Genomic DNA, 72,089 nt, shown 5'->3' with positions numbered 1-72,089 from the left:
GCTGTGGTGATACATTCAAGATTCTAGACATTTTCGACTTGTTACGATCGTAAAAATGTAGGTAAGTGTACGTTTAAAAAACATTTGCTTATGTATCCATAGCATGAACTACCAGGGTATTTGTTCAGCAACTGAGGGCTGAGCAGAGACACCATTTGAGTCCACACTCGATTATGACATTAACAAAGTCTTTTTTTTTTTTTTTTTTGCCTGTCCCGTTTGGCTCTTTTGCCATCAGAATTGTTGTCTAAAGGCAAAGAAAGATGCCCAACGGATTTAGTTTACCAAATTGACCATCCCAGCCTTGCCGTAATGGTCCATTTGATTCACCTTTTATTGTTTATTTTATTTTCACTTACTGAATACGGGACAGACTTGACTGGGGGAAAGAAGGGGAGAAAGAAAGAGGGAAAGAGAAACGGCTGAGAAGAGGGACGGGGGAGAAGGGCAAAAAACATAAACCAACAGAATGGGCAGAAAAAAAAGAAAAGAAAAAAAATGCATATATCAATCACCTGGATCACCTGCTGAGAAAGAAAAAAAGAAAACAAGCAGAAGAGAACAAGAGTAATAGAATAAACAACATCACAATGATATATGGGAATATGACAGTAAATACTAAATATTAAACATTATTGTGCAGCACATAAGATCAACAGAACACAGTGTGCTTTGAGGTAGGAGCCAAAAAGGGTGTAGTTTGTGGGTGTGATCACCCGTGTGTACACCTGTGAGCATGGACGCGCTTGTTTTTTTAAAAGGTTCCTTCATGTAATGATCTGCTAGAGGGTGTGGGGGGGCCACAGCCCCGTCCTCCAGGGCTTGAAGCAGGTATGGAGGAGATCAAAACTCCAGACATCCAGAGGCCCCCAGAACACAAGAGACCAAGGAAGACCAACAGAGGGGCAGCCGCGCCACTGTCCCAGAAAGAGCTGAGGAGAGTCCCAGATGAGGGCTCACTCAGCAGCCGCGGAGCAGAAGCCAGGGGGAGTTGCAGTGACGCGCCCGTGAGCTCCGCTGGCAGCCAGCCGTGCCTGAGTGACTGAGCCCCAGGCCGAGAGGCCGGGGGCACCCCACCTCCGAAGTGGCCCGAGCGAGCCCCAGGCCCCAGGCCCCGATAAGCGGCCGCCAAGGAGTGAGCCGGTGTGTACCTGGACGCCCATCCCCGGACACAAAGAACCACCAACGCACCGATGTCTGAGGGAGTCCGCCACTGGCAGGGGAAGTGGTGGTGGGGGGAGATAGGCCTCCAAACCTTGGAGGGCCTGAGATGTCCCCAGAGAAGTGGCGTCTGACACCCAACCTGACATATAGACACAGACATACAGGCACACAAAGACACAAACATCCATTCCCACCCTCATGCTCTCATATGCACTTACTCCACACTCAACCAACGTGGAGACAGACATAAAGAGACGCTGTACACACGATCACACTCCCCAAGCGTACTCTATGAACCGGGTCTAGGTACCCTTGCCCCTGGAGGGGGGAACTGCACCCAGGCCCAGGTGGTGTTACCCTTTTCCCTGCGGTGGGGGGAGGCAGACCGCCCCGACTCCGCAGCAGCAGGGAGGCTCCACACTCCAGACCGCAGTCGGACGGCCAACTCCTCCTCCTAGCCCCCCCGCTCCAGCAGGTCGCAGAGAATGGGGGTGAGAGAAGACTCCAAACCTCCCTCCACCCGCTCATTGTAGTGTTGATGCATGTGTGTTCTAAGGTGCATTTAAAACCCAGGAGGGCATGGAGCTACCTGCCAGAGAGCAGCAGGTAAGCGCATGGTCCCTCCTGCTAGCCCTCAATGTCTACGTGTATTTAAAATTGAGAGGTGGGCAACGACGCCAGGGGTGAGGTGTACACCCTGATGGTAATTTGGATTCCATGTATCGTGCCCACCCCCAAGATCCTATATGTATGTGTAATGAGAGTGTGAGTAATGTGAATGTCTAAGTTGTGGGATAAAATTGAGGCAGAGGCAGCCAGAATGGGACAGAGGGGGGGGGGGGGGGGTAGCCTCCTCTGCACCCTGGTGACATACCCCTACTCCAAGGTCCTGCATGTGTGGGTGGTTGTGGTGGAGCGGGAAGGGGGAGGCAGCTGGAGATGGGGAGGAAAGGGAGGGGCAAGTGACCCCTCCCTGGGGCCAGCTCCCCCGCTGACCCCAGTAGGCACCCCCATACTCCGCGACCCGCCAGGGAAAGGGGGCCCAGGCCCATCCAGACCGGGGCCACATTAGAAAAGTCTTAATGTTAGTATTTAGTATTTATTTATTTATTGTCATTGTCAAGAACAATGAAATTGCGTTTGGGGCTTCCATACAACCCCAAAAAAAGAAGAAAATAATAAATAAATACCCCTTAAAACCCAAGTGTACATATTTAACCCAGTGTGACTCCAATGCAATAAGACAATCCTTAGCAATAATGTTCGTAGAAATTCAGACAAAGACCTGAGAAACATGACAAAATACAACAGTGCAACCCATTCAATATTATTGTACTGTGAGATATGATATCAGATATGATAGTTATCTATTTAAGAAAGAGGGGGGGGGGCAGGAGGGGGAAGAGAATAAAGATATGATGCACCAATGCAGACCAGTTCATTGCTATTAAGAAGTTGGATATGGTTATTGTCCGTGAGAGGGGGGCAGAGAGTTCAGGAGCCTCACAGCCTGTGAGTATGCTTAGCAGAAGTTTAATGGTGGAAAACAACTTGTATTTTTGCTGTCATTTTCATGTAGAACAAAGTCATTTGATACAAAGACATCCAGTTATTTTCTATTTCATTGAAAATGTGGAAATCACGAGATGGCCATTATATCAGCCCTTAAAAAGATCTTTGCAAGATTGGATTAGTGGATAACCACACGAAGTATCTGCAGTGGACACATCAGCATTTGACTATTATAAAATTCCACCATTTTGGGAAATACCCTCACTGATTTTTTTCCCCAAAGTCTAGAAACAGACTTTGAATGGTTCCCAACATACAGTGGGGGAAATAATTATTTGATCCCCGGTTGAATTTGCAAGTTTGCTCACTTACAAAAAAAAAAAAAAGAACAATCACTATTAATTACATGATACTTAACATCACTGTTGCTGGGTGACATAAGTATTTGAGCCCCTGCAACCCAGCCAGAAGTCTTCCTCCCATAACATTTAGAATCAATCAATAAATTACAGACTCTCCTGATCTTATCTTGTTTTGTGTATAAGGCACACCTGTCAACAAAATTAATTTCTTCCATTTCACTTCTCTATCACCATGGGCAAGATCAAAAAGCTGTCAAAGGAAGCTTTATTTGATTATTTGGAAATGGAAGAAATGAAAAATGGCCATCATCATCCTCAGGCTGAGGTCCAAGCAAAGAAAGGATGAGCATAACGAAGGTGGTGGATCAGCCCTGAACTACACTGGAGGAACTTGTTAATGACTTAAAGGCAGTTGGGTCTCCCAGCTCACGAAGGCACGTGTACAGCACTATCTTAAGCTTGCCATCTTGCCAGAAAGCTTGGGAGAAAGTGCAGTGGTTATGAAAAGGTGCTGTGTGATGAAACCAAAATCAAGTTCTTTGGCATCAACTTGTATGCCAAAGTATGACCCAAAGAATGCCATCCCTACAGTCAAGCATGGAGATGGAAACATTATGATTTGGGGCTATTTTACTGCTGAGGGTAGATGACGACTTGACAACTTTGAGGGCCAGTGGACAGAGCTATGTTCTGTAAAACCTTGGATGACAACCTTCTTCCCCTTACAACAGAAGACTGAATATGAATCTTCCAGTACAACAATGACCTAAAACACAGTGCCAAAAAACAAAGCATAGGCTACAGGTGATGCACATTAAGGCCATGGCCATGTGGCCCAGTCAGTCTCCAGACCTGATTCCTAATAGTAATAATAATAATAATAAGTGTTATTTATAGGAACCTTTAAGACCCTCACGGTCACCTTACAATAGCACAAGAACAATAGCAACAACGCAATACAATATAAAAAAAAAAGGCAAAATAAAATTTAGACATAAGAGAAAAAAAGCAAAAAGTATAAAAGCTGAGCAACACAACTAACTTAGGACTAAGACAGAATCAGGTGAATGCAATTTTGAATAGATGTGTTTTGAGATGTGATTTAAAAGTGGTGAGAGAGTTTGTGGTTCGGCGATCTGGTGGAAGTGCATTCCAAAATCTTGGGGCAGAACAACGAAAGGCTCCAAGTCCCATGGCAGTCAGGCGACCAGGTGGAACAGACAGAAGGGAAGCTGAAGAAGAGCGAAGTGTACGAGGGGGTGAGTATGTATGGAGAAGATCAGATAAATATGGTTGAGCGATGTTATGAAGGGCTTTGTAAGTATGAAGCAGGATCTTGAAATTGACACAGATGTGAACTGGAAGCCAATGGAGCTGTTTAAGAACAGGTGTTATATGTTCAGTAGATCTAATTCTGGAAATAATAAAAGTCTGGTAAGATCCTATTAAAAAAATCTGTGTTGGGGCTGCACATGTTAACAAACATCAACCTTCGGGCCAAAATCCCTCATGAGATATGTGTAAACATTTAGCACCACATCTTACCGCTGTGCTTGTCAATAAGCGTTTCTCTACCAAGTAGTCATGTTTTTCTTCACGATCAAATACTTACTTCACTCAGCAACATAGAAATCAACTTATACATTCTATGTAATGCTTTGTTTCTGAATTTGTGATTGATGTTTTGTCGCTCTCCATTTAAATGAAACCCCCATAACAATTACAGACTGTTTATTTTTTTTGTAAGTGAGCAATCTCACAAATTCAGCAGAGGATCAAAGAATTATTTTCTACCATTGCATATACATTTGTTTAACTTGGGGTTAGCCCTCAAACTGGCTAACCTAAGCAGACCATCTGTTCCCTCAGTCCTGTTAGCGCTGGATATCAAAATGAATTACATCAGCTTGTGGAAATGAAATAATTTTACACCATTCTCTAACTTTAAACAAGCATACGCTGAAGAGACCCCTTACCTCCCACTGGCAACCACTGACAATTATAATCACCTAACGATCCTGCTAAAGTCTGTGTACACATCCAGTGTGAGATATGAGCCATGGGTAATGAAGGATTTTACCGTGTCAAGATTTTTCTGCTTTTATGGAGCTGCTTTGAGCTCACACAATGGTGCATTTTGAAGAAGGCGTCAGTAACTGTTATCTGTGTCGACCTTAAGGAACACACTGAGCCTGTGATATATATCAGCCCTTAAAAAGATCTTTGCAAGATTGGATTAGTGGATAACCACACGAAGTATCTGCAGTGGACACATCAACATTTGACTATTATAAAATTCCACCATTTTGGGAAATACCCTCAGTGATTTTTTCCCCCAAAGTCTAGAAACAGACTTTGAATGATTCTCAACATACAGTGGGGGAAATAATTATTTGATCCCCAGTTGAATTTGCAAGTTTGCTCACTTACAAAAAAAAAAAATGAACAATCACTATTAATTACATGATACTTAACATCACTGTTGCTGGGTGACATAAGTATTTGAGCCCCTGCAACCCAGCCAGAAGTCTTCCTCCCATAACATTTAGAATCAATCAATAAATTACAGACTCTCCTGATCTTATCTTGTTTTGTGTATAAGGCACACCTGTCAACAAAATTAATTTCTTCCATTTCACTTCTCTATCACCATGGGCAAGATCAAAAAGCTGTCAAAGGAAGCTTTATTTGATTATTTGGAAATGGAAGAAATGAAAAATGGCCATCATCATCCTCAGGCTGAGGTCCAAGCAAAGAAAGGATGAGCATAACGAAGGTGGTGGATCAGCCCTGAACTACACTGGAGGAACTTGTTAATGACTTAAAGGCAGTTGGGTCTCCCAGCTCACGAAGGCACGTGTACAGCACTATCTTAAGCTTGCCATCTTGCCAGAAAGCTTGGGAGAAAGTGCAGTGGTTATGAAAAGGTGCTGTGTGATGAAACCAAAATCAAGTTCTTTGGCATCAACTTGTATGCCAAAGTATGACCCAAAGAATGCCATCCCTACAGTCAAGCACGGAGATGGAAACATTATGATTTGGGGCTATTTTACTGCTGAGGGTAGATGACGACTTGACAACTTTGAGGGCCAGTGGACAGAGCTATGTTCTGTAAAACCTTGGATGACAACCTTCTTCCCCTTACAACAGAAGACTGAATATGAATCTTCCAGTACAACAATGACCTAAAACACAGTGCCAAAAAACAAAGCATAGGCTACAGGTGATGCACATTAAGGCCATGGCCATGTGGCCCAGTCAGTCTCCAGACCTGATTCCTAATAGTAATAATAATAATAATAAGTGTTATTTATAGGAACCTTTAAGACCCTCACGGTCACCTTACAATAGCACAAGAACAATAGCAACAACGCAATACAATATAAAAAAAAAAAGGCAAAATAAAATTTAGACATAAGAGAAAAAAAGCAAAAAGTATAAAAGCTGAGCAACACAACTAACTTAGGACTAAGACAGAATCAGGTGAATGCAATTTTGAATAGATGTGTTTTGAGATGTGATTTAAAAGTGGTGAGAGAGTTTGTGGTTCGGCGATCTGGTGGAAGTGCATTCCAAAATCTTGGGGCAGAACAACGAAAGGCTCCAAGTCCCATGGCAGTCAGGCGACCAGGTGGAACAGACAGAAGGGAAGCTGAAGAAGAGCGAAGTGTACGAGGGGGTGAGTATGTATGGAGAAGATCAGATAAATATGGTTGAGCGATGTTATGAAGGGCTTTGTAAGTATGAAGCAGGATCTTGAAATTGACACAGATGTGAACTGGAAGCCAATGGAGCTGTTTAAGAACAGGTGTTATATGTTCAGTAGATCTAATTCTGGAAATAATACAAGTCTGGTAAGATCCTATTAAAAAAATCTGTGTTGGGGCTGCACATGTTAACAAACATCAACCTTCGGGCCAAAATCCCTCATGAGATATGTGTAAACATTTAGCACCACATCTTACCGCTGTGCTTGTCAATAAGCGTTTCTCTACCAAGTAGTCATGTTTTTCTTCACGATCAAATACTTACTTCACTCAGCAACATAGAAATCAACTTATACATTCTATGTAATGCTTTGTTTCTGAATTTGTGATTGATGTTTTGTCGCTCTCCATTTAAATGAAACCCCCATAACAATTACAGACTGTTTATTTTTTTTGTAAGTGAGCAATCTCACAAATTCAGCAGAGGATCAAAGAATTATTTTCTACCATTGCATATACATTTGTTTAACTTGGGGTTAGCCCTCAAACTGGCTAACCTAAGCAGACCATCTGTTCCCTCAGTCCTGTTAGCGCTGGATATCAAAATGAATTACATCAGCTTGTGGAAATGAAATAATTTTACACCATTCTCTAACTTTAAACAAGCATACGCTGAAGAGACCCCTTACCTCCCACTGGCAACCACTGACAATTATAATCACCTAACGATCCTGCTAAAGTCTGTGTACACATCCAGTGTGAGATATGAGCCACGGGTAATGAAGGATTTTACCGTGTCAAGATTTTTCTGCTTTTATGGAGCTGCTTTGAGCTCACACAATGGTGCATTTTGAAGAAGGCGTCAGTAACTGTTATCTGTGTCGACCTTAAGGAACACACTGAGCCTGTGATATATATCAGCCCTTAAAAAGATCTTTGCAAGATTGGATTAGTGGATAACCACACGAAGTATCTGCAGTGGACACATCAACATTTGACTATTATAAAATTCCACCATTTTGGGAAATACCCTCACTGATTTTTTTCCCCCAAAGTCTAGAAACAGACTTTGAATGGTTCCCAACATACAGTGGGGGAAATAATTATTTGATCCCCAGTTGAATTTGCAAGTTTGCTCACTTACAAAAAAAAAAATGAACAATCACTATTAATTACATGATACTTAACATCACTGTTGCTGGGTGACATAAGTATTTGAGCCCCTGCAACCCAGCCAGAAGTCTTCCTCCCATAACATTTAGAATCAATCAATAAATTACAGACTCTCCTGATCTTATCTTGTTTTGTGTATAAGGCACACCTGTCAACAAAATTAATTTCTTCCATTTCACTTCTCTATCACCATGGGCAAGATCAAAAAGCTGTCAAAGGAAGCTTTATTTGATTATTTGGAAATGGAAGAAATGAAAAATGGCCATCATCATCCTCAGGCTGAGGTCCAAGCAAAGAAAGGATGATCATAACGAAGGTGGTGGATCAGCCCTGAACTACACTGGAGGAACTTGTTAATGACCTAAAGGCAGTTGGGTCTCCCAGCTCACGAAGGCACGTGTACAGCATTATCTTAAGCTTGCCATCTTGCCAGAAAGCTTGGGAGAAAGTGCAGTGGTTATGAAAAGGTGCTGTGTGATGAAACCAAAATCAAGTTCTTTGGCATCAACTTGTATGCCAAAGTATGACCCAAAGAATGCCATCCCTACAGTCAAGCATGGAGATGGAAACATTATGATTTGGAGCCGTTTTACTGCTGAGGGTAGATGACGACTTGACAACGTTGAGGGCCAGTGGACAGAGCTATGTTCTGTAAAACCTTGGATGACAACCTTCTTCCCCTTACAACAGAAGACTGAATATGAATCTTCCAGTACAACAATGACCTAAAACACAGTGCCAAAAAACATAACACAAAAAAAAAAATATATATATATATATACATACACTCAACAAAAATATAAACGCAACACCTTTGTTACTGCTCCCATTCCCCATGGGATGGACGTAGAGACCTAAAATTCATTCCAGATACACAATATAACCATCCCTCCCAAACAGTGGTCACAAATCAGTCCAAATGTGTGGTAGTGGGCACATCTGCTATATTGAGATAATCCATCTACCTCACAGGTGTGCCACATCAGGATGCTGATCTGACATCATGAGTAGTGCACAGGTGTATCTCAGACTGCCCACAACAAAAGGCCACCTTGGAATGTGCAGTCTTTTGCGCTATTGGGGGTCTGGGGACCCAGAACCGGTCAGTATCTGGTGTGACCACCATTTGCCTCATGCAGTGCAACACATCGTCGCATGGAGTCTATCAGATTGTCAATTGTGGCCTGTGGAATGTTGGTCCACTCCACTTCAATGGCTGTGCGAGGTTGTTGGATATTCGTGGGAACTGGTACACGCTGTCGTATACGCCGGTCAAGCACATCCCGAACATGCTCAATGGGTGACATGTCCGGTGAGTATGCTGGCCATGCAAGAACTGGGACATTCTCAGCTCCCATCTGCCCTGAACAATGTGAACCATGATTCATCCGTGAAGCGCACACCTCTCCAACGTGCCAGACGCCATCGAATGTGAGCATTTGCCCACACAAGTCTGTTACGGCGACGAGCTGGAGTCAGGTCAAGACCCCGATGAGGATGACGGGCATGCAGTTGAGCGTCCCTGAGATGGTTTCTGACAGTTTGTGCAGAAATTGTTTGGTTGTGCAAACCAATTGTTCCAGCAGCTGTCTGGGTGGCTGGTCTCAGACGATCTTGGAGGTGAACCTGCTGGATGTGGAGGTACTGGGCTGGTGTGGTTACACGAGGTCTACGGTTGTGAGGCCGGTTGGATGTGCTGCCATATTCTCTGAAACGCCTGTAGAGACGGCTTATGGTTGAGAAATGAACATTCAATGCACGGGCGACAGATCTGGTTGACATTCCTGCTGTCAGCATGCCAATTGCACGCTCCCTCATTGCTTGTGGCATCTATGGCATTTTGCTGTGAGACAAAACTGCACATTCCAGGGTGGCCTTTTGTTGTGGGCAGTCTGAGGTACACCTGTGCACTACTCATGATGTCAGATCAGCATCCTGATGTGGCACACCTGCAGTGTTGGGGAGTAACGGAATACATGTACCGCCGTTACGTATTTAGAATACAAAATATGAGTAACTGTATTCCGTTACAGTTACCGTTTAAAAAGGTGGTATTCAGAATACAGTTACTTTGTTGAAATAAATGGATTACACTGCGGTACTTTCCTGTTTCATTTTGTCGCGGGTCAGGACTGTTTGGGTTTTGTTTGACAGCTACGTTCTTTCGTTCCAGGCGGCAGCGTTACGGTTGCCATGGTTACAGGGCGACGCTCTCTCTCTCTCTTTCTGCGACTGTGTGTTTCCTGGGTGAGAGAGCGCCTTTTCGTTGTTGTTGTTGTGCTAAGCTAACAGGCAGAATGCTACAAGCATAGCTCTAAAGAATGTAGCATCATGGGCAGTATAGTCCGTGTTGCAGGGAGAATGGACTGCCATACACGTTATGTGTCTGTGAGCGCGAGGAGGGAGAAAAAGGCGAGTGGAAAGGTACGAGTTGTCGTCGAGGAAAAACGGGAGCTGGAAGCATGTAAATATAATAATAACCACTGCAGCCAAGAAGAGTGCCTGACGAGCCCAGTTGTAAGTAAGCTATTAAGACTCGACTGTACACCGTGTTCGTGTTTTCCTCCGAAAACAATAAGTTCCGTTGGAGCAGTCTTTCAACGCCTCTCTCTGTCTCTCGCAAGAAAAATTGACCCACACAACAAAGTAAAGCTATTTTTCGGCTATGAGCCGACAGGGACCCCACCGTATTAGTCAGAGGTCCCTTTACTACAGTTCGGAGTCGCGGACCTTCAGTAATAGTAATAAATCACACAGCAATAGTACATTCACGTTGTTGTAAAAAGCACGATAATATATTAAGTAATCCAAAGTATTCAGAATACGTTACTCTCATTGAGTAACGTAACGGAATACGTTACAGAATACATTTTGGGGCATGTATTCTGTATTCTGTAACGGAATACATTTTAAAAGTAACCTTCCCAACACTGCACACCTGTGAGGTGGGATGGATTATCTCAATATAGCAGATGTGCCCACTACCACACATTTGGACTGATTTGTGACCACTGTGTGGGAGGGATGGTTATATTGTGTATCTGGAATGAATTTTAGGTCTCTACGTCCATCCCATGGGGAATGGGAGCAGTAACAAAGGTGTTGCGTTTATATTTTTGTTGAGTGTGTCCAAAGACATGCAGCTTGTGGGGATAGGTTAATTGATTAATCCAAATTGTCACTAGGTGTGAATGTGCGAGTGAATGTGAGTGTGAATGGTTGTCTGTCCCTGTGTGTTGGCCCTGCGACAGACTGGCGACCTGTCCAGGGTGTACCCCGCCTTTCGCCCTATGACAGCTGGGATAGGCTCCAGCGCCCCCCGCGACCCTGAAAAGGATAAGCGGAAGCGAATGGATGGATGGATGGATATATATATATATGGAGATATATATATATGGATATATATATATATATATATATATGGATATATATATATATGGATATATATATATATGGATATATATATATATGGATATATATATATATATATGGATATATATATATATATATATATATATATATATGGATATATATATATATATATATATATATATATATGGATATATATATATATATATATATATATATATATATATATATATGGAGATATATATATGGTGTGTGTGTTTAGGGCCCGGATGGCTTGGGGATAGAAGCTCCTCTTGAGTCTCTCTGTCCTTGCCCGGAAGATGCGGAACCTTCTACCAGATTGCAGAAGTTGGAACAGTTTGTTGCCAGGATGGGACGGGTCCTTCAGTATCTGCGCTGTTCTAGTCCGGCATCTCCTGGTGTAGGTGTCCTGAAGCGGGGGGAGAGCAATCCTGCAGCAGCATTCTGCTGTACGGATCACTCTTGCCTTTTGGAGAGACCCTGAACTTCCTCAGTTGTCGTAGGTGATACAGGCGCTGCCTAGCCTTTTTGGTCTGGACCTGAATGTGGGCAGCCCATGTCAGGTCTGAGGAGATGTGGACACCAAGATACTTGAAGGACTGCACCCTCTCCACTGGAGCTCCATTGATGATAATGGGCTTGTAGTCTCTGTACTGACCCCTTCTGAAGTCCACCACCAGCTCCTTGGTCTTGCCAACGTTCAGCTGGAGGTGGTTGTCCTGGCACCATGATACCAGATTCTTCACTTCATCCATGTAGGCCGCCTCATCGTTGTTGGAGATGGCACCCAACACCACTGTGTCATCAGCAAACTTCACAATGGTGTTGAAGCCATGGGTGGCTACACAGTCTGAAGTGTAGAGGGAGTAGAGCAGTGGCGAGAGGACACATCCCTGAGGTGCTCCTGTGTTGATGGTGATGCTGTTAGAGACGCATCTACCCACCCTCACCACCTGAGTTCTGCCAGTGAAGAAGTCCAACACCCATGCACACAGACGGCTGTTAAGTCCCAGATCCCTGAGCTTTGTGAACAGTTTGCAGGGCACTATTGTGTTAAACGCTGAACTGTAATCAACAAACAGCATTCGCACATAGTTACCCTGTTTCTTGTCCATGTGGCTGAGAGTGGTGTGTAGGACGTGGGCGATGACATCCTCTGTGGATCTGTTGGATCTGTAGGCGAACTGCAGCGGATCTGTGGTGTCTGGGATGGAGGACGAGATGATGTTCTTCAGCAGCCTCTCAAACACCTTCATTACTACCGAGGTCAGTGCAACTGGCCGGTAATTGTTCAGGGATGAGGGTTTGCTGTTCTTGGGCACAGGGATGATGGTGGATCTTTTGAAGCATGTGGGGACCACAGACTTCGCCAGGGACTCGTTGAAGATGTAAGTGAACACACCTGCTAGCTGGTCAGCACAGCAGCGCAGCAGACGGCCGGTGATGCCGTCTGGCCCCGCCGCTTTCCTTGTGTTCACTCTCCTCAATGCCGCTCGGACGTCATGCTCCGCGATGCTGGTCACCGGTCTCTCGCTGATGACGTCACTCTCCTCGGTAGTCAGGCGGTAGATAGAATTAGCCGCCTGGCTAACCTCGAAACGGGCGTAGAACTGATTCAACTCGTTGGTGAATGCAGAGTCGGCGTTGATCGGCGCAGTGTCCCTGGCTTTGTAGTCCGTAATGGTGCGTAGTCCGTGCCACATACTCCGTGTGTCACGCTGGTGGAAGCGAGACTCCACACGTTCCCGGTACCGGCGTTTGGCATCTCTCACTGCGCGCCGCACGCCGCATGAGGCCGCTTTGTAGGCGCTCATATCGCCAGTGGCGAGACCCGCGTTGTAGGAGGCGGTCCTGGCGTTTACTGCAGTGCGGATCGATCTGTCCATCCACGGTTTCTGGTTTGGGAATGTGGTGACTCTCGCAGTGGGGATAATCTCCTCCGCTAGCATATTGACGAAGCATACTGCTACTCCCGTAAACTCGTTGATGTCGACTGCGCATGCTCTGAACATGTCCCAGTCGACGTCGTTGAGTGCGTCCTGTAGCGTAGCTTCTGATTGGGCAGTCCACCGTTTTACCTCCCTCGTGGTCACGTCTTCCCTCCGTATGTTTTGTTTATACTGGGGAATGAGAAAGATGGCGTTGTGGTCAGACTTCCCAAAAACCAGGTGTGAGACAGCTTTGTAGCCCTGCTTGTATGGCGTGTAGCAGTGATCCAAAATTCGATCCCCTCTCGTTGGACACGAGACATGCCGGTAAAAGTTTGGCATGACTTGTCTGAGGTTCGCTTTATTAAAGTCTCCTGCTACAATGAGGGCTGCGCCCAGGTCCTTGTTTTGAAGCGAGCTCAGTACATCATGTAATTCAGACAAAGCCATACCTGTGTCCGCTTGGGGTGGGATGTAGACCACCGTGGCGATGACCGAGGTGAACTCACGGGGCAGATAGAAAGGGCGGCACTTAATGCTCAGGAACTCCAGATGTGGTGAGCAGCCGCTGGAAAGAGTAGAAATGCTCCTGGCATCACACCACTTTCTGTTTACCATGAAACACACTCCTCCACCTTTGGTTTTGTTCGACTCTGCCGTTCTGTCCGCGCGGAGCACAAAGAATGAATCCGACGGAGTTACGGCCTGGTCCGGCACGGTGGGGGTCAGCCATGTCTCCATGAAGCACAGAATGTTGCAGTCCCTCATGTCACGTTGGAAGGTGACCCTTGCTCTTAGGTCATCGAGTTTGTTCTCCATGGATTGTACATTGGCCGTCCTTTGTTGTTCTCCGCGCCGCGTAGAATCTCTGGTGGCCAGGAAGGGTCGGGTTTAAAAGTGTCCAAGATTAGATGTGCAACCTTGGCACTAGGGCTGCCACGATTTGTCGACTAGTCACGATTACGTCGACTATCAAAATCGTCGACGACTGATTTAATAGTCGACGCGTCGTTTGAAGCTTTGTAAGATCACAAAAGACGCAGGAATAAGTGGCAGGATTTAAGAGTGTAATAACGGACTGAAACAGAAGATGGCAGCATTGCATGTACAAGGATGTCAGCTACCGTTAAACCCCGAAGAAGAAGAAGAAGAAGCAGCAGCTGTGTCCCAGAATTCATAGCGCGGCCCAGCGCAGTTTCCAACAATGGCGGCAGCTAGTTAGTTTTAATGTTACTCTTATTATTCTTTCTGGGTCACAAAATAAACGTTTAACATATTTTCAGGCGAGAATGTAGCTGTGTAAACCTCAAATATCTGCTCAGTTTATCAGGACACCACATATTTTCAAAAGCGCTCCGACGTTTTCGGAGACATCTGTTACCCACTGGCTCGTTAGCGAGCCGGGGGCTAGGCTCACTAGCGCCGTGAGAACACCGGACTCCCCGCAAATCGTTTTCAAACCCACCGCCGTCTTTCGCTACTCAGGTTAAATATATATGAGTCACTTAGATAACTTAAAATGTTATTGTTTGGCTTTTTTTTTGTATTTTAATTGTTCCTGAGTAAATCAGTTTGTCTGAGATTAAAGTTATAGTTTTTACACAGCTGAATAAACATCAAGCAGACAACTGATTATCAGAAGTGTGAGATGCTCCAGAATATACTCCAGTGTCCTGTTATATTTTAGATAGCAAGGAGTTTATTAAACTTCACCGAAACAATCTGCAAATTTCATTAAAATTTAATAAACTATCATCTTGTCTTTATTTTTAGTTAGCACAGACCTTAAACACTTAAAGCTGTAAGCTAATGATAGTTATAAGAGCAGATGCTGCTGGTGCAATAAGCTGTAGTTTTACGTCCAATGGATGATGATCTGATTAGTCGACTAATCGCAAAAATAATCGGTGACTAGTCGACTATCAAAATAATCGTTTGTGGCAGCCCTACTTGGCACCAATGTTTACAAGTGATCCGCTGTCGTAAACTATAAGACTAGAGGATTTTGGGATGTAAACCAGAGTAAAAAATAAGTAAAAAACAAGAAAAGTGGATAGTCGGAGCGGAGCGGTCAGGAAGGCGTCTGGACGTGGCCGCACCGTAACCATGATGAGAAACACAGACAGAGTCTGGCTGGCTCAGATGCTGGCAGTTCTCGCTGCAGTCTACGGGTAGCGTCTCCTTTCAGGCCAGGATAGACGAATGTCACCGAGCAGTGACTAAGTTTGTGGTCAAAGGCTTGCACCCATTTGCCACAGCAGATGCCCCTGATTTTCAGTAAGTGAATGTGTTTAATTGTAGGCAGGGACATTATTGGATATCCTTGTGTAATTGCTACAGAATAATTATGTTATACTTTGTTATTGCTACAGAAGAATATTTATTTTATTAATTTACAATTTTTTTTTTCCTGGGGACCCCGTGACACCCCATTGAAGAGCCGTAGGCTGTGGATCTCTTAAGATCTCACTGTTGGGTTTGTAAGGCCATGTTACTCCTAAATGTCTGTCTTGTTCAAAGAGAAGCTATAAAACAAAGTTCTAAGCTAATCGCCCTTAGTGTTCTCCTTTTATTAAAATAATCGATAAAGAATCGAATCGTTAAACAGAATCGAAAATGGAATCGGAATCGTGAAAATCTTAGCAATTCCCATACCTACTTACTGACCATTTGAAGCTGTGAAGAGTTCACAGCAAGTTATTTGGGAGTTCATCTGATAGACCACCTGACCTCCACTGACAACACCACAGCCATTATGACCATCCACAGCTTCTCTCCCTACGCAGGCTGAAGTACTACATGTATTTTAGTCATTTACTTGTTTCCTTTCTCTGAAACAACACAGCAGAAGAAAATCAAAGTGGACAGGATTTTGAGAACTGCTGAGAAAATCATTAGTGCCTTTCAGCCATGTCTTCAAGACATTTATACTGAATGTTGTAGCCACTGAGCATTCACCCCTCTCATGGGTTGTTCAGACTCACGGAGTCAGGACAGAGACACAGAAATATCAGATCAAGGACCATTTGACTGCTAAATTAAAATTACATTGTTTTACTTTTACAAAGGTACATATGTATTTAACAGGTGTAGCAGATCAGAAAATACTTCTATTAGAAAAATCCTATGGGTCTGTCTAATAACCCAAAAGGCAATTTTTTTTCTATGAGGTTTACTTTGTACGAACAAAATCAGAATTTTTTTGGCCTTTAGTAAGAACCACATATGATGGTGATTAGGGCTGCACGATTAATCGTTAGAAAATCGCGATCTCGATTCATACTTATGTGCAATCTCATTTCCAAATGACAACGATTAAAAAACAAAAAAACAAAACAAAACACGACGACAATTGTACCGCATTTTGATCCGGGACGTAATCTGCATGAAAACAAGCGCTCACTCTTCCTGCTCAACAAATGACAAGGGCGGAGCCTTATAGCACGTGATACAGAAGCTGTGCCGTGTGATGCTAAAATTAGCAGGGAAAAAACAATGGAGAGCACGACAGGGATGACAAGAAAGTGACAGGAGAAAATCCGTCCCGGTCCACCACCCAAACATCAATAACGGGAACCTTATACAGCGCTTCCCTATACCCATCGAACTCCCACAGGCACAAAGAAATTAAGGAGGCCATCACTTATCACCTGACCAAAGATATGGCTCCCATCAACACTGTGCAAAACGAGGGATTTAGGAAAATGATCAACACCCTAGACAAACGCTACACAGTGCCGTCCCGCAACTATTTTTCTATTGTTGCACTACCTGCTCTATACACGCAGTGTCGAGCAACGGTGGAGACGGAATTTCAAGCAGTACAACATTTTGCAGCAACAACAAAACGTGAGACATTTGTTGTTTTTATGTTCAGTCTCAACTGTTACGAAGTTGATGTGCAGTTAATACGTGCAATAAATATTTATACTGGAAAAGAAAATCATGAGAGAATCGTGATCTCAATTCTAAGCCAAAAAATCGTGATTCTCATTTTATGCAAAATCATGCAGCCCTAATGGTGATAATTTCATTATGACGAATGCCAAAAGACTGCATTCAAATCAATTTTCCACACGACTGTGGCTGCATGTACTCATAATTAACCTTTTACGCTAAATTATCATCAAAACTAGAAAGTTCCACTGGAACATTGAGATGTTTTTTAGGCCTTGTGAGTTTTATCAGAATGCTGAAAAGTCAAAGGATATCCCTTTCGACTGCAACACTTTAAGAAGTACCAAAAGTAAAACAAAAAATTAATCTGTATTACATTGGGTCAATAATAAGGCTCTTGTTCATACTACAATAATGTAAAAAAAAAAAAAAAGAAAAAAAAAAGAAAAAGAAATTAACACACATTTACACTTGTTGAGAAGGTTCTCACTATGCAGCAGACCTTGAGGCAGACAATCATCTTCTGATCAGTAATCAGTCTACTCCTGCAGTACAGCTAATTGCTGGTGCTGCTGCTAAATGATAATCTTGCTGTTAACTGCTATTGATTGGCCATTAACCACAGTTGCAACTGGAGCAGAAAAAGCTGAAAAATCCAATACCATTTGATTTACGCTGATTGAGACATGACCTTGCTGCTTTAAGGCGAGAAATTGAACACATTTTAACTTATCTGTCATCAGTCAGCCCGATCTCATGAAAATTATGCTCCCATACAGCTAAAGCTCATTCTCAATACATTCATTTGTGAGTCATATATACTTTAGTAATATATCTTTGCCATTTATAGCTTTGCTTTCCTACTGCTGTTCCATTTTAGGCAACCAATCACACATACGATGGTAGAAAAATGACAAACTTTAATTTGGTTAATGTTTCAAAAAGGTCTAACCCAAAGCAAGAAAGATCTTTTACTAAAAAAGTAATTATGTAATTATGCTTTAACCTAACCAAAGAGTAGAAATGAAGAAAAAAAAAAAAGTAGTGTCTGTATTGTGCTTTTACAAGGTTTTCCATGTTCTTTAGATCTGTTATATAGCTTTCGTTGTTTGAATGTTACTAGGTTTTAAAAATCATAATTTCTTAAACTCAAACATACATATTCTCATCTATAGAAAATGTTACTGTGTAACTGCCTGAAGTGCATCTTTTGTAGCTAAATCTTTTCCTTTGTTATTTATATTTGTCACACTAAACCACTGGCATAGTGCTTGGCTAAGGGGCAGCTTCTTCTCCCACTGACTCTAAAATGATTCCATTATAATGATTCCAAACCGCTGGATTGCCATTTCCTGAAATGACAGGAGTGCATGATTACTCTTCGGTTCAAGCTTGCCATCAACAGAAGGTGTGCCTTACTTATAATGGAATCATTTTAGAGTCAGTGGGAGAAGAAGCTGCCCCTTAGCCAAGCACTATGCCAGTGGTTTAGTGTGACAAATATAAATAACAAATGACAGAATATCATTCAAATGTGGCTCAATTTTGAAAGCAGTCAACAGCTTTGACATGGTTATGCTACTCATTTATATGCTGGCTAACTTTTGTGAGTTCAACTGATCAATCAAAGCAGACTGGACTTTTGGGAAAGATGAGATTAAATAGTCAGGAGCTGAAAGTAAGCATTTCAGACAGAAGTTAGAATACGGTGCTACAACAAAGTACACAATGGGGGAAAAAATAAGTGCTTCAAAACTGTTTAAAGCAACGTTCATCCTACCATACGTAACTCTTATGGTTGAATAAAAAAGGGAATTATTGTACTAACATTTTCTTTTTACACATATGTTCTAAAATGCCATTTTTTGACAATCGGGGAATTGTAAAGCAAATGTTACTGATCTTTCTCTTTTTCTAAACAGAGCTAAAATTAATCTTCTCTTGTAATGTGAGTTAAGATAATCTTTTACATAGAAAATATAAGACAAATAAAAGATGTAACTTACAAACACTAAATGCCCTTGTACTACAAAGAAGAATAGTGTGTATCACTGTTGTACTAGGTGTTGTAGACTTAGAGGTGGACTTGGGATGTTGGGGTACCAAAGGCCAGTTCTCCACAGACAATGTTTGGCTTTTGACTCAGAATTGTGAGGGCAAAAGTTAATCATCTTTTCTGTGTGACTTGTATTCTTACTACTCACAACTATGCGTCTATGTCAAAAGACAAAGATACTGCAAAGCAGGATGACTTTGTCTAAAAATATCCACCTCCAGAGGAACCTATAATGCTTTCAACAGAAGATAACAGTAAAACATTTACAAACAGCAGGCGGAAGAGTTAAGCAACATCTGAGTCTGTATAGCCAGAATGGAAAAGTGTGAGCTCCAAAATGACATGTGTGTATATAGAGTACATAGCGTTTCACATTAACAGAGCACTGTGACTTATTCCATGAATAAACTCACTAAATAAAAAATAAATACAACCTGATCTATTTTCAATGACTACACCATTTTATCCTTCTATCTCTGAGACCCTCCCCTCCCCCACAAGTGTTACCATGGAGATGACCAAATGCATATCATATGCATGCATGAGTTTGTGTGACTGATGCGCTCAGGGCTGGGCAGCAGGCAGAGGGGAGGAGTGGGGGGAGTGGGGCACGACACAGAAATGTGTTCTACTTAAAATGCTAATTTTACATATTTAACACTGGCAGTCCCAGGCTTCTACCTTTCTACCTTTAAAACCCGCCACCAGCCAAATGGCTGGTAGGCTTTTAGCTAAGCTTTAGCTTCAGGCAAGTGGAAGCTAAATTGGCTAGTCATTCATATGTAAATTGGGTTGTTACCTGGGAATTCTGGAGGGAGGGGAGTGGGGGTGTGTGGATGAGGGGGTGGGGGAGCTGCTAAAAGCGGTGAGCTTCCTTTTGTTTCATCTTGATGCATTCTCAATCATCCAGGGAAACAAATCTCCAAAAGTCACCAACTTGGAGTGTTTCAGTTTGCCATCTTAGGGAGAAATCAACACACATGGGTGTATGTCCTTTGTTGCTGAGATTTATTGATAAAAACAGTACAAAAAATCAACCATTTGTACACATTTTTACAAATAATTATAAAAAGTGAGTGAGTACATTTCAACATTTTCAGCAATCACTCACAATCCTGGCACTGCCATGGTATCTGTAGTCTGCATTTACCACATGTGTATCTGTTGCAGTGAACACATCGCACAGTGGCATGATTGTTCTTGCAATTGTGTTTGACCTGACACATGGCTCTTTTTCCAGGGCTCGGTGTGGAGGGTTGTGTCAAAGGCAACTGTTCTTTTCTTGCCTTCTTCGCAGCTACATGAGAGTGAGCTAACTCCCTTGCAAGCTCCACCAGGAAGTCCACCCGTCTTTCCTTCGTCCCGGAGCATGCTTGATACAGCACATGTGCATTCAGTGCTGCCATGTCAATCATGTTATAAAACACGGCAACTGGCCAGCGCCGTGTTCCTCTGCGGACAGTGTACTCCCGAACCATCTGGTCCATCTGGACCATCTGGGTTTTGTGCCTCGCCCCGCGCTGAAACACAAAAACGTGCTCCCCAGGATGGAAGCTGGCTCCAGCAGGTTTGTGAGGACCTCAGAGCTCAGCTTCAGGGCCTGCAGGGGGATGTCTGATCACAGCTACAGCTGCAGTTATTATATGATATAGCTGTTTACAACTAACATTTAAACTCTCCATTCCTTCAACCTCTGCTGCCACGCTGACGGCGTATGCGGCCAAACGGAAGAAGACAGTCTATATTCTTAGCAGCATGCACGGCGTGGTTCAGACTGATAACACTACCAAAAGGAAGCCAAACACTGTCACCCTTTACAACAAAACAAAATGTGGCGTGGATGTGATGGACCAGATGGTTCGGGAGTACACTGTCCGCAGAGGAACACGGCGCTGGCCAGTTGCCGTGTTTTATAACATGATTGACATGGCAGCACTGAATGCACATGTGCTGTATCAAGCATGCTCCGGGACGAAGGAAAGACGGGTGGACTTCCTGGTGGAGCTTGCAAGGGAGTTAGCTCACTCTCATGTAGCTGCGAAGAAGGCAAGAAAAGAACAGTTGCCTTTGACACAACCCTCCACACCGAGCCCTGGAAAAAGAGCCATGTGTCAGGTCAAACACAATTGCAAGAACAATCATGCCACTGTGCGATGTGTTCACTGCAACAGATACACATGTGGTAAATGCAGACTACAGATACCATGGCAGTGCCAGGATTGTGAGTGATTGCTGAAAATGTTGAAATGTACTCACTCACTTTTTATAATTATTTGTAAAAATGTGTACAAATGGTTGATTTTTTGTACTGTTTTTATCAATAAATCTCAGCAACAAAGGACATACACCCATGTGTGTTGATTTCTCCCTAAGATGGCAAACTGAAACACTCCAAGTTGGTGACTTTTGGAGATTTGTTTCCCTGGATGATTGAGAATGCATCAAGATGAAACAAAAGGAAGCTCACCGCTTTTAGCAGCTCCCCCACCCCCTCATCCACACACCCCCACTCCCCTCCCTCCAGAATTCCCAGGTAACAACCCAATTTACATATGAATGACTAGCCAATTTAGCTTCCACTTGCCTGAAGCTAAAGCTTAGCTAAAAGCCTACCAGCCATTTGGCTGCTCTCCGGGTTTTAAAGGTAGAAAAGCCAAATGGCTGGGCTCTGGGCCTTCCTAGTGTTAATGCCACAGAGCAATTTCTATTGGGAGATGAGTGGAGAAGCAGTGAAGCATAAGGAGAAGAGGGAGAGCACTTATAGCATACACTCAACTGTCCAACAGGAAGGGGTGGGTGGGTGAAAGCACAAATTCCCTTCTCTCCACTTAACTCATTTATTCATCTGTTTGTACACTCTCCCATCTTTATCTCACGCCTGCCCTCGTCTCTCTTTCTGCCTCTCAGCATCCCAGGCCTCCTTATATAATTGTTCTGAATGTGTTGAGACAGGGATTCACTGACAGAGGTCCAGACTGCGCCACTCCAGACATTCGACATCAACCAGACAGAATCTTTGACCTGTTACCAAAAACACCAGCACACAAGACACCGTAGGGAAAACGCAATGGGCTCCATTGTGTGCAGTATTACTTGGCTTTACAATTTCAACAAATTAATGTTTGTGAAAGGTAAATTGTGAGGAGGTTTTAGCAAAAATCAGGAAAAGAAAGATTAAACTTGTCACAAACTCTAAGACTAAATGTATAGCAGTTATAGAGAACCTGTATGACAGAAGATAGTCAGATCACATCCAGAAAAATCTCTATTAGTTCAATGTCCAAGAGTTCTCTCCAGGTCGCCTTCTGATTGTGCTCCCTGACCCCAGCTAGCATGCAGCCATCACTGGTTTCATGGTTGATTACAGCTATTCCTGGATTACTCCTGTGTTGTTTTTGGGGCTAAAGGTAAAACCAGATTAACTCGACTTTGGATCTGTGAACTCAGCTGGAAGGCCAGAGGGCTGGTTCTCATGGAGAGAGCATGGACACACACATACATAGAGCAAGAGTGCACACACTTCAATAAACAGACAGACGCACACAGGCACAGGATTTATGTTTCCATTGCTTCAGAGGACAATCAGTCAACAGAAATCGATTAAAGAATCGTCCCTTTTTAATCAAAGCCTAATCTTGATAAACAAATATCTGCATGTGAATTTTAAGGATGTGGGCAGATAGTATCCTCTTGTGCACCACACAAACTAACTGGTTTTCATAAAATGCAGTTTCAAAATTTCCAGTCTGAAAATTCTTTTTGTGTGTGTGTATTTGAAAATGTTGATAGTCACAGAATAGAATGGCTTTAACAAGTCAACTGCTGACTGGATATTCCACTATGTGGATAAAATTGTACCCACAGGCCTGAAGTCTGAAGACTAATCAACTGGTTCCAATCAAGTCTTCATCCACAAAACTTTTGTGCATTTGTTTATTAGTCCAAAAAAACAAAGACTAAAAATTATACTCCCACACTACATGTACAAGTAGACAACAGACATTCATACACACAGACACAAAGTAAGTTAAGGAAAAATAATGGACACATGAAACCACCAAAATGATGGGAGGAGGAACAGAAAAGGAACAGCTCATGAGCCGAAGCAAACCACATCAGTGGTCAAAGATTCAGCGAAGAAGGCAAAATAATACAGAGAAATCAACCCATGAGTTTCACAAGGCAATTTTCAATGGGGTATTTTCAGTGACCAAGTCAGTCACCTGATCTCAGCCCAACAGAGAATGGATTTCACTTATAAAATATAAAACTAAATGAAGAAAGACCCACAAACAAGCGGCAACAAGAATTGGGTACATTAAAGCCCCGGGGAGAATATTTTGCAAGAGCACATGGGGACAAGACATGAGACAACAGGCATTCATTAATTGCAAAGGATTTCTAAGTATTAAAAACAATCTTTACATCTAAAATTATGTTAGTTTGTCCAGTTACAATGTGATAGGCTGGCTACCTGTCCAGGCTGTACCCCGCCTCTCGCCCTATGGTAGGATAGGATCCGCTCCAGCCCCTCGCTAGCCGGGTAAGGATAAGCAAGCCTATACTGAGCCTCTGAAAGTGGGTGTCTATGTATAAAAACGTGTAATTAACCCAGAAAGTCTTCATTTCAAACATGTCTTGATTAAAATGTATTATGTTAGAACCAAAATGACAAGCAGTTGCTCTTTTAAAACTTGGGAAAACATTCAACTTGCTACCAATTAAACTAATTTTGGAGGTTTTTGGTGCACAGTGTTTGGCAGATGGTCATACTTGTTAGAAGGTTTGACATTATTATAATTAAATCTAAATAAATCATTATCTTTACCATATACTGGACTTTTTTGAGGCTAACTTTACTCATGTTTTGGAACTAGCTTATCCAAAACCTACTGCTATGCAGGGTTGATACTACTGTAGCATTAGCTGTATTATTAGCATCTATTATGTACTAATCATACGTTGCCTCTGTTATTTCTTTTACTTTTCTGATTGAGACCACATCTCAATTTTATTATATTTTGTCAGATTTTTTTAATTAAACAAAATTATTTTTATGATACAGACAACCCTGGAAAAAATTAACACATTTAACTTTTATAGATCTCTGCAGGTAATTTTGATATCAAGTTGTGACTTCCAGTTTTTCCCCTTTTTACTTACCAATCATCAGCAAAGCTTAATGATTACACTATGTTTCATAAGGAGTCTTTGGTCCTCAGATCTGAACCCTTCTGCATCACACTGACAGGTTACCTCTGCTGCGATGCTCAGTGGAGCCAGCGAGTCCTGGGTCTTTTCTGGTTGACAATGTCCATGGCTGGCTGCAGCTATTGACATTTCCTAATACTGACAGCAAAGCAGTCTGCAACTAGAGTCCTAGATTCATCATCTGTATGTGTGTGTTGTACGTGCATGTGTGTGCATTTAACTCAGTCAACTGTCTTTTAATTTTCAATCTCCATCTTTCTGTGTGAAGATGTAGAGTTATTTTAACCCCAAGCCCCCACCACTTATATTGGAGCTAGGTTTGTAAAAGGGGTGGTCTAGGGTCTCAACTAGATCAAGTGCAACTTAAACATACATTTATTGATTTTTTTTTTTTTGGTGTCATCATCATGCAACATTACGAAAAACAAGTTCAAGTTAAATTTTTAGATTAAACTTAAAATGTTGTTTGAAAAAAAAAAAAAAGGTCAAAATTAGAGATTAGAGTTATCGTTTCAAGCCAAACAACTGCTACAGGTCCTATACCCTCTACAAATTACTTTGTGTAGATGAGTTAGTAAAAAGCAATCTGCTGTCCTATTGTGTATATGCATCCTAATAACTAAAACGGACTCTGAAGTATGATTTCACCATGTCATAAAAATAAGGCATTTTGTAGAGAATGTAGCACCCGTGGCAGTTGTCTCCACATTTTGACTGTTTTCTCAAAAGAGTATTTCGACTTTTACTTGAAATATTTTTTCCAACTTTAATTATTTATTCTCAAAATGATCAATAATATATTGTTTTTCTTAATGTGGCCCTAATACTCCTTTATAGCAGGGCGAATGTAACCTACTCCCAAATAAAGTCTTAGTCTGGCATTATAGACATCCTCATCATTTCTGAGTGTACAAGATGGCCTTTTGGTCACAGAGGACTCATGTGAGTGTGCCATCTTGGCAGTCACAGATGTCATTAACCACTATTTTAGTCTAAGGACAGACAAATAACATAAGATAAAACTGACAGGTTAACCTTTTCAATTATCTCGTACCCATGAGGAAAAACAATGTAGACTGCTAATACAATGTGGCATGGAGGCAATTGAAATATCATTGCTCTCATATCCCGGGGCCTACGCACGCATACAGTGTAGCTCCATGAGATACAACACAAAAATGCTCAAACAAAACAGCTGGAATTCTATTCTGTGCATCTTTCCAAAGTTCAGCTCGCCAGTGTCAGTGGGCTCTCTGTGTCGTATGCCTCAATAAAACAATCGCCCACATAACACGAAGAACACACACAGACACGCACAAATCTGAGTGAGTGGCCTGCTAGACACACAATTTCCCCAATCCTCCCACAGGCACCAGTCCAGCCCATGAGGTCATCGCCTGCCGAGACCCTGGATTATAACTCCAAAGGGACCCTTGGAAGCATGTGGTTATACGTTCTGACAGCCCAGCAGCCTGATTAAGCCCCCTGTTTGCTAATGCTAAGCTAATATTAGCTTTGTTGTCCGCCTAAAGGTGCATTTTTCAATAGCTATGGGCAAAGCAGTGGTAGGCTAAGCTAAATCTATGCTAATTTCACTGGGCACACCTACGTATTTTGTCATCCAAATGACTTAATGCAATGTGAGGGATTCATCACTGTGTAATGAGCTCAATGCACCAAGCTAACACTGGATCACTTTTGTCTAACACAAGATTAAAGGAAGGTCATATGCAGAGGATTTGGCTGCAACTAGTTTGAAGTCTCAAGGGAACAAATCAAGAAAAACTTAAGTGGAAGGTTACAATAATAATAATAATAATGGATTGGATTTATATAGCGCTTTTCAAGGCACCCAAAGCGCTTTACAATACCACTATTCATTCAAGCATAATACTGTTAGCTGCATTCAGTATAATAACTCCTTAACCAACTGAATGAGCTGAACTGTATAGCACCTGTTCTATAGCATAAATATGTAACCTTAAATCCAGTAAGTAAGATAATAACAGCAACTCTCAGAAAATTACTGTTTTTACTGTAGTCCGGTTCTAATTGAAGCCCATATGTGACAACTGACCTACATGAGAAGACAATCATAGTTTTCAGTTTTAGTCCGAGTTGTTTATTTGCACAATTGTTTTTCAGTCAAAATCTAGAGGCACACTACACTAAACTCTTTTGTTATCAGATTCCTAAACATTCCATGGTAGAACTTGTTTGGTTTTTCCATAAAAAGAACTTTACTGACTTCATCTAATATGTGAATCAATTGTGTGATGGCATGTCTTCCAAGTACAGCTGAATACAAACAGATTGAGAGTTTCTAGATATTTAATAGTATTATAATATCAAGACAGACATTCACATATTTGGGATATTAAATGTTATAATACCTTGCTCATTTTAACTTCTGAAAAGCGATAATCAGTTAAAAGTAAATAGTGACTATCAATATATTCTATTAAAACTTCTGTAAAAGAAAGAAAAAAGTATTTTCATCTTAACAACAAAAAACCCCCGATCAATTAAGATTTTTTCTGTCTGCTTTAAAAGAATCCTGCCCTCAAGTAACATAACTCATCAGCGCTTCAAGTACTGGTTTTAACATCAATTAAAATCCCAGCACCACTTGCTGAGCTGCACTGTGCACTGTCACATCGTGTTGTGTGATCCCGCCGGGTGATGATCTGTGACAAAAAGCTCCATCATGTTTGGCTGCACCACACAGATACAGAAAAAAAATACTCTCTTCTTAATGCCTGCACAAGCAAACACAGCTACCAGATAATAAGAGCTGGCTGCAAAAACAAACAGATAGTGTCATTGAATACAATGAGAAAGAGACACGCTTGTGTGTGAGAAATCGCCCATTATCATCTCCACCCATACGAGTTCTCCGCTTCATTCTCCCTGTCCTAACACATTGCCCAGTAAACAGGCTGAGGCCAACGGCTCAACTCAATGCCACCACGTGTTATCCCACAGTGCCTACTTTTTCCTCCATGAGTGTAATCAGCTCAGACAAACCAAATATCTGTGGAGTTTAAACCACTTTGACTCATTGGTTGACTTCTAACTATGCAACAAATTACAGTTGCTTTCTAACAGCCTTGTGATACTGAATTAAATTATAACAATAATAAATGAAGCTGGAAAAAGGCAAATAAAATAAAAAAAGATTTGTTTGTCTTTGTTGTAACAACATTTCTTGGCAGTACAGTTTGGCAGTAAACTGCTGGAAAGCCTTAAATGGTGACCTATTTGTATGGGAAATGCATTCGTGGGTTAAGCAGCAGAGTTGAGTATTTGGGTTACCAAATCTTCTCTGCCTATCCCAAACACCTTATTATGTGACCAACACAGCACTGGTTGAAGAATGGAATGCCATCCCACAGCAGTGATTGACCAAGCTGGTGATCGGCAGTGTATGTTTCTTCAACATACTACTAAGGCCCATGTTTGTTGAGTGAATAAAATGTTAAATTGCCACTATGTCTTGTATTTTTAGACTTCAATAATCCAATCCAATAAACTACAACAATCAAAAGTAAATTTTGGTCTAAATAACCCAAAATGTGATGTCCACATATGTGGACGCCAGGTCCTAGGAGGTTAAAGCTGATTTGATAAACTGTACACTGGATAAGCCCAGCTGCACATTTTATTTTTATTTGTGCAACTCCTTTTCTTTTCGATACGTTTTAAATAGCGTCGTAGCGTAGTATAAGTAGTAGGTTTATTCTAAGTGTAATAAAGCTAATTTAAACATAGGAAATAGCTTGGCATCATCACCGCCACCAGGGCTATTTGTGTGCTCAGTGATGCTGACTATGTGCGTTCAGTGGTGCGTTCACATACTCTTGCATGACAGCTAAAGTAGCTCCGTCTAACGGCACTGATGTTTCCTGCCATTTGCCTTTAGGGCTTTTCCTCTTTCTCTGCCTCTTTCTAGCTGACTTTTAAAGTGTTTTTCTGTTTCGTTCTCCCCGAGGAAATATGATCAACAAAGCCTAGCTTTAGAGAGAGCAAGGCCAATGATCTTAGTGTCTGTTTAGTGCGTTATCATGGCCCTGCCAAAGGCTTTGGCCAGTTTACATGTCATTCAGTAAAAGTCAGGTTGGGTTGAGAATAAGTGAGGCAGAGGTTTAAACCATTATACCTCGAGTTCCTTTTGTGAAATAAGGCAAGAAAAAGCTGCATAGATGTGAAAAAGAAAGTCGAAAAAAATCGAAATTCTGAATTAATCAGGACATTCACAAGTGGAAAACCAATCAAGACAGCTACCAATCTTCCCAGGAGTGGACGTCCCAGCAAATACACCTCAAGGTCAGACTGTGCAGTGCTCAGAGAAATCTCCCAAAAGCTACGTCTCAGACTTTATAGGCCTCAGTTTGTGTGTTAAATATTCAAATCCATGACAACACAATTAGAAAATCTGCAAGAAGGTATGGTTTGTTGAAAGCTTTGCCAGGAGAAAGCCTATTCTCTCTAAAAAGAGCATTGCAGAATAGCATAAATTTATGAAGTTGGATATGTACACACCACAACACTTCTGGTACTTCTTTTCTTTGGATGGAGAAGATCAAAGTGGAGATGTTTAGCTATAAATGCCGAGCAGAAACAAGGTGTTGTGATGGTTCAGTCAAAGTTTAGACTTTAATCTGACTGAGTAAATGCCTGCAAACCTCAACAAACTAAAGTAACGTTATAAACGAAAGTGGAACAGGATTCTTCTACAACGATATTAGAGACAAATAAAGCTAGAAAAGTTCTATTTCAAGTCATTGCAGCTAAAGGTGGTTCTTGAATGATGGGGGCACTTAGTTGTTCAAACAGTGTTTTTGCGCTGGCATAGATTTTATTAAATAAATAACAATTCAGTGTAATATGTGTTTAAACTGATGTATTTAAATAATATCAGAGATGTATTGTTTAAATACATATGTGGTTGCATTTAAATAATTTTAGAAACTTGGCAAAGACCAGATTAGGGTCTTTACCAGGTTCTAACGATTTTGTTACACTGTTGATTGTATTAAATCAAATGTTTTTTCAGTAAACACGCTTGGGTTTACTATTTTACAGCAATGTATAATAATAGCAAAAAATACCGCATGGTCTACATCTCAACATTGCATAAGGAATAAATGGGACAACCACTTGAGCAGAGGAAGAAAAGGAACACCAGAGGCCTCGGGTTAACAACCACTTAATTCAACTGCATTTTACTTCACTACTTCCCACAAAACCAAAAACTAAAGGTTACAGAAAAGATGAAAGAGGAAAAAAAACTGTTTTACCTGAATGGTGCAAAGGCCAGTTCTCAGCACTCCCTGAAAGGAGAGATACAAAAGATGTCTCTGCACACTGAACAGTCTCAAATGTTTAGTTCAAGTACTGACATTAATTTTGAATGACATTTCAACTTTAGCATTTGACTTCATCGCCCCGATTCAACATCAGACAGTGAATCAGACATATTTTAAAATATCTCGAGTGAATCTTTTGACTGATCATCCATGAGGACATTTTAGACACTGTAAGAACTCCACAATAAATAATCCCATTAGCCGGATGAATGGTCAGACAATTTTACCTCCATAAACTCTCAAATACACAAAAAAAATCACCTTGATTTTGAATGCATTGAAGTGAAAAATAATTGCATTGACCTTTTTTTCTCCTCATTAGCTTTGCTCACTTCTACCCTGAATCATGATGAGTAATTCTAAAAATGCAGCTTTCCATAGGGTTGCATCTTCCGCTTTTATATTTGTCTCTGTGTTTGTGTAGCTTTAGGGCATTTTCCTGACAGAGAAACAGTTAGAGTAGGAATAGTTTGGGGAAATTCTGTCTTCACATCTGTCTTATCTTCTGCCCAGCATCCTTTGGTAATGGTAAGTGTAATGGTATGTGTTGTTCCTCAACACTTCAGAGCAGGGCATTGTATTTAGTTCATGGCCCAGTTTAGTAAACCTTCTAATTTGTTAAAGTTCTGCAAATGAACATTCTTTTACATCAGCAATGGATCAGATGACCTCTTGTAGTGTGAAAGTTATCACTCAGGAGTTAAACGGCAGAGAATTCAGAGAATTACCACCCTGCCATAAAGTTTCACTTTTTACTGTAAGCCACTTTCAGCTCTGATTAACAAACTTGCACTGCCTGTCCAGCATCAAAAAGCAGATTAATGTAATGTAACTCCCAACCCCCACACTATTTCATTTTGGGCTGGAAAATGAAGTCAAAGGAGACTTGGCCACAGCTAGAGACCCGGCTCTTATCACCAAGGTAATAATAGCTATAAGCTGAATTTCTGGAATTACTTCTAACTAAAAGTTTGAGTATCTTTAATTTTACAGCATGAAAAACCTAGTCGTCACAACAAATATTTATCTATTTCATAGTATAAAGTCAGATGTGAGCACACAGCTTTTTCTCACATCATAAATTCGTAATTGTGCATGCTATCGGTCTGTGAGAAGTTGCCGACAGAAGTTGCCCTAGGAAATCGACATAATCACAAACAAATGGTGCATAGCTGTGTCACGTTTCACACATATTGTTGCTGCTTACGGCTACACCGCCCCAACCTCTGACCCCTGAGAAACAAGACACTGGTTGTTATGGTATAATTCTACAACAAAAGTATTATAGGAAAATGAAAAGCAGATACTGTCTCTTAACAAATCTTGAGCAATGAAAGCCAAGTTTCCGAGGAACACGCGAGATTTTTACAAGGAAAACCAGCGTCTCAATTTACTAAATGAATGTACAATACTGGAATTGTCACAATCATACACTGTAATTTTTATCTTGTCATATTAATGGTTTGAAATCACAGGAAGGTTTAAGATATAATCTCAACTTCCAAATACAGGACAGATTTAATGAGAGTGGTTTGAGAAAGCAGATGATGGGGGAAGCCCAGAAACTTTTTGTTTTTTTTAATTCCATCCTTTTAGCTTTTCCCTTTTATAGCTGTGTTCATAACAGTGAACAAAATCATAACATATAAAGAGAAGAATGAGGGGTAAACAAACTGACTAGTACTGAAACTGCCACTTGTTCAGCGAGCGTAAGCTGGCAAATTAGTTTTGGGGTCAGACCCCGAGTCTGTTCTATTGTCTGCCACAACACCAACTCGTCATGCTTCTGTGGAAAAAATCAAATAAAATAATAGCAGTCCAACAGGAAAGATCAGTTGATGTTTTAGTAAATCCGTGTGACGGGCATTGTTGAGGTCACAGATGGGTAGCCATGAGAGTGTTTTGTAAAGGAAGTGACTCAGAGAAATCTCTAAACGAGTGCTGCTCAAACAAGGTCTTGGTTGTCACACAAAACAGGTTTTGACTTGAGGGAGAAAACAGACATGTTAATAGGATGTTTCAGTTAATACCACTACAGCAGTTTCCTTTCACTGCAAGACATGGATAAGTCCTGCCGTGTAATTTTTATGGCATCAGGTGATACAGTAATCTTGAATAGAATGGAAAATGACAGTCACAGCAACAGCAAATGCTGTGAGCATATTTATGCATTACACTTGGATTCAACAAAGAATGAATCACTTACTAACACTTCCTATTACATCATCGCTGTTTTTGTAAACTGAGGAGCTGCCAGTTCAAGTCTGAACTGTTTTTTCAAAGTTTGTAATAATTTATGCAGCTTTTAATTCGAGCTTCTCTTTCCAGTGTCCTCTCTCAGTCACACTGAAGCATGCATACACCTCTTTCAGTTACTCATGCACCCTGTAACCTACCACACACACACACACACACACACACACACACACACACACACACACACACACACACACACACACACACACACACACACACACACACACACACACACACACACACACAACTGTTCCTCTTCCCTTGCAGTGTGCAGTGGCAGGCCCGAGTCTGTAATTGCTGCCTCTGTGGCGTGGACAGACAGGCGAACTGGGGATTGGAGATGACACGCACCCATTATTAGTGGACCAAGTGCTGTTTTTGCAATTACTGAGGATTTGGCTGAACACGCTGAATCAGACTCTGGGATTCTCTATTCAGAAGCCATTTCAACTCCAACTGGCTGCACAGCTTCTGTTGGCCCCGGCCTAAACAGCACTGGGCTGGGCCTCTGTGCGGGCCTGAAAATCTGTTCTGGGGAAACACATTTTGAAGAATATGAACTTGAATTTGTTTTACATTGTGTTTATTTGGTTATCCTATTGGATCTACCCTTTGACTGGAAAGCACTTATGGGTGAACTCCTGTAGTTGTTTTGTTTATTTGCTTTAGTGTGACTTGATCTGAGTTTTCTTACATTTTTATCTATGAGATAGCACCAAAAGGGCAGGCAGGCAGAACCACACAGAATTATGAAAAATACTTCAGAATAGGAGCACTGAACCTCTATTCTACCCATCTACCAACCTCTTATTTGCACTAAAGTGTTGTTTTATATGTTGGGCAATAACTGATGTAACAGAAGAAAAACTACACAATAATAAATAAATCTTCTTCTTTATTTATTTATTATTTTTTTGCTTTGCCTTTTATTTGTCAATTAAAAATACTTTTGGCTTTTGGAAAATGACTTGGAAAATGTAGTAAATAGATGCCCAGCACCTCTGAAGGTCACTTTAATCAGTCACTCCCTACAAGAATTGGGAAGTAACTAAGTACAAAAATACTTTGTTACTGTACTTGAGTAGAATTTCCAGGTCTCTATAACATGTGACATCTATGTTTCATACATTTCATTATTTTTCATATTGTGAAATGTGCTGCAAAACAATCTGAGGTAGACTAACTGTGTTAAAGGTTGCATGAAGAATACTCTGCAGGTGAGTGCAGGACAAACAGGTTAGTTTGCTGCACTGTGATGGATTTCGATCAGCTGTTCACAGCCTGTACATTAAGAAAACCTGAAGCTTTCAATAGAAATTATTGTGCATTATGATTATTTTACCCACACTGAGACATTACAACTAATTTTAGGGTTCCCCACCTGCTGACTCTCACTTTGACCTCTTCCCTACACATTTTCCTGTTTAGAGGCAAAGTCACACTCTACAATGTAGGCAACAGAAAAGAGAGCTGTTATTTTATTTTCCTTATTTTTCTCTGCTCATGTTCTACTGATATAAGCCAAATACCTTTATTAAAATAAAAATGTAGGCTAAAATGAAGTTTGTATTTCTATCTACAAATGATATTTTAGTATTACATTAATATAGCACTAGGTTCAGTTGCCTTTGCATATAAATAAGTGGTAGGAATGTTCTTCAAGGAGCTTCTTTTGCTTTCTTACTTTGAATACATTTCAGAGCCGGTACTTTTTGACTTTTACTTAAGTAAAGAAGTCAAATCCGGACTTTAACACTAATATCTGTGCTTCTACTCAAGTACAGAATGTCTGTACTTTTGCCACCTCTGCTCCCTACGATACAGTATAATTCATCATTACTGATTTGGTAGAGACATCAAGCTACAAAACACCTGTCCCTTGATCCACTCATGAGCAGAAAGCACAAAATACAAGCGTAAACAATCACGATGATGGATGGTGAACCAGAACGATGTGTTCTGATGCATCTGCGACAAGTTCGTAACAGGTAATGTGTCCCGCATTGCAGCAAATAACCGTTTCCTGTCAATCTGAAAGGATAGTAAAACCGGGACATGTATTTTTGTTCTCAAAACCTTTAAGCAAATGTGGTACTTGACTGCTGACAGACAGATGTTATAACACTGCAGACTTAGTAGCACAAGTGAAAGTGTTAAACTAGAAACCCTGGAGATACTTGATATAAAACTAACTATACTAGAAGATTTTCTTCAAGGCACAAATCTGCACAAGCCACAATGCAGCACAAAAGTAAGCCTATCAGCAAAACTAGCCAAAACAATTTGGTAGAGGGGTCCTAGACATACATATTAGTTCTGCCCAGCAGATCAGTAAGTGAGGGGGAACGACTAGAAGCCAGCCAGCCATTCAGGCATAAGGACAGCTTGAACTTGGCTAAGTCTATATGGCCTGGTTCTAGGGCTGACGTTGTGGCGGTTGTGCCAGCAGCCAGTGGCTGCTGCGTACCTGCAATCTCCCTGATGATAATGCAACATGGCAGCCCCGAGGGCAAAGCCCATACAACTTTCTCAGCCCTCTCAGAGTAATTGGTGACCCCTGAACTTGCCCTTCATATAAAAGGAGGGTAAAGGAGAGACAAGAAGAGGAGGGGGGGACAGGACAAGCGATAGTCAACGGAGACACTAGAAAAGGGGAGACAAGGTCATATGAAAGAAAGGAAGACAGAAGGCAAAAGAAAAGAAAACCCAAGAAGACATGAGCTGGGAGGAAAAGGTTAATCTCTTTTACTGTGGATAGTTTGAAAGTTCATCAGACACACAAAAGTCTGCAGCCCAGTTGTGTGTGTCCTATATTGGGGGCATAAGAGGAGACCAAACATTTCCAGTGTATTCTATAACTACATACGGTCTAATAAATAGTTACAGAAATCATGTTTTCTCATTTGTTTATTAGAGCTTTAACAGTGCTAAAGCAAGACTGCCACCAATTTTATTGGCATTTATTCGTATTTTTGGCGTATTTCACCAAGCCAGCAAAATAAAACTCTTCTTTCTGTTGTTTATATATCGCTATGTTATCATTGTTCTGTATGAGCTAAACCTTTTTGGCTATTTAGTCTCATTAAGCAATACAGAACAACAGGCATGTGTTTTCAGACTAACCAAACTGGAAACAATTGCTGGCTACCTGACTTTACAAAGCTACTTCAAGCACGGACTGCTTGATTCTTCACTGAATGTTCAAACTTTACTGTTTACTTAACTGTTGATATTTTACTTTGGGAGAATTGTAGAGATGCTACAACAAAGCTTTGTTGACAATTTTTCTTATTTAACCATGGGTGACCATGGTTAAATAAGAAAATTTTCCCAGTGATGCCTACTGGGAAAATTATTAAGAAGAACTTAAACATCTCTTCCCCCCCCCCCCCCCTCCCCATTTTCTTAAGATAAGATACGATAACCTTTATTAGTCCCACACGTGGGAAATTTGTTTTGTCACAGCAGGAAGTGGACAGTGCAAAAGTTATGAGGCAAAAATTAGAATTCTTAACTGCTTATCTAGTGAATGCTGGTATACCTCAAAACTTATTTTTTTAAAGTGCTTGTTTTTTCATATTTACATGTTCACAAAAATCAAAAATAAAGAAAAAACATAGATAACAAAATTGATAAAAGATTAAAAGTATTTGAACAGTCTTTGTTTTAGACTTTGGTTTGAAAATATTATATTTATCTTTTTAAAACTTAAATCATGTAATCGCTTGTGATAGAAATGTTTTGGGTTTTTTGTTTTTTTTAAAAACCATCAACATAGAACAGAGACTGTGAGAAAAGACAAAAGATCCTTAACAGTCTCAGTGTCAAATGTGACAGCACTACCATCTGCCTATAGCCTAAATTGGGGGGTTTTTTGGTAAATTTGGTAATGTTCCCTTGTTTCTACAACTGTTTGTTTAACACATTACTAAAAATCGCCTGAAAATTTTTGTCTGTTACCAATTGTATCACACCAAGCTTACCACTAACCAGTTCTTTCAACCAAGTAAGTAAAGAAATGCGCTACAGGGCCTTTTTGTGTCCAGTGACTTGCAGACTGAGTCTTGTGTGTGTAGCATGGTTACTTGTGTTTCAGCTTGGCTCACTACAGACATTAATCTTCATAAAGTTCAAACTTCATCTGTATCAAAAACAATAATTAGAATCAAATTCATTTGAAATATCACTTAATTCTATGGGGTTTTTTCAACATTTGTAAAAAGATCATCCAGGAGGCATTACTTTTCATTAAAAATTATTTTTAATTGCATATGAGCAGTGCAATAATATATTTTTAACAAAGTTACGTGTAGGTACAAAAGCCTACATTTAAATAAAAAGAGCTTCAATCCAAATTAGTACTGCTGGTAAACTTATATACACATTGCATTTTGGGGTTACAAACTATGATTTAGAATAGCACAGCAACCTGTCACTTTAAAACATTATAGTGCATTTACTTGTTGCGGCTCACAGTTATGCATTTCAACACACAGCACAGTCTTAAGGAAGTGAGATATTTTTGGTCCCTCAATATGTCTATAAAGTTTACCCAAGGATCCCTATACTCCTCATCTCACCTCTTTATCTTTGGGCTATACATATGTTCCATGGTATTCGTCACTCCAGCCCCGTCTGCGTGCATTTGTCTATGCAGTATGAATCCATTTGTCTCCACTGACGGAAAATAATTGCAAAGCAAACAAATCATCTCTGCCACATTGAGCAGGCCTCTACTCCTGGGGCATAGCAGCTAGATACAGTGGGGCAAAAAAGTATTTAGTCAGCCACCGATTGTGCAAGTTCCCCCACCTAAAATGATGACAGAGGTCAGTAATTTGCACCAGAGGTACACTTCAACTGTGAGAGACAGAATGTGAAAAAAAAATCCATGAATCCACATGGTAGGATTTGTAAAGAATTTATACGTAAATTAGGGTGGAAAATAAGTATTTGGTCACCTCAAACAAGGAAAATCTCTGGCTCTCACAGACCTGTAACGTCTTCTGTAAGAAGCTTTTCTGTCCCCCACTCGTTACCTGTATGAATGGCACCTGTTTGAACTCATCATCTGTATAAAAGACACCTGTCCACAGCCTCAAACAGTCAGACTCCAAACTCCGCCATGGCCAAGACCAAAGAGCTTTCGAAGGACACCAGGAAAAGTATTGTAGACCTGCACCAGACTGGGAAGAGTGAATCTACAATAGGCAAGCAGCTTGGTGTGAAAAAACCAACTGTGGGAGCAATCATCAGAAAATGGAAGACATACAAGACCACTGATAATCTCCCTCGATCTGGGGCTCCACGCAAGATCTCATCCCGTGGGGTCAAAATGATCATGAGAACGGTGAGCAAAGATCCCAGAACCACACGGGGGGACCTGGTGAATGACCTGCAGGGAGCTGGGACCAAAGTAACAAAGGTCACCATCAGTAACACACTACAACGGCAGGAAATCAAATCCCGCAGTGCCAGACGTGTTCCGCTGCTGAAGCCAGTGCATGTCCAGGCCTGTCTGAAGTTTGCCAGAGAGCACATGGATGATACAGCAGAGGATTGGGAGAATGTCATGTGGTCAGATGAAACCAAAGTAGAACTTTTTGGTATAAACTCAACTCGTCGTGTTTGGAGGAAGAAGAATACTGAGTTGCATCCCAAGAACACCATACCTACTGTGAAGCATGGGGGTGGAAACATCATGCTATGGGGCTGTTTTTCTGCCAAGGGGACAGGACGACTGATCTGTGTTAAGGACAGAATGAATGGGGCCATGTATCGTGAGATTTTGAGCCAAAACCTCCTTCCATCAGTGAGAACTTTGAAGATGAAACGAGGCTGGGTCTTCCAACATGACAATGATCCAAAACACACCGCCCGGGCAACAAAGGAGTGGCTCCGTAAGAAGCATTTGAAAGTCCTGGAGTGGCCTAGCCAGTCTCCAGACCTCAACCCCATAGAAAATCTGTGGCGGGAGTTGAAAGTCCGTGTTGCTCGGCGACAGCCCCAAAACATCACTGCTCTCGAGAAGATCTGCATGGAGGAATGGGCCAAAATACCAGCTACTGTGTGTGCAAACCTGGTAAAGACCTATAGTAAACGTTTGACCTCTGTTATTGCCAACAAAGGTTATGTTACAAAGTATTGAGTTGTATTTTTGTTATTGACCAAATACTTATTTTCCACCCTGATTTACGAATAAATTCTTTACAAATCCTACCATGTGGATTCATGGATTTTTTTTTTTTTCACATTCTGTCTCTCACAGTTGAAGTGTACCTCTGGTGCAAATTACTGACCTCTGTCATCATTTTAGGTGGGGGAACTTGCACAATCGGTGGCTGACTAAATACTTTTTTGCCCCACTGTAGCTATAGGAATGAAAGACTGACTGACGCAGAGGGAAAGGAAGGCGAGGACGAGAGCAGGATAGAGGAAGCTCAGAGCAAAGTGGTTTGGCATTTGCATTATATATGCAGAGTGTTAAAAAGTGTTATGTTGAAGAAACTGATGCAGTCAGATTGAAAGTGACTACATGGTGCACTGGGAAAGCCAGAGAAAGAGAGAGGGCCAGAGACCTTAGTGGAAGACTGCCAGCTGGAAACTCACTCCAGGAACATAAGGAGGAGGCATCTGGGAACACACCGCCTTGGAAAAAGAGAAAAAAATTATAGCATGATGCAAATATGGCCTTTTCAAAAAGAGAAACTTACATCTAGTATAACCGTGTTCTTGCTTTAATATCAGCAGCACAGTTCAGTGAGGACTCAGAAGAAGAGTGTTTCTAAAATCTACACAGCCCAACTCAGGTTGCTTCACTGTATTAGTATCACTAGTACTTACTATTTCTACTTTATAGGCTATAGGCCCGAACAGAAGAGCAATGGAGGGGAAGTGCACGCTTAAACAACTCTTCCCACAAAACCCACAATACTTCAACCAAACTACCCAGAGGTGAAAAGCATTTAACCTGGAAAGGGGAGAATTAAATCTGTTTTGAATTAAATATGCCTACAAATTGTTAGGAATTGCGCAACTTACCTCTGTGTGAACATAGCCTATATCACCTTAAAGTTTGCACCTGAAGGAAAGTCATGTGTCAAACTGAAAAATAGCATTGTTGCGCTGGGCTTTTCTCGCAGATACAAGTCAATAACTTGCCAACTGTCAGTTCACATTCTCCTTTCAGAAACGCAAAGAGTAATAATGTACGGAGCAGCTGGCAGCATTAACTGTGGTACTACATATATGACTACGGAGTTTGTTAGCAAAACAACTGTCGTTCAATGCTAAAAATCACAACAGAGCACCTGGATAAGGCGCAAGGATACAGGACGCACTTGCACACCAGCGCTACATGTTCTTCCGCTGGATAGCTTAAAAACATAAGAATAAAAACAACTTCACTGTGACAGCTTATCCTCTCTTCTGGGTATTCCTGAGATTCGCATGGAGCTTTAACTCAACGCAGAAAAATCAGAAAAATCAAAGTGTGGAAATTTAATTGAACTGTGAAATGTTTTTCTAACATTTAACAAATTACTAAACACTAGGATAAATAAATGTATAAACTCTTTAATGAAGAATACAAATGGACTTTACGCTAATTAGAGAATTCATTGTTGAAGTCGACGAAAATGCCATTATATGTTCTCTTGCGCCCTCTAGTGACATAATGCGAAAACCACTCCCCGAAGTTGATTCATTGAAACAAATGAGTGCCAGAAATATTCACTGTTTATTTGTTATGCTTGTGGGGGAAAAGCAAGGCTTTCTACAGTTTTGAGATGGCACAGTGTTGCTGCTAATCCAAGCTCTATGTCACATGCTGTTACTGATCCAGTGGGCTTACATTTTTTGTGTATTGTATGAAATATGGATAAATGTTACAAGAAATTTACTTGTACATGCCCATAAAAAAATAAACATAACAAATCCCAACTCATTTTTTAATGTACACAAATGTGTGCAGATGCAGTGTTGTAAAACTGTAAGCAAAATATCAAGTCCCATTTCTTCTATTGTGTTCTCTATTGTGATGAGGTTTTAGGGGATGATTGTGGCATCCATATTTCATTCATTATTCAGTAAATGCTGCTTCAAAGCAATGCTGCCCCCAAATCTCACTCACAGCCCAAAATTAAATGTGTTGCCCCTTGGAAAAAATGCTAATTCACATCCTTACAGGAAGTACTGCAATGTGTTCAGTTACTGCTGGTTAGTGTCACAGCTCCTGCTACATAAACGCCTCTGAGAACACCAGTGGGACTGGATGTAAAATGGTCCTTCACCAGTCTCCTTATGTGGTGGAGGTGGTAATCAGGATCTTTATTGTCCCAAATGTGTCTACACATTTCTCAGCAGCCAGGTTGGAGGTGAGATACCAGACTGGGAGAAGTAGTTCCACCACCATGGTTTTTCCTCCCTCTCTCTCCCACTATCACCCACATCTGGATCCCTGTATTGCTCAAACTGGTTGTAGGGGTCAAATCGATCCCATGTGTCTGATGTGGGGAAGAGGTGGTCATCAATATCGGGCTCCACGGGAACCTGGATGCAGGACATGAGTGAAAATGTTAGAGCAGAGGTGAGGAAGGAGGTAATATTTAAAAGAAGGTGGTACAGAGGGTACAGCGGGACTTTGAAGACAAACCTTCTGCAGGACAAAGTCAACACGTCCAGCCTTGCTCATGGTGTGAGGCAAATAAACTCTCTTGCTGACCTTGGAGTATCCTTTGGCTGTGGCTGTCACGATGTGAGTTCCAGGGTTAAGCAACCTCCAATAGTCTCCATCTTCAGCTGGAAGAAAGGCAATAAGTAGACGCAGAACGGTGGGAGGGAAAGTGAAGAAAGTTAAAAGAAGAAAATCAGTAAAATGTGTATTGTCTAAGGTTAATTTACACATTTACAAAAGTAAGACTCCAACACATCAAATACTGACATAGTTATGTATACCTGTGGTGACATCTTTTCTAACACCCCTGATGGAAATTGTTGCATCTTTTATTCCATTACCATTACCATCCTTAACTATTCCCTTTATTCCTCTGTGGACCTGTTTAGAGAAAAGGAATACAATGGCAAGATTTGTCAAGCGTAGTTTTTTCCTGAACAGAGTAATTATCCATGCGTTCAACATTATAATTTAGCAATTCACTTACCATCGATGATTTATAGTATAGTATAGTATAGTATAGTATAGTATAGTATAGTATAGTATAGTATAGTATATATATATATATATATATATATATATATATATATATATATATATATATGACATATAGATTATGAACATGCTACTATATCTTGTTTAACTTTGAAATATTATTATTTGAACAGATATTTCTTTTTATTCACAGTTAAGAAAAAAAAAGTGGCACTTACAGATTCAAGAAAACTGAGGAGAGCTTCTTTATTCCTCTTCCATTCTGGGTAAAGCTCAGCCTCTGAGGGGAATTTGTCGCATCCAAGCTCCACGGTTATCTCAAGACAGTTAGTGTGTAAATAATTAAAGTCTGACATACCTGCAAAAAGTAGGAGAGGTGCACACATTGTGGGAAACTTGGGGGAAAAAAATTTACGCAAAGAACTTTGATTTATGTCTTTTGCTGTGAGAATTAAGGAGTGGAGTTAAAAGTATCTCACCACCAGCAAAACTGTACCACAGTGCCCCATTGATAATCCCCCGAGTTCGATAAAAGGAGGCACCACACCTCTCTGTGTCATTGTTTGACATAGTGGCATGAGCATCGGCATATGTGCGAGCCAGCTGCTTGAAGACCTGAGCATTGGCAGATTATTGGCCAAGGTAGACATTGATTGTTATTAGAAATCTGCTATCTATAAAATTCCACTCCCCTACCTGTTCATCTGGAGTGGGGGAGAACATCCGCTCCTCAAGAGGATGTCTAGAGTAGTCAAATGGATAGGAGATCACCAGATCCCCTCCGTGGAGGCTGGCAGACTGAACGAAAGGCAGAGACCTGACCCACTTCATCACTGCGTAAGTCTCTGGTGCCACCTACAGTAAAAAGAAAAGATTGAATCATTTTTGGAAGCCAATATGAAATAACTGCTGGAGATTATTTCTGGTAATTGTTAGTAAATTAGTACTACCTTCTTAAGTCTTGATGCATGCTCAATCATCCATGTACAGAAATCCTAAAAAGTTGCTTCTGGTCATCTGGATGTAGCATTTTCAGTGTGAGAAACTAAAACTGCTAGTTTCAGTCATTATGCAAATGTTCTGGTAATAAGTTTGGGGAAACCTGCAGTCCGCTGGGACTGAAGAAGTCATTTGGATGACTGACAAAACGTTTCTGCCACTGAAAAATCTCTACGTCCAGAGGAACAGAGTCAACTTTCTGGTACTGCCTTCTTACCTTCCCAAACCAGTATGCGTCGGGAATCGGGATGTGGTCAGTACGGTAGTGCCTGCTGCGTCGATTCCGGTACAAGACAGACGTAAGGTCCGGAAAGTTCCGGTTCAGGTCAATATTCTGGGCATTGGTTCGACCATTGGTCCAACCATTCAACAAGTGACCCTGAAACATTTAGATTCACACTAAAAGCATTAAAATGTGTAAGGCTGCTGAGACTGATGACAACATTAACTGTAACGATGTCATGTCCAGACATTAGTAGGTGCCGTGACTATATTAAGAGCAAGATATTATGATTATTAGTCAGGAATCCAAGAAGGAACATGTTAGACTATGAATGTTAATTCTATTGTTAACATGAAGACAAAATCATATATCCGTCAAGAGAAAGAGTAGCGAATAGAAGCAGAAACCATTAAGTCTTGAACATAAGATGAGATGAGATAAGCATTATTGTCATTGTAAGCACAACCATGCAATAAAATTGGAATGAGCACAACAATTTCTTTATCTCATCCAAATAATCAACAAAGTTATTTTTTTGGATTATTTAAATTGTTACATGCTGTAAACATTTATGTATATGTGTCCATATACAGAACAAATATTTCAACATTCTGTTTTAACTCTCTCTCTCTCTTTTTTAAATAAATACAAATGGAAAGTTACCACACTACATGCAGTACATAACATTTAAAATATGGTCATATTGATATAAAATGTGTGATACACTCTAAACTGTCATTTGTATTTAAATCATGCTCTCTGGATAAATCACTCAGAGCAGTAAATGTGTTTGTGGGTGCTGCTGTATTTAAATTACTGCACAGTACATGCAATGACAATGGCAGTTCTAACAGTGGACTTCATAATCTTTTTATCAATCCTGTATCAAACAGATGATACACACATTAAAGCATGGAGACAGTCAGTGTATTCTTTTTATGCAGAGGCACAACATCAAGGCTGCATGCCTATGCAACATTTCAAATAAATGTTCCACCACCAGTGTTGTTATTCCGAGTATTCATTAAGAGATGCCAGCACAGAAGTCTCGCCATGTTTGAGAATCCAGCATAATGCATGCCAGAATAAACAGAGCTCAGAGACTTCTACAACTGCTCAACGGGCTAGATAAGTGAAGCAAGGTACATGCAGATTTCCCACTGCCAGCTATGATATGTATGCACACTTAATTTCAGAAATGTTGAAACCCTGGCAAATTCAAATCAAAGTTTATGCATTTGTCTGGGAGTAGGTGGACTTGCCCTGGGCAACAAGACTATGTAGACAGACAAGCAGACAGGCTGACAGAGAAAGAGGTAGGAGGTGGAAGCCTGGAGTCATTTCGTAGAGCTTCTGTGCTTACACGGTTATGTATTAAATAGTTAAAAGTTTCCTCTTAGGTTTCAAATTTCACAGTCCACAATCCACATTGAAAAGCTCTGTGCATTAGCTGTTCTTAGCAGATTGACCCACTCTTCCACCTTCACACCTGAAGCTGAGCAGACTAAATAGACCAAGATCAATTAATAAATTGAGATCGGATAATGACAGTTTGTCTTTTTTCTGTTAACAATATTTACTTCATGGTTGATGAGCTCCGGGTCATTGTTATCCTCTACCTCTGAGGCGGCTAGCTCATAGCCATCGGGGTTCATGGAGGCTAGAATATGGATGCGAGTGGTGTTGATGATGGTCTGAATTCTTTGGTTTCCCAGGATATATTCCGAACACAGGTACTGGGCCAAATAGATGAGCAGCTGGCGGCCCAGCACTTCGTTGCCATGCATGTTGCCCACCAACTTGATCTCTGGCTCTACTACAGTTCATGGACAGAAGTGCAAATCATTAAATCTGCATTCTCTTATTTATTTTTTTAAACTTTTGCCATTTTGAGCAGAACAAGCAATAAACACAAATCAAATTATGTATTTAGGTAGTTGTTCTGATGAATTTAATAAATGTGTGTGTATGTTTAAACAACCTAGGAGGGGAGGGGGTCAAAATAACCTTTCAGGTATGTTTGTGTCAATTATCTACTTTTAAAGAAAGCACCTGGCTTGTTAGCTGACACTATATTGAGAATATATATATTTAGTGTAGAAAATCTAAAGCTAGAAACAATTTTAAGAGGGCTAATATAAAGCCAAACGAATAAAGATGAGTAAGGGATCTTGCATTTAAGACATCAAGCTAAATAATGGTAAAACCCTGCAGAGCTGATAGGAGGTGCTATTCGCTGATAAGATCACAAATAGCAATGCTGTATGTAAAATATCTGACCATTTGTTTTCCCCAAGTCTTAGAGAGGTAAAACCTTTTTTTTTTAAAATAACATCATACATTTGCATGAACCTTCCTTACTCACATAGCTCATGTTGTCCTGGGTTGTTGGTGAACTCAATCACCAGTAGATCCCTGCCCTCAGTGCTCCGTCCAATGCTGTAGACGTGGGAGATATGAGAGCACTTGGCTGCTGTTCTCTTCAGGATGCTGTACATCTGTGCATTGGAGGTGTAGGTGAACTGAATGATAGTACTGGGCTCCTGAGGAGAGAGACTGGACAGTGCTTGCTCCTGTCTGGCTGGAGGAGGGACACCAAGATTTAGGGGAAGCCAAGAAGAGTGCTTCAAAAGAGCGTCAGACTTACTCAGGCAGTATACAGTGCATTAACATGACCTTTACCTTTCAGCCCTGCCAGAGGATCAAAGCAGCCTTCTTGGTCACTGGCAAAGAAGCGGTCACAATCCAGGAAATAAGGCCAGGCCATCTCAATGGCCTCAAAGGCATGTGTGCAGTCCTTCCTCAGTGCCTCACATGTGCTCCGGCAGGGTTTGACCATCTTGTCATCTCTGCAGGGTGAGGCCAGTACTGAGCAACCTACAAGACGAATCTCAGGGGAGCACTCCCCATTCAAAAGGCCATGGATGACACTTAGGAGGAGGTACTCTGCCCCTGACTCTGCCTCCAAACGAGTCCGATGACCAAGGATGTTAGGGAATATGGTTCTGGATATAATGTATACATGATTTTTAACAGCATGATTTACATCAACATGTAAAACAATAAAAAAACAAACAAAAAACAAAAAAAAACAGCACCTTATGAGACCGTTGTGTAGTTACAGTTTTTGTTGGCACAGATTTCTTGGCCAAGCCCTGTTACTTACCTAGAGTATTCCATATCATTACAATAGCCCAGGTTCAGCTCTGTGCATTTAGCTGTTGGAGCAGAATAGATGTAAAGAAAGATAAGGAGTCAAAAAGAGGACACACATGGTTTGACTAAATCATTATTTTTAAGTATTCTTTACATGTTTTTTTCCCCGCCAGTGCTCAAATATAAAGACTATACTGTAAATCACATATTTACAAGTAGTTTGAAGATAATGCCTTATCTCTTTGGATACAGTTCATATGGATTACATGGTTTGAGTTTTTCACCAGCCTTCAGAGCTCTGATGTTGTATGATTATGTGCCATTAGCCCTGACTTGTTATGACTTGTTCACTGTCTCTTGGATGAGAGTCAATGGGACTCACTTTTTTGGGGGGGGGGGGGAAGCACCATTTGCTTTTATAAGATTTTGTGGGAAAACTGCTAATTTGTCTGATATAGTACCTCATCACAGAATAGACAAGCACAAATCCTCCCATACAGGCTGAGCCTTGGTACTGCATTTTTTTTCCTTTATGTCAGAGATTACAGATCTGTCTCATCTATCTGGAGCAGATGCATGCTGCATCTTCTAGGTACAGCTCTTCTGTTTTACCTGACTCAAAGGTCAGGCCATGCTCCACGGCTAGGTTTACCCAATCGTTATTCAATCCATGCAGTTAAAAATTTGTCCAGTAAAAAAAAAATTCACATACGTTTTTCTTCATATGCACTGTTGCTGCATCTTCCTGTGAAAAAAAATAAATAATACAAACTCAAAAATATATAAACATCGCTCATTGAACGCTAGATGGAGACATCGTAACAATAATCCAAAGAAGAAACTCCATTTAAAATCACCGTTTATTCAGAAACAAACAGCAGCTGGCCATGAGTCTGTCACACACATTTATTCTTAAATCTCCCTTACACGTCTCTGCAGAGTCAAATTTGGCTATTATGTAATAAAACTGAGAAATATGCAGACTAAAAAAGCGCCTATTAGCTGTCTCGAAGCAGAGAATTAAAATGAATAGGTAGGCCTTAAAATTATTTGAATTAGTATCCGGGTAACTTAACATCGGAAGTCGAAAGCAGTCTATCAGCTAAACCGTGTGGACGTTAAGTTACATGGTTTAACTCCCACGGACTCTAAGCATGCATCACAGGTTTGGGTTTGCACGGTACGCGTATTTGTTTGGACCAGATGACCTTACCTAAATACTCGTCTCCTGGATGGCAATTCTGCTGCGGGACGCACAACGAAGTTTTCGCCCAGAAAAGAAACATTACCAAAAGTCCTAGCTGCATGTTGGAGTGCTTTGCGCTGCCAGAAAATTCGGTGTGTGATGTGGCAGTGTGTGTTTGAAGCTGCCACTTTTCGTTTTCTATGCTGGATGATAATTACCACCCACAGGACGGAAACCTCCTTCCTTTGTTTTATCGGTGCATCCCTGACCTGTAAAAACTGAGGCGAACCAGGAGCGCGGCTGTGCCGATCATATTTCACTGCACAGAGTGCTGTGCGCGTATGTGTGTGTATGTGGGGTGTGGGCACGAGGAAGAAACGTGGCTTGTGGGGGTGGGAGTAAGAAAAGTTTGTGTCTCTGCCTATTATTTGACATAATAGCGCTGCAGAGGCTGTTCACACACCAGTGTATGGATAGATTTGCACCATTAGGGTAATCTGAAAATCTTCACCGACCTTCGTATTCCCGGCTTTGGTAAGAATAATAAGCCATTACCAAGCTGTAACAGGGATTTAAAGTGCTTAGCAGCAGTTTCCATGGGCTTAAGAGGTAGCAGCAAAAGATTCAAAAATAAGTATGATAGCTTCACAAGATTCTAGATCACAGGTTTCTAATTTTTTCGTTTAACCGTTCAATATTGGATACTTCTTGATTTTTATGCATGAACAGAGACACGTGGAAATATAAGTTTAAAATATGTTCAGTTCATATCAGTTAATAAAAGATCACGATCATAATATTTGACTCACTAGTCTAGACTGATGCAGTATTGCAGTATACACTCACTTTAAGTACTCAAATAGAAGACTCGATTTTCATCTGTGGCAGTGGAGTTTATTTTTGAAAGTGCTCTGATATAACAATTTCACACATCTTCTTTGTATCTATTTTTGCACTCTATTTCAGTCATTAACACAAACAAAATGTAAGCATAAAACAATAATAAATGAGCAAATGGACAAATCCAGTGTTATCACACTTTATAGATACATTTCCACAGTACTAAACATGTTGCAGTTTTCATGTGGTTGTGCATCTGCAGGCAAACTAATGAGCCCTATGGAAACAGCAATCTGTAGAGGCTGAAAAGGCTTCGGCACACATCGGACGTGAGAGGTGCCGTTCAGTATGAATTGTTATGTGTCCTTCACAGCTCTCCCAGTGGAAAATAATGTTCCTTTAACAGTCACATGACACAGTTCTTTGTTAAAAAGTCCTTGAGCAAGGCATTGACTTCTTTCAATCTGCTGACCTTTTTGACTTTAAAGACTGACCTTTTACAAAAAAGATCAAAGCATTAAATCATTTAAAAATGACCACATCAAGCTCAAGTAATCCTGGCAAGACAGCTGTCATCTGTGGTGTCAAATGTGCTGCTTGCACTGGTCACAGACAGTAAGTAGTGATCTTTTCCTACAACTCGGCTGATAATACTAACCAGGACCTTCCTGTACTGCTGCCGCAGAAGACAGTAGACGAATGGGTCACTGGAAGCCTTGGCATAGAACAAGCATTTGGTGGCAATGCCCCAGTAACGAGGGATGCGCACAGAGGGCAACAACTCCACCAACCTGTGGGAGTAAGACAGAAAAAGTAAATTCCACTTCCCCGGATGTGTATTTATAGCATGGAAAGTTATGGAAACAACAAAAGGCATCTGTTGCCTTCATGGGGGTTCTTCCCCTGTTATATTGGTTCAGAGGCAAGTTGTTTTATATTTTTACTGTTCAAATAAAGGGTCTAATGCAATCCACTGCAACATTCATACAATGAATGAAACCTTATTAGGGCTAATTATGATGCTGTGTTACAGAAGTAATGACTCAACTTTAAGGAAGATGTATACATTCTAGATATATTCGCGACTTAATATTATAAAATATAGAAGACATTCACATTTTAAAACAAAGTTCAGTCAAATGTCACAACGGACTTGGTGCCATGCTGCCATTCCACTTAACTACACTGGAAGGCTTACCTGGTGATAACATATGGTGAAAAGCAGAGGATGAAGGAGCCAATGAAGACGCAGATCTTTTTAGTGGCGCGCTGCTTTCTCTTCTTCCGTTGCGCTAGGCACCTCTCCTTCACACTGATAAAAAAAAACCACATTAATTTCTGACATTAATAATTAATAAACTCATTAACATGTTACCTAATATTACGCAACCGTTTTTTTCAGTATGGCGTAACTGGTAGAGATTTATTTTATCCAATTAAGCTGTTTTGAAATCAGAGGCATGTCAAACTTTTTTTTTTCAAAGAAAACACTCTACCTGGGGTGGATATCAACCAACAGAAGCAAAGTCTGCACTGTAATTACATCTATCCTCTTGCAGTGTGACTTAGCCACTCTCAAAACTTTCAGGTAAGCGAAGCACAAGACGAGGAGGCAGAGCGCAAAGCTGCTACCGTGGAACAGCGCTGTGAAGGTGGCGTAGATTCCCAGCTGAGACACCTGGTCCAAGTCCAGGTGAACTGTGCATGACGCGTAAGTGTAGCTGTAGCCTCCCCAGTTCATCATCAGCTGAGTGAGAGAAAAGATGAGAGAGTGAAGCCAGGAGTAGGCCACGATCAGAAAAGCGTCCCTGTAGCGCATCTTGCTGGAGTATCTCAGAGGAAATACTACCGCTATCCACCTGTCCATGCTCAGCGCCGCCATGCTCAGCATGGCATTACTGGTGATAAAAGTCTCGGCAAAGCTGACGACGTGGCAGAACAAGTCCCCCAAGGGGTTTGCGCCACTGACCACCCCCAGAAAAGTGGCAGGCATGTTGATAATACTGAGGAGGATGTTAGATAAAGAGAGATTTATCATAAAGATTCCTGGTACATGGGCTCTTAAATCGCTGCTCTGAACGAAACATAGCAGTACCGACAAGTTGGTCAGCAGAGAAACAACAGCTATTATCACAATGGACACTTCCAGAAGGAACTCCGGTATGCTCATATCTCGTGGTTCGTGTTAGCAGCAGCTGTGGGGAGGATGTTATGGAGAGTCCGCCATGCTCTCTCCTTTTGCCCCCCACCAGCTATGACGGATAGTCATTGCCACGTGCCAGACGCGCACTTGTGAGCCAAGCAGAGAGAAAGCGCTGTCCGGTGCTGAAATGCCTCAACAAACCTTCACGTCAGTGTTGAGATAAATAACTTAAAAGTTGTTTAAGATTTCTAGGAACTCAAATACTACTGATCGCGCCGATTTCTCCACTAATGACAGTAGTTTAGTCCAAATTGAAGAGCTGAGCAAAGGATAACACGAGATTGCCGGGTGGTCTCAGCGCTTACTCGCGATCATGCGCACTATCCGGCGCCTCCTCTCTCACTGGCAATGCCGTGCGCCCTGCACGTGCGGTCGGTGACTGGCTCATGTGACGCTTGAACAATATCCATGCGGGCAAGAGTTAATGTGAGAGATGAGGATGTTGTGTTTGCATCCAGCTCTAAGTTTTTATCCCAAAAGAAAAGCTCAGCTGTGCTGTCTGTAACTATGGAAGGAGAGCAGAGCTTTTCGTGTGTGTGTGTGCGCGTGTGTGTGTGAAAAGCTTGACTCATCCTAACCACAGCTGCTTCATGCCTTACTCTAACCTTTTATTCTAGATATGAAACACATACTCACCTTATAATCGAATGACCTGCCTCAGCAAACAACCCTTTGTCACCATGATGTAACTGTGAAAGCAGATTTGGGTCCCCATAACATGAGTAATATCGGGACCACACACACACACACACACACACACACACACACACACACACACACACACACACACACACACACACACACACACACACACACACACACATCTCCATAGCAACAGAAGATCTCTGGTGTCTTCATCACTCTTTGAACTTCATCTTACTTAGCACTGATTTGTTTTTGATTTGTCCTCAAATACCTTCAAGAAGTCATTTGCCACCGCATGTTCATTTAAGTACACTTCTTGAAAGCATCATATGCTGTGTTACGGATCATATGGATTACAAAGGCAGGTTGAAAGGACAGAAGAGCTGGCAAATTAAGAGAAGACGGATGGAACCTGAAAAGCTGAAGGGAAACTGGATTGAGGGGGAGGAGGAACACGTGTGGGAGAAATGAAGAAAAAAAGATGCTGGTTGTTGTTTTATATACACAGTGCAGTTTCAGATTGCCTTTACGGGCAGTGTATTTCCATTTGAACTCTTTGATAGATTTTAATCATCAGTAAAAACAGAAAAATATTACCCCTTTAACGAGTTGGTGGAAATAAGCTTGAGTTTACATTACTGTGCCTGATTACATATTCCTACTCAGAGGCTGTAACTGGGGCTTAGTTTGTTCTCATTTTGGCAATAATGACATGTCTCCATCTTGACATAGAAAAAAGCCCTTTTCACTTCAGTGAAAACCAATAACAGTGCTTTAAGTGCAGTATTGACAGGTCTGTTGCACTGAACTGCAGTATTCTGTTTTCTGTGCTAACATTGATTTAAGGTTACATGGATAATTCCTGTCACATGTAAAATCTAATGCCTGCACAGTTAGTTCAAGCACAGTTCAAACACAATGTGTTTGAAGCCTAAAAACATGCGCGGGCTTGTGAGTGTGACTGATGGACATCTTTTTCCTCATTATGCACACATTATTCAGTTTATGTTATCTTAGGGCATGCAAGTGGGCTGTATTTTATTTCCTATTTTCTTCATGTGTTTCATCCTCTGTGTCCCCAAAGGCTACATTTATATTCAATTATTAACAGGTTTCTAGAAGATCATATTTACAGTATGTGCTGCAATAGCCCCAGTGATATATCTTTTCTTCTTTTGGTGTTTTGTCATGCTGCTTTCAGTGGTATTATTGTTATTGAGTGTGTAATCGAATGGCTAAACTGCTGTGAAGAAAAACCAGCACCTCTCAGTTGCTAAGAAGAAGGAAGAAATATCGGGAGAAATAGCAGAAGAGAAAGAAGGAGAAATTACCTTCAGAAACAACCCTCTAAGTGATCTCATATTCTCACTGGGCTTCTGTGGATGGCGAAGCTGTTATGCCAGTATCAGAATAGTGATGGGGAAGCACTTAAGAAGTCCCACTGGCAGGCATCCCACTCAACCTTGAGCCACTGCCTCTGGCTGCTATGTATATATATATATATATATATATATATATATAGAGAGAGAGAGAGAGAGAGAGAGAGAGAGATGCTGTGAGTATCTGCGCCATTACGTAACATCACAGTTCCCACAGTCAACAACATAATACAGAGCTCTCTCTTCACCTTAACTTCATCTTCATTAATTCCCCATAAAATATGACAATATTTTTAGTTTCTGTCCATGCATCCATCTGTTAATGTAGCCTTCATTATTACTACTGCACACAAGTCTTTTGTATATATGAGGTATGTATTCCTTTTAATATTTTTTATTCAAGTGTTTGAGAGTTTGTATTTATATTATTTAAAAGTTTTCGCTTTTTTGTTTGAGTACGAGTAAATTTCATTGTGATGCCGTGACAGTGGTTTAAGGACAGTCTCTTATCTCTTATGTTAGGTTCCATCATTCTGATATATGGATCCTTGTAGGTGTACTTGGCCTATTTTAAAATGAAACCCATTGGTTTTTATACATGCTTATTCCACTATGTTTGGTGTAGTACTATAGGCTGCTAGTGACAGAGAGAAGAAGATTGCTCCTTTTTGACAGCTATGACCCTGATCTGTCTGCTCTATTAAAATCAGTTCTACATTAGAAAGACTAAGAGGAAGGCGCTCTGTGGTGGTGTTGGTAGCATGCCCCTACTTTGTGATAACTTTTCAGCAATGATGCTGATGGTCATGAGAGGAGAAAAAGAGATGGGCTGCCAAGAAGACAAAGACTGTAACCAAATGTCAGGGTGACTGTTTCTGGAGTGTGAGATTCTGGGTGAATGAACAGGTCGTGACCCTTTGAGCTACAGAACAATCACAAACACTAACTCACTCAGACACTCACATGTCCAGATACACACAGGCCATCAGTTTCTCCAAGGTTCTCTGTCAGTCTTCCTGTTCCTTCCTTCTTCTACCTTCCTATTTATTTCACTCTGAGTCACATGTTAACAGTGACTCTACGATACTGTTAAAGGTGTCACTCTTTTTACACTTGTTAATGAAAGGAGGGGACAGGAGTGAAACTACTTCTAATGATGTGTATCCAGGTCAGAGCATACAGACTCAGGTGAAATCTATGATCTATGTATTCATACATAAGTGTAAAAATGATGCAGATATTTATTTATTTGTTGTTTTTAGATTTCACCCAACAGATAGATGATAGACAGATTGATACTTTATTGATTCTACAAGGAAAACTGTTGTGTTGTAGCATCATAATTAAGAGCAAAAAAATAGTACAGTCTACAATAAACAACAAGTCAGTAGCACAGTTAAATAAATGTGCAATCTGGCAACACATCAGCTAATATAGTGATGCAGCCTCAGGGGGCCAAAGGCAATTTTAAAGGCTTCTGGTGCAGCAAGCACATATTCAAGCCAAGCATCCCCATTCAATCTGAAAGCCACTGTTTACAAATAGAGATAAATGAAATAAAACTAATAACAGGCTAAATTTTCATATGACTCTGTATATCATTACAGTAAATAATAAATAAAGTTGTGAGGTGATTGCAATGCAAGTTTTCAGCTTTAATTCAGAAGGTTTTAAAAAACTATTGAATTGCAGTCCTTCTATGTATGGTTCCCCATGTTCAGTGGCTCAAAAGTAATGACAAATGACCAACATGATCATTCATCATTGTATTGTATTGTAAAAAAAATTAAAGAGATTAAAGATCAATCTGGAGTCGGTTTTGAGTGTTGAATTAGCATTTTAGAGCAGTTCACTAGAAATATCGATATGAGGTGCAAAAAGATGTCAATGCAAGTGAAAGGGGCCATCATGTCACAGTACTGGGTCTGGGACTCAGTGTTTTTTGATCAATTTATATTCTTGGATTTGTTGTTTCTCATGGTTTTTATTCTCACTATTGTTTTCTGCTTATTTATAATTCAATTCAATTAGATTTGATTTATATAGCGCCAAATCACAACAACAGTCGCCTCAAGGCATTTTATATTGTAAGGTAGACCCTACAATAACACATACAGAGAAAAACCCAACAATCAAATAACCTCCTATGAGCAAGCACTTTGGCGACAGCGAGAAGGAAAAACTCCCTGGTTGGTTCTGAGAGGGGCGGACATCTGCTGCGACCAGTTGCGACTGGTCTTTAGGTTTCTGTCTCTGTGCCTCCCGTGTGTTCCTTGTGTCACGTCTAGTCAAGTTATGTTTTCATGTCTGTGCTTCTCCTTGTTTCAGCGTCAAGTCCGTGTTTCTGTGGCTGTCTACTGTTTCCTGTTTTGCTTTGACGGTCTCATGTCCCATGTTAGTGTTTTCAGTTTTGCTTCTTATCGGTGTCGTTGTGTGTGATTGCTCCCAGCTTTGCTCTCCTCCTGTGTCTCATTCCCTGATTATCCCTCTGTGTATTTAAGCCCTTTGTCTTCCTCTGTTTGTTGCTGAATCATCTGTGTGTCATTTGCGGCATTCCTCACATCTTAGGCGTCTGCTTTCTTTTTTTTACTTGTTTCTAGTTTTTCTCCCAGTTTAGTCCTTGCCTTCCTCAATTTTTGTTCATGTTTTGCGCTATCATAATTAAGTTTAAGTCTGTTGTATATTCCTTACTGCAGGGGTGAAGGGAGTGCCAAGCATCGCAAAGACCAAAGTCGCTCATATACTGCTTGATTATATTTGTGGACTGCCAATTGCACTGAGTTCCTGCTGCATTGAGCCTATCAATTTTTCCATTTAGCCCCAGGTTGAAGTCACCCCCAAGAACGATTGTGCAATCTAAGTGTTCAGAGAGTGTACTAAAAAATCAGTGGAAGAATGAGGGGTCATCAACATTTGGACCATTTATACTCACAATACATAGCTTTTCGTTAAGTATAGATAGTTTAACGATTAGGAATCCGCCCTCTGGATCTATAACTGTGTCGAGTATTGTGAAATTAATATTTTTATGTATTAAAATTGCTACTCCCCTTTGTCAAGAATTATAACAGGCTGAAAACACATTAGGAAACATCATTCAAACCTGTTACAGGCCCATGAGTCTCTTGTAATAAAACAGTCTGCCTGTAGGTTTTTAAGTTGATTAAGTATTTTTAACCTTTTTTCTCTGGAGCATAGCTCGTTCAGAATAAAAAAGTCAATAGTTTATTTATACAGAAACACCAGGTGAAGACATATACAGTGCGACGGGTCAGGAAGTCCAGGGAAGGAAAGGAAAGGAGTCCACAAAACACACTCCACTCCCACACTCTCCACACTTTGTTCCAAACTCTTCTTCGGGCACTTACGCTCCAATAAACTCCACGCCACACTGCCAGACTCGGGGACAGGACAGGAAACAGGAACAGGTCTGGGAATCTATTCATAAATAGAGCACAATCAGAAACCACTGTAGGGTTGCAGAAACAACGATTACTAAGGTTACTCAATGATCCAGCTAAGAAGCGCACTGAGCCACTGTTTTAAATAGTGGCTCGGCAATCACACAGGTCAGCGGCAGGTTGATTATGCCAGGTGCGTGGGCCAAGGGCCGGAGCCCAACATGAGCTCTGCTCAGGCAGACAGAGGAGAGGAAGGAGAGAGAGAGAGAGAAAACAATAACAATGCAAACATATGGCCCAAAACTAGGTCAGCCAGGAAGACACGGGGACCAAGACAATAACAAAAACTTTAGGAGTGGTCAAATCAACAATATGTTACTTTCTTAAAAAGAAGGAATGCACTGATAAATTCAGTAATGCCAAAAGGTCTGAAAGACCACAGAAGACAACTACAGTAGCTGATAGTGAATTCTTTCCGGGATTAAGAAAAACAGCTTCACAACATCTTGACAAGTCAAAAACACCGTCAAGGAGAAAAGCATATCGCTGTCACAGTCAAGAACATGCGCTGCAAATTCACAACACGGTGGATACGTCTGGTTACACGCAAGAAAAGACCAGATTAGTCATTGCTAGAAAACATTTAAAAGAAGAATCTACTGTGGTGGTTTAGAGAGGCAAAACAAAAGTTGTGCCGTTTTTCAAAGCCCTAATTGTATATATTTTCTCTCTACTGGCACTTTGACTCACTGCCTTTATGTCATTAGATTATTTTTGGGGTATCTTGAGTCATCCCAAGTCATGTTAGAATTCTGTATAATTTTAATGTGTGTACAAAAACTGTTTGTATGCTTATATTTACAGACTTAGTTCCTCGAAAGTGTCATTGAGGAAAGATTTTAATTGCTTTCAATCATTGCCATCTGCACAGTGTTTGCATTTCTTGCCAGGCACCAAAAAACTCTGACAGGAAAACTGACAACTTGATGGGTCTTTCGACTTGGCATCACCCTGTAGGTTTAGGTTGTGATAAAGTCAAACAGTGCTGTTTTGGCTTCCAGAAAACTAAACGTGTCAGGCCCATGGCAGAGATAAAGTCAATTTGTGTCCTCTTGTTGAGTGTACACTGAGCACATTTTCTGATTTCTCTCTGCTAACACTCTGCCAAGGGTTAGCTATGAAAACTCTATTTGAATCCCAGACCATTAGAGAGCATATGTTTCTCTTCTTTGCAGTTATGCAAGATTATAGTTCCCGTTTTCCTTGGCTGACTAGTAGTTTATTTTCACAAAGATACACTCCAGATGTTTCTTATTTGGAAAGGGGATTTCTAGATGCTGCATCCAAAAATTTACTTCATTACTGTGCATCTTGTCAACAACATCAGTGATGCTTCACAGATGATAAACACCTATAACAGAATGACCATGCTAAAAGCTAAACATTCAGTTTAGAGGATTTTATTTTCAAACAGCAGTAAAATGTTGCCTTAGGTATGTACACCAACTTTACCCACTGAACTCTGTGCCCAAACACAGCAGGCATTACTCTCATTAAGCGATTTAACCAACTATCCAGCTACAGCATGACGCAGGAACACAACGACTGATTACACACATAAAGATACCACATGGCATTAACCACCACATACATTGCCAGTATGAAAGCGCACACTCACACCCACACAGAGGATGCAAGATGTGGAAATGTAGCTGAATTATTCAAAATCCAGAGAAATGCTTGTGCAAGAGGAGACAAGGGAAAAGTCCACCGACTAGATTTACAAAGAAACAAAGAAAGACAGATAAACACACAAAAAGAGAACGAGAGGGGGAGATGCATGAGTCAGCAGTCTGCCAGAAAACAGGAGTTGAGAGACATAAAAAGAGCTCAGAGGATTTAGCTCTCACTGGAGTGCTGACAAAACGCTCACTTTACTGTGGCTGTTTTGTTTATGCGTACTTGTATTGCTTATGTTGTGGGGACCTCAGTGTGCTACACGGTCACATTTTGGAGACCAGCCTTCATACTGGGACAATTTCTTTTGATTTTAGGATGAATTTTTGGTTTCAATTAGGGTACAATGAGACAAAGTCAAGTAATAGTATGGTTGGGTTACAAATGAGCGTAACTCAGTGTTTGTGTGTGCGGCAGTCTGTTTGTGAGCAAAGTCTATTAAACATAGGCAAATATTTCCTTCTATATTTCTTTTCAAATATTTTTTCTTACAAGCATGAAGTGAAATTGTAACTTGTAGTAGCCTTAAAGAGACAATTCAACATTGTAGAAAAAAACGCATCGTAGTCACAAATATTCAGCCACACCCAGAAAGCGGGTTAGCCTAGCATAGCATGAAAATGAAGCAGAAAAAGCACAATGTGTAGCTTTTAACACATTCATGTGTGGAAATATAGATATTATAAAAGAGGCAGCTTCACAGTAATGGCAACACTGAAGTGTCTATGTTATTTTTCTTTCTTTAAAAAAAATAACAGTGAATTATAAAGTGAAAACACTGTAACAATGCTATAAGTGTTGGTTTTGATAATAATTATCACCTAAACCTGAACGCTACATGGAAAAAGGCACTGAGTCACACCTCTTTGTCAGGTGTTTTCAGTCCCATTGTTACATGTTTATAAAATCAAGCAACTACCGACACAGTCTGCATTTACTGTTGGGAATACATGTACCGGTGTTATGTATTTAAAATACAAAATATAAGTAACTGTATTCTGTTACAGCTACTGGTTAAATAGGTGATAATTAGAACAAAGTTACTTTGTTGAAATAAATAGATTACACGGTAGCGTTTTCCTGTTTCATATGTTAGGCTATCCCCTCTCTATCCCCTCTCTATCCCCTCTCTAATTTTGGAAATTCCACACTGGTGGAAACCCAAATAAAACATGCAATGAGAGGCTCTAATGTTAGTGTCCTGTTAATGTTGGTAGTGTCAGTTACACAATGGACCCGGAGCCAGGACATCAAAACCAGCAACGCATGGGCAGGAATGCATTTCCTACTTAGAAATTCCGACACCACTTTATACTTTAATTGAAAGGAAGGTTGTGTATAGGAAATGAATTACTGCTGTACCATGTGTGAAACTAAATAAATAAATAAATGAATGAATAAATATTTAAAGAAGAAAGGGTTGGGAGAAATCTGACAGTGCAACGCAAACTCTGTTTGCCAGCAACCAATCTGCTCTCAGCGTCAAAAGACTCCACCTCCAACATCTGGAAGTAAGTTCTTTTTTAAAAAAAAAACAACAAAAAAACAAACAAACCTAATATTAGCCTGCTGCAACTATCTTGTTTTAGTTGTTGTAGCTACCTGGTTTATTGCCACTTCACACAGTATCTTCGATGTACGATTTGTGATTTATTACTATTACTGAAGGCCACTCAGCACCGAGCTAACATTGTTAGCTGGCGTTAGCTGAGGTTAGTTCATATATGTGCAAACTGTTAGACTTGATGGATAGCATTAACAACCTGCTAGCTGCAAATAATCACGTGCAGTCCTGAAAGCAGACAGAAAGAAACATATTACTGATACAGAAATAGTTTAAAAAGTGCAGCCTTACCTTATGTTCACCCTACTGTTACTCATTTTATATTAAGATTTAAAAATCTAGTAACCATGTAAACCTTTTGGAATACAAGCATGCTGATCCACACAGGTATGCACACAGGTGTACACACGGGTGTTCACAGACGTGGACTACACCTTTCTTGGCGGCTGCCTCAAAGCACATTGTGCGCTGTCTATCTTGCGTGCTGCACAATATCGTTTATTATTTAGTATCTACTGTTATCTACTGCTAGCTAATTTTTTGTGATGGTGCTGTTTTTTTGGGGTTTTTTATTATGTTGCTCTTTGTTGTTTGCTTTCTCTTCTGTTTTTTTTTCTCCATACAGGTGATCCAGGTGTTTGTTTGTTTTGTTTTTTCTTTCTTCCCCCCCTTCTCACCGTCTCTTCTCCCCTTTGGTTTTCTTTCTCTCCCTCTCTTTCTTTCATTCTTTCTCCCTGTCCTATCCCCTAGTCATGTCTGTCCCGTTTGTAGCAACTGAAAATAAAATAAATTCATAATTATAATAAAGGTCAATCAAATGGACCAATATGGCAAGGCCATGATGATCCACTTGGTAAAATAAATCCGCTTGGCATCTTTCTTGGCCTTAAGACAACAATTCTGATGGCTAAAGATCCTAAAGGGACACAAAAAAAAAAAAAAAAATCTAGTTGGTATTTGTAGCCTTCAGTAATAGTAATAAATCACACAATAGTACATTCATGTAGTTGTAAAAAGCTTGATAATATATTAAGTAATCCAAAGTATTCAGAATACATTACTCTCATTGAGTAACTCAACAGAATGCATCACGAATTACGTTTGGGGGCATGTATTCTGTAATCTGTAGTTGAATACATTTTAAAAGTAACCTTCCCAACACAGAACATGTGTGGGTAACTGATGACAGAGGATAAAGCAAACTAAAAATAGTGGCCGCAGTCTGAAAACCAGAACAATGAGCAGGAAAGACCATAAAATGTTATAGAGCAGATAAGATGCTGCATACTTGGTTCTTTTACTGTCCATATGTAACTCCTTACTACAAGCTAACCTTTCACATACCAGTTTTGGGAGCTGTTGATAACTTGAAATGTTGACAGTGGGAGTTCAAAATACAGACAATATCAGATCCGCTATCATGAGTGTCTGATATTAAAACAATTCTTGCATAAGTTTTAAGCTTAGTGAATATTTATAAATACTGCAATATCAAACAGTAGGAATGCCAAGCACATTCACAACCAGAAATATTAAATGAGAGGTCTTCCAGAAAAGGGCACCGTGTCTCCTACACAGTTTCCAAGTGTTTTATAAGCTCTGCAGTTAGTGCCTAAGGGCTATGCATCTGAAAAATAGACACTGGTGACTAATTTTCCTTCTGAAAAACAAACTAGAAGTCAAAGAAAGAAGAGTTACAGGGAGGGCATCAGCAGCTCTGGCATATGTGCATATGTTAAATGCATGAAATAATGAAAGTAAATGTGTATTCACTCTTTCCCCTTTAGTATAATCAAAAGCAGCACATCTGTCATTTACTAAACCCACGTGGAACCACTGTTAAAATGGGTTGATAGGACGTATGTGTAGCAAGACAAAGAGAAAAACAAGTGAGAACTCATCTCCTGTCACTCTGAAAAAGCCAACTCTGAAGTGACTGTGGACTATTTCCAAAAAAGATTTCAATAAAAACAGGCCATACTTTGAGAGGAATGCTTGGAATTTAAGCTCTCATTAAATTTTAGAAAACCGACCTCTGGGAAATATAATCTGAAGTGTCCTGAAGTGCACGTCATTCCAAGAATAGCTTTGCACTTCACTGTGTGATAAACCAACTTAATATGTTTGCAGAAGAGGAAACAAGAAGTCTATTTTCAGCAAAACGCTCAACACAACAGCACATGGGTGTATTTAACTTTTTTCTAACACTAATTGTCCAGTTGTGGAGCATCACTGTGTGAAAAATGTGGTGTATTGCTGTGTTATCATCCATGCTGAGGATGTTTGTGTGCCTGTGTGGGAGGTAGGTCGAAAGACTAACAGATTCACTCTGTAAAAGTCTGGTAGCTTTGTCTTTTTGTCTTTTTAGAGTAAATTGCCCACGTTAGTAGTGATCAGTAAGCCATGAGTCATAGAGAGTAGGATTTGAGACAGATGGGTGTAGTTAGGGCCTGTACTTCTGTAACACCACAATTTAACAGGGTTTCTTTTTTTTAAGCCAGTGCAAGCTGTCTATGCCAAATGCTCCAATCTGTGGTCTTGACCCTTAAACTTCCTCTAAATATAAAAGTTTACTATAAACGCAGTCTCTTGCTAGAGGTTGCCAGTAACACAGGTCAAACCTAATACTGTCAAGTGTTTAGTGTTACGGACGTCTCCAGTTCACTTCCTCGATTGGACGAAAACCCACAGATATGCACAAATCCAAAATCAGAAGGGTTTTCTTTTCTTTTTATTATTAGATCATTAATTAAACAGTTACATTCCCTACGAACAGATAAATTCATCCCTGGATATTCCGAGTGGCACATAAAGGTCCTGTGTGTGTTTTCAAGCATTGAGGAGATGATGTTGCTCAGCTTCCATTAAGTGCTGCTGATGGGACTCAAAATGCCATCAGGTTCTGAGGTCACTGATGACTCACAGTTTGACATTATAAGGGACGTTATGATTAAAGCCTAATATGAATATCTGTTAGCCCTTAACTCACAAAGCATCATAAGCATCATCACCATTTTTCTGTGAACATGTAATTGAGCTGACGGTCCATTTTTCCCCCTGGCTGCCTCTCCTGGACGTCTAAGGTCTCTGTCTCTGGGCCTTTACCCTGGACTCTTACCATAAACTGAACACTGACAGATGGGAGCTAAAGTGTGGGTGGCTTTGAATGAAACCCTGGTGTGGAATGAGCGGAAAGAGAGTAAAAGAGGCAAGGATGAAGATCCCTGAAAAAGTCCTTGAAAATTTAAGAATTTCTCCAAGATGTGAAATATCCCGTGTTAAATGTGCAGCAGTGAGATGGCTGGAAAAAAAAAGAGAGGTTGTTATTTATTTCACTTCAACACCAAGATATCAGATTAGATTGACAGCACCTTGGTAACATTACATCACACGTGTCATCAGACTGTGATTCAAATGCTGATGACGGCTGAGTCATAGAAAACAGAAGACCACAGACAAAAGCACAAATATGGAAATCCATCTATCCTTTGTAAATATCAACACTTCACCGAGTTCTTTTGATTCCTCAGAGGCATCCAATGGAAGACAAAACACTGCTCAGTAGACCATTTAACACTTTATTACTTCTAGAAGGGACATGCGTCCTTCATGACACGTTGCCGCGGATCTCAAAATGGTGGTGTGGCCCTAACAGTTTTATTACAGAAGCTCATTCTAGTCTAAACAACAGTGTCTCAGTAACTTTCCACTAGAGATGGTCCCCTCTTATCTACATTTTCCCAAGCAAGCGTGAGCGAGAGTCTACAGCTTTCTACTCCCTAAGGACACATGGTCTCATGCCTTTATTTTTCAGGGCTGTGTCCACTTAATACTACACTATATAACTTTATAACACTTATTAATAAAAAAGCATAGCATTACTGAGGCACTGTAAATTATTTAATCCCAACACCTTCCATTTTCTTAAAGTGTCACAGGGCAAGAGGTAACATACTACCTAGAGATATCCAGGTTGTATATTATGAAAACCTTATATATATATAAAAAAAAATCAATAAATAAAATAGTTCCATCTGTGTACAATTGATCTTATTAAGAAAGTGGTTGAGAAATTATTTACCAACAAATAAAAGTGAAAAGATACAGCAACAGTACAGATCAATACATGAAAGTTTGACGTTTAAGATACAAGGCGTTATAAAGAATATCAAAATCTGGAATAATGCAAGAGTGTTGTGTTTAAAAATCTTCAACATCAACTATTTTTTCCACATCTTAAAAGCACAATCTTTGGATTGGATAGAGGAAAAATGGGATGTTTTACACCCATGTGATGTCTCAGAGTTAATAAAGAATTCTTTTTGTTTATAGCAAATGAGACATTATCCCTATATTGTTTTTAGCACTATGATTAGCACTTGGAATTCATCTATCCTTCCATTTACTTATTTTCTTATCCCTAGCCTATCCCAAGTGTCACAGGGCGAGAGGTAATATACACCTAGAGATATCCAGGTTGTATATTATGAAAACCTTATATATAAAAAATCAATAAATAAAATAGTTCCATCTGTGTAGTTCCACCTGCACGATTGTCTCTCTGACAGTCTTACATGCTGTTGAAATGTTTAACTGTCTCTTCTGCTTTAAGTGCAAAAGGATGCAATCAGAAACCAGAGCTATATATAGACTTCTATAGTGCAGCAGTCCTTTAAGATGAGCGTTTGAGCAATTGCCACGTTGGGAGGAAATTCTTTATTCTCCACCTGCCATCTAGTGGATTCTTTGGGAATCATAAATTGTGTTTATTTCAAACTAAACTATATTTGGCCTCTAGATGGCAACACACTGACTGGGTTGCATAGGGAATGCACTAATCTAAAGTACAAACAGTGTACAGAAGAGTATATGTTGTGCTTTATATGCATGCAGAGATATCTGTAAAACTCTGGCTTTACTGTAAAAACACATGGCCTTTGTTGTTGAGTGAAAGTTTATATTTAGTGTGGGCTTAGATATATTGTTTTAGTGTGGACACAGCTGTGTCCTCTGTCTGCCTTACTGAAGTAGTCTGGCGCTCAGCTATAACAATCTGTCTTGGCAAGACTAGAAAACACCACCCACACTCCAACAACTGCTCCATCAAGTCACACGCTGAGTGCAGCACAGAGAACCATATTAAAATCAGTCTGCGAGGACCGGCTGAAATGGTAGTTATTTGTTCACAGCAGGAGTCACTTATTAGCTACATTTCCTCCCTGTTTTTCCTGTTTGTGAGCCCAGCAGCCAGTCTTTCCTTTTTGTTCTTCCAGTTTGTCTTTGCTTCCTTGGCCTCTGCTTGTTCCAGCCAACAGTAACCAGACAGAGTCTATGTTTAAATAAACAGGAAGGGTTTTCTGTCTGGGCTCAGTTTATGATGTGTGGACTTACAGGGAGTTCAAGTGGGTTACAAGGTCATTTCTGAGGTCATTTCAGCATGGAGGAAGGCTTTTAGAATGATAAATAAACCAAAACAACACTATTCAAAAGTATAAGCATATATGTAGTATGTGCAAAATGTCAAGCTACTGAAAGATATTTTTCTGCCATCTTGATTTAATTTGGCTTTTGTATAAGTACTTTCAGGCTACTTCAGGGTGTGCGACTTTAAGATTCAGGTTATGTTATGACTGAAGATTTTTCATTTCCAAAACAGGAAAGAATACAACCAGCTGTTCCCTGTAACAGGATTTTACTCATAGTGCCTGTGTTCCGTATGTGGAGGTGCTGACTTAGGTTTGTTTAAATTAGGAGAAAGTCTTTCCAAGAGAGAGGATGGAGGAGGGATGAGAAGACATAAACAAAGGAATGGAAGCTGCCTTCTGGAAAGCAGCTGCTGAACAGACTAGACAGAAAAACACACAACTGCACAGATCCTTCTTCTAAGCTTTTATTCTAAAGCGCCTTAAATATACAGTGCAATGGATTCTACTGAGCTGTATTTTGAAGTCTGTGTTAAACTACAGTATTTCAAACTCTACCAAAGCATACATCATCAGGCTAGTTGGGAAAGGAACTGCTCTTTTCCGTTCTCTTGTTTTAATAAGAAATCAGTACTGGACATATTGAGTCCTGCCTCTTCACAACTAAAAGATATCAATTCTCCCAGTTTTCAATGTACCAAAAGCTGTGGGTGGATATTGAAGAGTAAGTCATCGTTCCCTCTGCGAATCTCAAGTAGGAGTGGCTGGTCGCTCTGCAACACCTCATGGATGTCTTCAGTGGTCCTGACTGGCTTTGCATTCAACTTCACTATAACGTCACCTTCCCTAATCCCTCCTCTAAGACATGGAAAAGAAAAGAAGCTCGAGTCAACCGTTTACTACAAGTGTGCCAGAAAGAGAAAAAGAAGATTCAGACTTATAATGACATCATTGTCCATAAATCTGCAATCACTTTCTGGAAGTATGAAACAGGGTGATATCATTTGAAATGTGTGTGTGTGTGTGTGTGTGTGTGTGTGTGTGTGTGTGTGTGTGTGTGTGTGTGTGTGTGTGTGTGTGTGTACTTTTTGCAGGTGTGTGTGAGCATACTTTTCTGCTGGAGTGTTAGGTATGACCTGCCGCACCAAAACTCCACTACTGATGTCGGGGAAGTCTGGGTTATGAAGTCGCAACTCTTCTACAAGACTGTGGCACACGTAGGACACAATATTAATGCTATTAACACATTTTTACACATTATCATTTCAATTATGTAAAAAAAGGAAGTGCATCACATAAAACTAATTCCCTTTTCGGACATACTCAGACATGCAAACATTTGATTTTCTATGAAACAGCTCCTGCTGACAAATCAAAGGTAAAGTTGTTTGGCTACAGACAAAGTAGACAAGCAGCAATACCAGCTCCTGAAGCCAACTTATGTTTCCCATAGAATAACACAGAATTTGTCGGTTTGTTTGTTAAATGATTTATTCACAAAACAAATGTTGCTCTTAGTATTATTTGGGTATGCCACCTTTATCTGTAGTAGGAAGTGTATTAAAGAACATTAGTGCAAAATTTATTTTCTCCTTACAGTCTAATAGCTCAGGTGGTAGAGCAGGTCATCTACTGATCGGAAGGTTGGTGGTTCGATTCCCGGCTTCCCCTAGTCTGCATGCCAAATATCCTTGGGCAAGATACTAACCCGAAATTGCTCTCCGATGCATTCATCGGAGTATGAATGTGTGTGAATGTCAGTTGTGTGAATGGGTGAATGCACAAGTTGTGTAAAGCGCTTTGAGTGCTCAGAAGAGTGGAAAAGCGCTATATAAGAACCAGTCCATTTAATATGTGTGTGACTTTGTAACAACTTACGCTTTGGTGACGGTGACCATCCAGATGCCTAAAAAATGTCTCTTAACTAGGGACGCGTCTGAAAGCACAACAATATAACCATAATTTAAACACAGCCTCATGCAAAGGCTAAGTTGGGCTGACGGGGAAAGATGAGCTGAGGAGACAGTTAATAACTATTTTATTAAACACATATTAAAATATAAATGTAGCCATTAAAATTATAGTCCAAATCCTGAGGATTTCATTTGTTATTAAAGATCTATTAACTTTTAGTCTACACTCTTAACTGCATGTTTTGCCATATATGTAAATAGTTATAATATTTGCACAAAAACGTCTTGTCTCTCACCTGCATCAGACTGTGGTTTGTCCATTTTTCTTTTCTGCTGTCTCTTTTCTGTCACAACAAAAACCAGTCAGAGTAGTAGGTAATGAAAATTAGAGACATATACTGGGGGGAAATAGTCATTTAAAGATATTTTAGATAATAAGATGATAAACTTCACAAAAAAAAGTCACCATCTTTCTTGTGTTTAATCTGTGACTCTGAGAGAAAGCGGCTGATGCGGTCTGCCGGTATAGCGAAGGAAATTCCTGCTGTCACTTTAAGAGTGTTGATTCCAATCACCTCACCATCCTGAAGGAAACACAAACACATGTTGAAAGACAAACACAACATGATGGCTGCCAAAAAGGACTTGATGCTGACATAAATATCAGCCAGTAAGAACTGAGGAAAATATGTCAAGATTTCCAGAAAAAAAAACTGCATCAGTTGGTATGTAGAGCCGAGCATGTGGCACAACTACAGTTGCTATGATATATTGATAAAAACACAATGCATGTGCCTTTTTAAACGTGCACTCGTTTATGGCGTTATAAATGTGTCATTACACAGAACACTTTAAAGCATGTGACGCATGATGTGTCACGATTGTGTCCCAGTGTTACTGCAGTCAATAAAAATAAACTGCACGTTTCTACTTTGAGCTTTTTTATAATTAATATTAGTAGAACTCCAGAATTGGAGTAACAGCTATAGCCGTTAATCACTGGCCACAAGAAAATATGCTTGAACAAATCTGTAAATCAATTTTGAGCCATTTTGAGTTCATAGTTCATGGGACACAAGAGGGTTTATAAAACAAGCAAAGACTGTATCATATCGCAGGTTTTTGTGCTTTGGTTCTGCATTCTGGTTTCTTAGTATTTTTGAGTCTTAGTCATGTTTTATTTTTCTAATGTTTGAAGTTTAGATTTTTTTTTCAACCATATATATTTAATATGTGTAATATACTGAATTATATTTATGAAATAGAGCCGTTTCTATTTATTAGTGCTCGTTTGCTATATTTTTCAGCCTTGCAATACACTGTATTATTTCACTAGTTTAGATAGTTACTCTTTTTGTTATTTTGGAGCAACTGTGACCACATAATTTTCTTAGGGATTAGTAAAGTGTTTTGATTCTGATTTTGTGTTTGTTGAACATCTGGATTTCCTGTTTTCATTTCTTGTTCTCGTAGAGCGTGAGTTTTATTTTTTTATGATATCTTGTGTTTTGATATTAGCAAGAGTTTCCATGTGTGTTCGTTTGTTAATTGTTAGTGTTTTACTTTGAAGGTTTGCTTTCTTTTGTGTCTTGCGTCAGTTTTGCTTCCTGTGCTCCTCTCCCTACTGTTTTCATCAATAATAATTTTTCCGTAATTATAATCCTGTCGTCCCTTTTTACTGTTGATCTTTGGAATTTCCTGTGTGTGCTCCTCCACTTCCCTTTCATGCTGTCCAGTTTATTTTCTTTGGAATTAACCTGGTTCTTTGTTCTTCTTTCTAGATTCTTTGGGTTTTCGTGACTCTTAACTTTGTGCTTCTTGGAATACTGTTGAGCTGGTAAAGCTCACATTTTGTTTGCATTCTGTGCCTTGTTATGCACACATCTACAAAGCTATTTGTGACAGTTAATAGTTTCTTTAAATGTGCTGCAATACATACAACAAAATCAGGTATAATGTCTGTAGTGTATATCACACTTAAGCTCCCTCTGTGCTTTGGCGAATAATACGTTTGTGATATTCAGGCTCATATGACAATTTGGTGACTCATAACTGTTTATGCTGCGTTGGTGAAAACTCCGTTCTTTGTTTGAGGCCAAACTGAAAACACTCCAAAATCAAATGGATCATCTACTGTACCTTAGAGAACACCACTTACCAAGTTAACAAGAGGTCCTCCCGAATTGCCGTACTTGACACAAGTATGGAAGATATAAAATAGAAACAAGCACAACAGTAATTCTTACACATATGGGAATATTAAAAGACAATTATGTAGTTCAATAATGCAATCAATGTGTATAGATGGAGATATTTAAAAATGTTTCACGTTAATAATAGCATCAGTTTGGATGTAGTCCATGTCTGAGTCCTTTATGCCCAGCTCTTTGCCATCTCTTTGTGTAGTGCTGACGATGCCGGTGGTGACAGTGTTCTGCAGGGCGAAAGGGCTGCCAATGGCAACCACAAACTCTCCTGGCCTCAGATCAGCCGAACTGCCCAGAGACAGCACGCGAAGTTTCTTCTGCTACAACAAGCACAAAAAAAACCCACTCAAAAAATACCAGCACACAGGCGAAAACGCGAGTATGTCAGAGCAACACAGATGAAAAGAAGAAAAGACATTTAGAGGAAGAGGAATAGTTGAAAGCTTACAAAACTCTCCAGGTATTTCAGACAGGGGTGTGAGATTACACACATCAGCGCTCTGTCTGTGACTCACGGAGCTAGTGTTTATGAAAGTCTTATTAATGTCTAGCAGAAAACTGTCAGATGTTGACAAAGAAATGTGTCAGGATGTGGGCTGTGTGGTTTATGTGGGCTCATTTAAGATTTATGGATGTAAAAAAATCTAAAGATTCATGTGTTTATATTTGAAAAGGAGAAGAGGGTAGAGAAGCTTATGATGATAGCATGTCAGGGCTTGTGCCCTTACCTGTGGATTGACCTTGATTGTAGCAATGTCTGCCTTCCTGTCTATGTCTTTCACCACGGCTTCATATGCATCTCCGTCGTGGAGCTGAACACGCAGCTGTGGCCTGCCTGTCACCAAGGCAGCTGTGGTTACCACATGAGCGTTGGTCACAATCACACCTGAGTGGGACACGATGAACCCAGAGCCACTGGAGAGCCGCATGTGGCGACCTAAAAGAGGATGCCTGGAAACAGAGGGTAAATGAAAAATTATTAAAGCGAACATGATTAATAATAACAATAATAATTAAAATGTGCTTTTCTTGCATATATTTCACATTCTGGTTGCCCTATATAGAAGTAATTTTGGCAGCTTGGAGAGTTTTATGCCTTAATGTGATGTGCTTTGGACTAAATTGTATGCTTAATTTTATGCATGATTTGAATTTTATTTAAATTTTAAGCTTAAATTTGAATGTAATTTTATGCTACTTATAATAGCAGGCAAACAGCACTTGATTGGGCCCAATATCCCTAAAACAGCCTGTTGAGGAAACAGGTTGCACTCGTTTTTTCTTACTTGAGATCAAAGCAGACAAATCAAGCCATTATGCTATAAAACAATATAAATAAGCAATTTTTGTTATTTTTATACACATACACAATCCAAACCTTAAGAACAGCTCAATGTGGACGACAGCAGGGGCTATTTTCTCCACGACATCAGCAATGAAGTTGAACTTGTATCGAGGGCTGCTGAGACGAATCAGGGTACGACCTATACTGACAAGAAAACCCCACCAAAACATTAATACAGACAGCAATCAATCTATCTATAGCTACAGTTAGGTCCATAAATATTTGGACAGAGTCAACTTTTGAAACAACTCACACTTTCAGCTTTAATTTAGTGGGTTGAACAAAAAAGATGCATAAAAATGTGAGAAACTAAAGCATTTTTGTAACACAATCCCTTCATCCCAGGGGACTCAAAAGTAATTGGACAAATTAAATTACTGAAAATAAAATGTTAATTTCCCATACTTGGTTGAAAACCCTTTGCTAGCAATGACAGCCTGAAGTCTTGAACTCATGGACATCACCAGATGCTGGGTTTCCTCCTTTTTAATGCTCTGCCAGGCCTTCACTGCAGCAGCTTTCAGTTACTGTTGTGGACCTTTCTGTCCACAGTTTAATCGTGAACAAGTGAAATGCATGCTCAGTTGGGTTAAGATCAGGTGACTGATTTGGCAACACAAGGATATTGCACTTCTTTGCTTTAATAAACTCCTGGTTTGCTTTGGCTGTATGTTTTGGTTCATTGTTTATTTTTATTATGAAACACCGGCCAATCAATGTGACTCAGTTTAGCTGGATTTGAGCAGATACATCTTCAATAAACATTAGTGTCCCTGTCCGCCACTGGCAGCCATGCACGCTCAAGCCATCACACTGCCTCCGCCATGTTTTACAGATGATGTGGTTTGCGTCGCCATACTTTTTTCTTGCCATCTTTCTGGTAGAGGTTGATCTTGGTTTCATCTGTTGAAAGACTGTTCTTCCAGACCTTTGCTGGCTTTTTTAGAATTTTTTTTTTTTTTTAGCTTGTCCAACCTTTTTATTCTTGAGGTTTATGATTACAACTTCCTCCTGGAGAGTCTTGCTCACTCGGCTGGCTGTTGTGAAGGGGTTTCTCTTCACCATGAAAATGATTCTGCGATCATCCACCACTGCTGTCTTCTCTGGACATCCAGGTCTTTTTGCATTGCTGAGTTCAGCAGTGTAGGTTTTGCCACTTCTAATATTGTAGCAATTTCTCTGATGTTTTTTTTTCTGTTTTCACAGCTTACAGATGGCTTGTCTCACCTGCATGGAGCGCTCCTTTGATTGCATGTTGTCTGTTCAAAGAAAAATCTTCCCAATGCAGGCAGCACACCTCAAATCAATTCCAGGACTTTTATCTGCTTAACTAATAATGACATAATGAAGGAATTGCCCACACCTTCCTTTGAATCAATTTTCCAATTACTTTTGGTCCCGTTAAAAAGAGGGTGGCATATGTTAAGGAGCCGAAACTCCTAAAACCCTCATCCAACCTGAATGTGATATCCTCAAACGAAAGCTGAGAGCCTACACATTATGTCCATTAAATAACTATAATTGGAATATGTTTCAGTAAACAAAAAATAAAAAACCAACCTTGCCTCAGTGCCCCTAATCTAGATATTTTATACACACGTATGCGCACACGAATGCGCACACGTATGCGCACACGTATGCGCACACAAATATGAGTACACAAATATGTGTACACAAATATGTGTACACAAATATACACATATATGTGTATATATACCCATATATAGGGGAGACCGGGGATAGTTGTAACATTTTTGACATTTCTGTCTGTAAATTGAAGCTCTTTTAAGGTAGTGGATTCAAAATGTAATGCAAAGTATTTACATGTCTCTGCTATTAAATAGTGCAGCTATTTTCTCTGCAGCACAATTACCCATTGCATGGTATGGTCTCAAACACAAAGAGTGAAATGTTACAGTTAACCCCATAGTCTGGGTTAGTTAGCAACACAGAGCACCTGTATAAAAAAGCCCAAAGCCGACTGTACTTCCTCAGGAGGCTGAGGTCTTTTAACATCTGCAGGAAGCTCCTGAGGATGTTTTACCAGTCGGTGGTTGCTGGAGTACTTTTCTATGCTGTGGTGTGCTGGGGGAGCAGCACAGCAAAGAAGGACTCATCCAGGCTGGAGAAACTGATCAGGAGGGCTAGCTCTGTGGTCGGCATGAAGCTGGACACTCTGGTGACAGTGGCAGAGAAAAGGACACTAAAGAAACTGATGGACATTATGGACAATGCTGGGCATCCTCTGCACACGGCCATTAACAACCAGAAGAGTCTGTTCAGTGACAGGTTGCTTCTCCCAAAGACAAGAACTAACAGACTTAAAAACTCCTTTGTCCCACACGCCATCAGACTGTTTAACTCCTCTCTGGAGGGGAGAGGGAGGGGAAACAGGAGGACAAAGGAGGGGGGAACAACTAAGCTGTAGTGCCTCTTCACCTCACTGTGCAATACCTTTTGTGCAATACTTTTGTAAATAGTCAACAGTGCAATAGACTCAATACTTGAAATGTGCAATTCACTTGTATTTTTATTTTTTATTCCTATTTATTCTATTTATCCCCTTCGTATATTTTATTTATATTGTCTCTGTATTTATATATATGTGTGTGTGTGTGTGTGTGTGTGTGTGTGTGTGTGTGTGTGTGTGTGTGTATATATATATATATATATA

General features: G+C 40.4%; 3 protein-coding genes across 5 annotated transcripts in view; all 3 read right to left on the bottom strand.

Moving 5' to 3' along the window:
- Positions 1-39,744: 39,744 nt before the first annotated feature.
- Positions 39,745-47,133, bottom strand: cpz (carboxypeptidase Z). Of its 2 annotated transcripts, none has more exons than XM_026169938.2 (13): positions 46,786-47,133; positions 46,285-46,317; positions 45,583-45,634; positions 45,099-45,421; positions 44,782-44,997; positions 43,997-44,232; positions 42,411-42,572; positions 41,891-42,049; positions 41,674-41,809; positions 41,413-41,552; positions 40,981-41,080; positions 40,679-40,824; positions 39,745-40,575 (listed from the first exon to the last, which is right to left on the bottom strand). In XM_026169938.2, exons 1-13 carry the CDS (start codon positions 46,877-46,879, stop codon positions 40,372-40,374), a joined length of 2,001 nt encoding a protein of 666 aa, XP_026025723.2. In that variant the 5' UTR covers positions 46,880-47,133; the 3' UTR covers positions 39,745-40,371. The 2 variants fall into 2 exon arrangements, with proteins under 2 accessions (XP_026025723.2, XP_026025724.2); XM_026169939.2 differs by having other exon boundaries at positions 44,036-44,232.
- Positions 47,134-47,630: 497 nt separating this feature from the next.
- On the bottom strand, positions 47,631-50,116 carry gpr78a (G protein-coupled receptor 78a). The gene is made up of 3 exons (XM_026169234.2): positions 49,095-50,116; positions 48,797-48,910; positions 47,631-48,389 (listed from the first exon to the last, which is right to left on the bottom strand). The coding sequence occupies exons 1-3, from the start codon at positions 49,766-49,768 to the stop codon at positions 48,146-48,148; spliced, it is 1,032 nt and encodes a 343-aa protein (XP_026025019.1). The 5' UTR covers positions 49,769-50,116; the 3' UTR covers positions 47,631-48,145.
- Positions 50,117-64,401: 14,285 nt separating this feature from the next.
- Positions 64,402-72,089, bottom strand: part of htra3a (HtrA serine peptidase 3a) — a 9,651-nt gene continuing 1,963 nt past the window's right edge. Inside the window, exons 2-10 of one of the 2 annotated variants that reach the window (XM_026169232.2) lie at positions 69,449-69,554; positions 68,799-69,021; positions 68,193-68,390; positions 68,022-68,054; positions 66,330-66,447; positions 66,160-66,207; positions 65,829-65,886; positions 65,061-65,156; positions 64,402-64,808 (exon numbers count right to left, since the gene is read on the bottom strand). In XM_026169232.2, the coding sequence (XP_026025017.2) occupies positions 64,640-64,808; positions 65,061-65,156; positions 65,829-65,886; positions 66,160-66,207; positions 66,330-66,447; positions 68,022-68,054; positions 68,193-68,390; positions 68,799-69,021; positions 69,449-69,554 (1,049 nt within the window). In that variant the 3' untranslated portion in view covers positions 64,402-64,639. The remainder of the gene's footprint in view (positions 64,809-65,060; positions 65,157-65,828; positions 65,887-66,159; positions 66,208-66,329; positions 66,448-68,021; positions 68,055-68,192; positions 68,391-68,798; positions 69,022-69,448; positions 69,555-72,089) is intronic. The other variant, XM_026169233.2, reaches the window with a different exon arrangement.

The sequence above is a fragment of the Astatotilapia calliptera genome, chromosome 6 (assembly GCF_964374335.1).
Source record: "Astatotilapia calliptera chromosome 6, fAstCal68.1, whole genome shotgun sequence".
In the NCBI taxonomy this organism is placed as follows: domain Eukaryota; kingdom Metazoa; phylum Chordata; class Actinopteri; order Cichliformes; family Cichlidae; genus Astatotilapia; species Astatotilapia calliptera.
This window is presented reverse-complemented; position numbering and strand designations above follow the sequence as displayed.

Coding starts and splice junctions, on each gene's coding strand:
- cpz (XM_026169938.2), bottom strand. CDS start 46,879: ATGCAGCTAGGACTTTTGGTAATGTTTCTTTTCTGGGCGAAAACTTCG. Junction 46,318..46,785: donor TCCAGGAGACGAGTATTTAG/GTAAGGTCATCT, acceptor TTTTTTTCACAG/GAAGATGCAGCAACAGTGCA. Junction 40,576..40,678: donor TTGACTTTGTCCTGCAGAAG/GTTTGTCTTCAA, acceptor TCCTGCATCCAG/GTTCCCGTGGAGCCCGATAT.
- gpr78a (XM_026169234.2), bottom strand. CDS start 49,768: ATGAGCATACCGGAGTTCCTTCTGGAAGTGTCCATTGTGATAATAGCT. Junction 48,911..49,094: donor TTGGTTGATATCCACCCCAG/GTAGAGTGTTTT, acceptor TTTTTTTATCAG/TGTGAAGGAGAGGTGCCTAG. Junction 48,390..48,796: donor TCACCATATGTTATCACCAG/GTAAGCCTTCCA, acceptor TTACTCCCACAG/GTTGGTGGAGTTGTTGCCCT.